This window comes from Aulostomus chinensis, chromosome 7 (assembly GCF_037954235.1).
Source record: "Aulostomus chinensis isolate RoL2024-O1b breed Wild chromosome 7, RoL_Achi_v1.0, whole genome shotgun sequence".
Taxonomy (NCBI): domain Eukaryota; kingdom Metazoa; phylum Chordata; class Actinopteri; order Syngnathiformes; family Aulostomidae; genus Aulostomus; species Aulostomus chinensis.
Window position 1 is genome coordinate 24,073,181 of NC_141326.1, and position 71,811 is coordinate 24,144,991.

General features: G+C 42.2%; 2 protein-coding genes and 1 long non-coding RNA gene across 4 annotated transcripts in view; 1 reads left to right on the plus strand and 2 right to left on the minus strand.

The window, feature by feature from the left end:
- mov10l1 (Mov10 like RNA helicase 1) overlaps positions 1-9,698 on the minus strand; it is an 11,403-nt gene extending 1,705 nt beyond the window's left edge. For both annotated transcript variants that reach the window (XM_086209467.1, XM_086209466.1), the window contains exons 1-24: positions 9,548-9,698; positions 9,074-9,199; positions 8,781-8,968; positions 8,107-8,266; positions 7,699-7,811; positions 7,335-7,522; positions 7,079-7,219; positions 6,519-6,836; positions 6,166-6,363; positions 5,963-6,077; positions 5,451-5,628; positions 5,292-5,362; positions 5,096-5,187; positions 4,906-4,961; positions 3,875-3,969; positions 3,731-3,803; positions 3,472-3,653; positions 3,132-3,278; positions 2,873-2,994; positions 2,667-2,766; positions 2,416-2,562; positions 1,720-1,893; positions 1,347-1,496; positions 562-669 (exon numbers count right to left, since the gene is read on the minus strand). In XM_086209467.1, the coding sequence (XP_086065593.1) occupies positions 562-669; positions 1,347-1,496; positions 1,720-1,893; positions 2,416-2,562; positions 2,667-2,766; positions 2,873-2,994; positions 3,132-3,278; positions 3,472-3,653; positions 3,731-3,803; positions 3,875-3,969; positions 4,906-4,961; positions 5,096-5,187; positions 5,292-5,362; positions 5,451-5,628; positions 5,963-6,077; positions 6,166-6,363; positions 6,519-6,836; positions 7,079-7,219; positions 7,335-7,522; positions 7,699-7,811; positions 8,107-8,266; positions 8,781-8,968; positions 9,074-9,170 (3,213 nt within the window). In that variant the 5' untranslated portion in view covers positions 9,171-9,199; positions 9,548-9,698. The remainder of the gene's footprint in view (positions 1-561; positions 670-1,346; positions 1,497-1,719; positions 1,894-2,415; positions 2,563-2,666; positions 2,767-2,872; positions 2,995-3,131; positions 3,279-3,471; positions 3,654-3,730; positions 3,804-3,874; positions 3,970-4,905; positions 4,962-5,095; positions 5,188-5,291; positions 5,363-5,450; positions 5,629-5,962; positions 6,078-6,165; positions 6,364-6,518; positions 6,837-7,078; positions 7,220-7,334; positions 7,523-7,698; positions 7,812-8,106; positions 8,267-8,780; positions 8,969-9,073; positions 9,200-9,547) is intronic.
- A 5,480-nt stretch (positions 9,699-15,178) lies between these two features.
- nuak1b (NUAK family, SNF1-like kinase, 1b) lies at positions 15,179-32,213 on the plus strand. The gene is made up of 7 exons (XM_086209468.1): positions 15,179-16,398; positions 20,797-20,917; positions 24,975-25,126; positions 26,155-26,220; positions 26,327-26,446; positions 28,026-28,158; positions 28,639-32,213. Exons 1-7 carry the CDS (start codon positions 16,105-16,107, stop codon positions 29,730-29,732), a joined length of 1,980 nt encoding a protein of 659 aa, XP_086065594.1. The 5' UTR covers positions 15,179-16,104; the 3' UTR covers positions 29,733-32,213.
- Positions 32,214-47,301: 15,088 nt separating this feature from the next.
- Positions 47,302-55,954, minus strand: LOC147259179 (uncharacterized). The gene is made up of 3 exons (XR_015116840.1): positions 55,764-55,954; positions 54,757-55,036; positions 47,302-47,855 (listed from the first exon to the last, which is right to left on the minus strand). It is a non-coding gene; the product is annotated as an uncharacterized LOC147259179 (long non-coding RNA).
- Between the last annotated feature and the right edge of the window lie 15,857 nt (positions 55,955-71,811).

Genomic DNA, 71,811 nt, shown 5'->3' on the forward strand with positions numbered 1-71,811 from the left:
TGCCAAATTTAACTGTGAGAAGGGTGTGATGGAGGGGGTTCTGCTCTGCATACTGATGTTTTCAAATTGAAATTGATGTCCTTATCTGCCAGATTTTGTTTTACTCAAGAGAAGCAAACTAATGTGATGTTAGTTGGTAAACCTCCCACCAAAGAAAATGCTTCTTTGACTGACACAAAAATAGTAACAAAAGTTGTTGCGTCGTCACTAACATCCATTTCAAGGTGAAATAAAAATGTCAAGTTTAGCACTTTCATTTTCAGCGATTTACAATCAAAAAAAGTGAGCAAAAATACATTCTCGTACCCACCAACAGGAAATCTTGTGTTTTGAGTATTGCTAAAGTTTATATTAACATTGACACACAATAAATAGATAACTTGGTATAAATGCAAATCTGTTTTCTAATCTAAAATAAAATGCTTGGAACTAACTAATGTGTGTGTATATCTTAACCACTTATCACGTGTAAAGTCTTAGAACAGCAAGCACCACTTTGAAAGCCCATTCTCATTCCCCCTGGTTTGATGCCTCTTTAACCCAAATTCTGCAGTTGCTTACCGTTGACACCATGATGACCAGGAACTCTTGTCCCTGGAACTCCTCTACAGAGCCCACTTTGATGTCAGACAGGCCAACCTTACCCAGCAAAATGCGAATCTTCTCACACTGGAGAGCCATAAGAATACAGGTGGCATTTTTACTGCATGTAAAACCAACAACATTACAAATCTAACTAATTCGTCTGTATCAATGCTTGTCATGTGTTAATACACTCATTTAGGCTGGGATGATAGCTTTATCTTCTGATGCAAAACCATCTCATAAATGGGCTGTCAATGAGATTTCAATTCTGATTATGGGTAATGCTATTTCCATTGTTTTGTGTCTTTTAATTCGAGACAGACAAAAGGCACATTTCTAGAGGCTGTGTATATACAAATGATGTGAGGCCATATTGAACTGAGCATCCTTCATGAATGAACTTAGAAACTCTTCTCGCCAAACCTGCAGATACAGTAAATGTGGTAAATAATAATCATGCATGATAGAGTTAATAGTTGGATGTAAACTGAACTACTGGCTGGTAATGCCTTCATTTGGTTTGTAACATATTGAATCAGGAATAAAACACTGATTCACTACACTTAAAAGAAGCATCACAGTACCTCAGTAAATCTTTTTTTTCCCCACTGATTATAATGAATTGAGTGAAATGACAAAATACTTCCCGTCAAGATAGAAGAAGAGAGGGTATCTCATTGATGCAACTGATGTCCTTGACACCTTGCATTGGGACTGGGCCCTAGAAACCACAGCATGTGTTCCACAGATTGCAGTCTTACTTGTTTCTTGTAAGGGGCAATGATGCCGATGTCAGATGGGTCTACTGGGTTGTAGAGCCTCTTGGCCAGCTGGCAGCAGTAGAGCATGACCTGCACAGCCTCCACTGGGTTAAACCACGATGGGTTGTTACCTTCCCTCATTTCTGTGCCCTAAAGCAGAGCAAAAGCAGTGAAGACTTGCGGGGGCTAAATTTCTCTGTCATGGATTATCCATTTCTTGACAGATTAACTGAATGAATCAAACCAGGACTGTAAAGATGTACGCAATAAAGAGACTGGTAACGAAAAATGCAATCATAATCTGTAATGTGGCATATGCCTCATCCACCCTCCAAAGAGCTGAGCTATAAGTTTTATCCTTTAGACTCCTTACCCTTACACCATGAAAGAGGAGCGGGAAGCCTTTTTTAGGCAAGTTTTTCCACTGGCAGAGGGAGTCCACTACAGTCCTGGTGGCTTTAAAATACAGTTCACCTTGGTAGAAAAGCTTGGAGGGCAATGTGAGCAAAGCCTCATGCGAACGGTAGTTGTAGATCAGCTTTGTCACCTATGGTAGAACAAGTAATGTTTTAGGAAATATGCATATAGTATATGTGGATAAGACAGTTCAGGTAGAGTGTTTTTTAGCCTTTCCCTGCCATTAAACCAAATCGTTAAGGCACAATGCACTGACAAGGTTTCCAGGCAACTGGTGTTTTCAGAAAAATAAATGTAGTTAATGTTGTAGTTGAGATTGGTCAATTATGTCAGAAAAATGTTTTATCTTAATGAAAGCTTCCAGTTTTCAAGTGCTTGGAAAACAATGAATCAATCTAGAACAAACTGATTTTTGTATCAAAACTAGGAATTCTGCACCCTCTATTCTATTCAGTTGTTCATGGAACTGAATATTCTTGGAGTGTTGGAAGTTTATTTTATTTTGATAAAACAGCGTTACTGGCAATCTTTCATTAAAGCCTTGCAGACAAGGAGATATATGAAGATACGTAAATGTACGTGTGTGTGAAATACTGGTTTGTGTATGTCACGCTGAAAAAAAAAGAATAGACTTGTAAAGGAATGCACAAACTAGTTTTGGGTTGTATCCCCACTCATGTCTGCCATAAAGTGGATTCGCCATAAGCCTCTCCAACAACGACAACCCCAAGCCAAAGGCAGCAGCTAACTTTGACTTCACAATCGGTCCCAACTGACAGGGGTCTCCAGCCAACACGATCTAAGCAAGACGGGGAAAAAAATCAGAATTAATCGCGGTTCATTGTTTTCTGTACTAACCAGTATTGGTTATTAGATATAGGCAGTGTGTATAACTAGAGGGACCTGTCCATCTCTCTCTGACACCAAGCTAATGGGGATCAGAGCCTCCGGTTCTGTTGCCTGGCCTGCTTCATCCAAGAACACATGCGTAAAATGTCCAACTCTAAGAAAGAACATATTCACAGTCAAACTGGCTCTAAAGGAGGGGAAATAGGTAAAGTGCTCATTTAAAGTGTTGACCCTCATCCCCTCTACAGCTGAGCACTTACTGTAGTCCTACATTATAGAACATGCCAGCGCTGGAGCAGGTGCTGACCACAATTCGGTGGAAAGAGGCTTGATGAATGTCCTCTCCTGCCCTTGAATACGGTTTCAACACATCTGGGATGGACTACGGAAAAACATTACAAGTAACAACATGGCTTGAATATTTAAAAAGGAACAAAGCATCGAGACCCACCCTGGTGGTGTCTCTATAGACCTTAAGGTACACATGAACATGCATGTCATCCATTTGATTCTTCATACCTGCTCCTGTCTACAAGAAGCATTGAGACGGGCCAAACTTGCTGCATGCAGGAAACCACTGTTATGCAAGCGGATGCAGATGAGGTCAGCAGCACTGTTGGAAGGCGTACATACAAGTACTCGACTACTGGGCAGAAAGTGGTACACCTAGAAGTGGACATATTTCATCAAGTCATAAACTTAGATTTACCACTGCATATAATAATTATCAATTTTTGAAATGGCATCAACAGAGTTTTCAGTTTATTCAACATATTATGTGAGGCCTGCTTTGACCAAAAGCCCTCTGATGAATATCACCCTTGATTTGTTGTTGTTTTTTTTTAAGTGTTTGATGCACCTGTAGTATGGCCTCTATAAGAGTGATGGTCTTTCCAGTGCCAGGGGGTCCAAATAGAACATATGGGGTGGGTCGACACACTCCAGCCAAGATCCTCTTCACTGCCTCCCTTTGAGGGGGGTTGAGGTCAGAGTTAAAGAAGCAGCCAGGGCCTGGGATGGGTTTGGGTGCCTCTTTGCCCTCTGGTAGAAAACACACGTGCATTTGATTTAGGGCAGAGTTTAAACTTTCTCTGTACATCCAAAAACAACAAGCATACCTTTTGTCTGTGTGGCCTTTGACTTCATGTCAATTGAAACGTTTGACACCTTGTCATTTTCCATTGCAGGAGCCTAGTGTGGATAAATGAGACTCAAACATCAAGCACATGTTTTTATATCTCCTTATCACTCATTCCGTTCACCTCGGTGTCCTCTATGGTTTTGCTTTGATCTTGTTCCTCTCTCCACTTTCCTGTCCACTGAGGGGTCTGAGGAGTCACTCTAGAGGGGAAAAGAACTACAGAGCATTGTGAAAATATAAATGTCTGGCGTGACCATTACAAATGATTATCCAAGCCTGAAATCCTTCTGTTAAAAATAATTAACGATGATAACACCGAACATATGATAGGTTTTGTCTTTGAAACAGCTCTGTAGTTAAAAAAATGTCACTTCTAGCTGAGCAAATGATTAGAAATTACTTGTAAGAAGATACTGTTTACGGTGAAATGTGATAATGAGATCATTCCTGGAATCACATGGCAATTTCTCCCCTCAGTCCAGGAACAAGATTCAGAAAATATACACAACAGCACCATCTAGTGTCAATTTTTTGTGACCATTAGTATTTCATAACATTATACTCAGATGGCCTTCAAATGAAATCATTTTTCAGAAATAAAGCCGCCCATATGTTCACCCATAATTAGCTGATAACTCAAGCACATATGTATAAGTAGTGGACTTAACAACTTCATTTTACTATGATTTTTCCAAAGAACAGAATGTTTTGGGCTATGACGTTGCAAAGGCTTTAACAATTAGACAACTTACTTGACTAGTAGAATTATGATCATTTCCTTGAAGTTCTCACACACTGATACAAACAATCTGAGCTGTCATTGGTCAAAATTAAACACTTTTAGTGGGCATATTTTGATGCAGACAATTCACCCCCAATGACTGCAATGCCGCCATTTTGCAGACATTGTGTTGACCCAAAAATACAAGGAAAATAGAACAATTGAAAACTACTAAAACTGTCCTTGAAGAGCTCAGAGCCACTTTCAGATTACCTCTTTGAAAGACAATGTCAAACTTCCAAATAATGCTACATGTTGCCAACAACAGTGCAGCTGACTTGTTGTAATTTTACATTGTCTTCTTAGTATCAAAATTGCTAGTAAATGCTTGTTGTATGAGCTTGAATAAATAACAGCAAACACCAACTTACTCTCTCCAAATTGTTTTGTCTGGCCAAGAGCGTGGTGGCAACGCCTCATCGTCAACCTGGCAAAGGAAGTAGTCAAAAATACTAGAAGTAAGAAGTACTTGAAAAATTTCGAGACACATTATGCACATGTGAAATACAAACGCAAATACCAAATTATTCTGGGATGATAAGAAGACAGACTATGTTGTACCTGTTGTAAGAGAACTCAACATCAAGAGGCTCTCCAAGGTAGCTGCGCTGAAACTCTGAGTTCACTTTCAAACTCACATCCTCATCATTGATCTGTGAAAAACATAAACAAGCTCTACATTTAGATTAATAGAGTTCTATTTATAAAACTTGTTTTAAAGAACATCAAAGATATTATGCATCAAATATGTCATTACCTCCATGACATAACTCACATACTCCATAACTATGCCGTCACTCTGTGGTCTCTTCAATATTATTCTATCACCTGTGGATGAGAGGGTCAAAATGTTTCTGGAGAAAACAAACAAAACAAACAAAACCTCACAACAGGAACTTTGGTAGCACCGACTTACCTATACTGAGACTGGGTCTACCCTCAGCCAAGCCATGGACCACTAGATGTAGATAGACAGCTCCTTTTCTAAGAGGAGTACAATGAATCGCAAATTCTCCCAGTTCCCTCTCCGCATGCAATTCCTCCAGCCAGAGAAGGGCTGAAAAACGGGTGTGTGTGTTGGATGGGGACAGCACCTGGGCAAACACACGCAGAAGATGAAGGAAATTAAATATTTCAGTTTAACTGAATTTGACTTACTGCACTGTAAAAAGAGTTAACTGCTTTCCTGTTGCGATGGTTACAAAATAACAAGTGTATTAGTTTGCAAGATTAATAGACAGCTTGACTGCTGTTACAAAATAGTTGTTCATAAATGAGGAAATAATGGACATGCATCCAATCAGATTCAAGTATTCCACCTAGACTATGGTATATATTGACCCATTACTCAACAAATCTATTTAGAAAGCAGCCCAAATTCAAAGCAACTCCACGCAATAACTGAAACTTAATCATGGGAGCTCCTACCTCTCCCAAGCAGGGTTGGACCACCAGCACATCATTCTGTGCCGCCACACAGTCTTTTAAAGCCTGGGGAACTGGGTAGGATGGTAGGAAACTTGGCAATCGTCGCTTAGTGAGCCTTGAAGTGAAACAGAGTCAATAGAGCAAAAGGTGAACATCAGTGTAGTCAATGCATTCCCAGTTCACGTAATTACTGGTTTTGGTACCTATGTGGCTCTCTAGGAGTAGAGACCGTGATCATGTGACTGTCCTTCTGTGATGCTGGCTTGGTGTAAATGGGACAGTATGGGTCAGAGGGCTGCAGCAGGTTCTCCTCTTCACTACCTACTGTGACCTCCAGGCGCCTCCCAATGATGAAAGAAGAGAAGTGCAGTAACAACAGCTCAGCACAGCTTCCCAGGCTCCTGTGCAATGTCCCACATAATGGAGTTCAGCTGCAAAGTGTGCTCAGACAAAGTGGGAGCCAAAAAAACTTTCTACATTCATCTTTTCTTTAAGTACTTCCACAACTGCTATTATTTATACTATTACGACTACAAATGTCAAAAAAATAACTTACTTTGCTTGGCAGGCAACTCCAATAGACACCCTCTCTCCTGGTTGAATATCCACTTCTCTTTCTTCTCTCCTCACACCAGAAGAAATGATAGTCTCCTTCATTATCTCACCATTTGCTTTGTCTTTCCCTTTGCCATTACTGATTTTGTTCTCTGAGGGCTCAAGAGTAGACCCAGACCCCAAGCCGTCTGTTTGCAATTGCTGCTGTTTCGGCTTCAGTGGTACAGACCCTTTGACAGTGGTCAGTGAGAACTGTTCTTCTGAGTCCCAGCCAGCAAAGTCACAGCACTTCAGTCTGTGAGTCTCTGAGCCTTTATTCCTTTTTAAAGAGAGCAAGAAAGATTATATATTACAATATTATGGAGCCTCTGGTGATGCAAAATCATTTGTTGTCTAATGATGTGTTAAATCCTCTTATTTCATTTTTTTCTAATTTGATGTTACAAAATGCCACTCGCTTTAATTAGGGCAATCAGACCTCAAGGTTGGTTAGTTGTATAATTACTTAAATGCATTTTACAATAGAACTGTGAACAATATCTTGCATCTATGTTCACTTACTGTATCCACAACACCAGCAATCGAATCTCGCCCATCATCAGTTCCCCGAATTGGCCATAGTCTGTCACATCCAGCCCTCCTTTGTTTTCCAAGACGCTCATGAGATCAGCCTCCGGGAGATGTGTAGCTGTGAAATTCACACTAGGACATGAACAACAACAAAATGATCCAATTACTTCTCTGCATCAAATCTTTCACATCAAAATTTGAGACTTAGCTTGTCAGGCAATGACATTAGAGCGACTGTGGTTAATACCCCTCTGGGCATGGCGCCATGCACAGGGCTCTCCAACAGTAGAAGGACTGACTGCTCTCCACCATCACCAGGTTAACCAGGTGCCCTGGACACGGCTGGTAGTGGGCAGGCAGCAGTAGTGAGTCCAGGCTGAAGAAGACACTGTCCGCCACCACACCATTGTTACCATACACACTGGTCACACACACCTGCAGAGAGCGGATGTGAGAAACGTTTTAATATAGAACAATTCAATTTGACACATGAACAAACATTCAACCATATAAATTTGATGACACTGCATTTGACAAAAGTAACAAGTTCTGAAAAGGACGTAATTTTGATGATCATGTATATACTCTATAGCCGTCAAGGGTTCATTTACCTGGTTTAGACGGCAATAGCGTAAGGGGGCCACAGAATGAGCCTGGGTGGCCCACTGGGTAGGATTGATAAAATATTCTGCTTGGACCCAGTCTCCTTTCATTGGCTCAAAACCTGAAGAAAAAAAAACATGAAGCATGCCACCAGGCAGGAAGAGAACATTAGCCTTCAGCTAACTCCTAGTAAATTTTACTGTAGTGCTAAGTTTGTTTAATATGCTGTCAGTCTGGGAGCCTAACAAACATGAATTATACACATATGGGCGACTGTTACAGGAGTAGAAAATGCTAGCAATTCCTAAGAGCAAAACACCCCTGTGAGTGGAGACAACAAAGTGAGTGTATGTAAAGCACTACGGAATCCAAAACGTTCACTAACGTATTGAGTGAAGCGCAGTGAATGTAAGTACCTTCCCAAAGACTGGAGCGTGGGAAGAAAGTTGTCTGGTTAATGTAGCCGCCATCTCCATCAAATGATGTGACTGTGCCAATGAGAGGCCGCAGCTGCATGCTGTCATTTTCGCTACACCTTCCTTCACCATCCTCCCAAGAATCATCGCTCTTCTCCACCTAGAAGACAGAATTCAAATCATTTGTGTGTCAAAGCTGACATCAGTGTCTTTAATGTAAATAATTTACATCGCCACTTGTCTGTCAGCAATATCATAAAAAAACAACCGTGATGATGACTCAATGACTGTAAAACCAGATGGAGGGCCTGAGCATGGACAAAGGAAGACCTCAGTCAAATGTAAGGCAGTTTCAGTCACTTTTGTTTGTATTCTTTAATTCTGATTGATAAAGTTGGAGTTTTTTTCACATTTTAAATAATTTTTCAATGAATACAAATACTATGTGATGCTGTACAGACTACTCAGATGTCACAAGGAGATAGTAAGGGACATCTAAATAGACGCATGGTATGATGGTTGAAGATTTGTATACAGTAGAACAACTAACAATAATCCTTGGCGTTCAAGTTTTCCCAAATGACCCACTTTAAAGAACGTCAGTTGTTGGTTTTAGTTTAAGGTTAATTAAATGTAGTGCTCGCAAATGATGGTGGTAGACACAAGTTTCTCACCCTTACAGCTTTCCACCCTCCCTCCGCACCATCTCGCACTGCGATGCAGTTCACCAGGTCCCCTTTTTTCAGCGGCATCCCACCCAACACCTCTTCACTGGTGAAGTAGACTGCCTCATCTATCATGCCATAATCCAGGCACAGCTGGGTTACCACACTGCCCCGAAGGTTGCGAATATCCGCCGAGCCTGACAAGCAAGGACCAAACTTTCTGTTTTATGCAAACAAGTACAACAACCGTACTGAATGAATGAACTTCATCTGACTGTATTTAGTGGACATGTTGCATTTACCTGTTGCACCGGGGAATATGTCTGCTTCATTCACCTCTACTGTCCTCCACAATGGAGAAACCAGTTTGGACAGCACACTCCGCACAACGGTAAACATCAAACCGGATCAAGAGGCTAGCAGCCCACCTTAAGGAGACGCGAACAGTGGAGCTGCTGTCACTGGATTACATTCTACCAATTTTATATGTTAAAGTAGACAATACCACAGAGGAAAACTCGTTTATTCAACAAAAGTTGGCTTCATAGGTAAACCTCCAGACAAAACTATCTAACTTAAAGGAAAGGTTTAAGACTAAACTAACTTTACGACGACACAACGGGATTTCAAATGTAGAAGCTCATGCTAGCTGCTAGCTTAAAGTTACCTGAGGTCACAAAATAGTCATGTCATGATATAATTAAGTGGAGTTATTTATTCACCAAAAAAAAAATAATTACGGGAACTGACATGTAACATTAAAAACTTGAAATTACCGTTCTCGACAGGAATATAAAACGACAATTCACATGGAAACGTGGAAGTCAATAAAATCCAAATCCAAGAGCGCGTACGTGCGCGGGCGCGGTGGGTCAGCGTTATGAAGAAAGCCGTGCTGCAATTAATTTGGTCAACCTGGCAGATGTAGCCCATCCCGGGTAGGCGTGGTTGGCAGGAAAAGTTTCCTATCCGATTCCTGTGGTGTGATTTCGCATTTCGATTGTCAAATTTGATTTTTTTTTTTTTAAATAATCGTGCACTTACATGCAGTTAATTCAGTAAAGATTGATTAGATTCAAAAAAGAATTTGGGGCCAGATGATCTGAGATCTTACTTAAGGCATTCACTGAACAGCATCAGTGATTTCATTTTGCTATTTGGTGTTGCAAGATACTACAATACTGTAGCTCATCTATCTGTTACATTGTAAGTGAAAACTTACTTTATTGTTGCAGCTTTAAGGCTTGCAATGAGCTTTTCAAATTGCAAAAAAAAACAACCAAAAAAAACAATGATAACAACAGCTAAATATAAACTAAACAATGAATTTGTATAATGCCCTTTTCTTTTTGAACAAAATATAGTCAAATAGCCCCCAAAGGATGGTGTAAGCTTGTCAGGAAACTAACAGCCACCTCCACAATAGCTAAGGTTAAAATGAAGTTGCATAATTGAAATTTCTTTTAACTGTTGTTCAAAGGTTCGCCAGGTGCAAAATTAACAGAGAATTTGTCACAAAATGCATTGTTTTTCAGCGATAACTGTCACTGTTAGCATGCTAAAAATCTAGCCTCAGCCTGTCTGGTCCTAATTATACCACTTTGAACCTCAAGAGGCTCTCGGACACCCTAAATCACAGTAGCCTCATATATACACATACCTATGCGGCACAAAATTAATTTCCAACAGGATTATAAATGTAGTTATCCAGCTTGTGTTTGGACGCATTTATAAAGCACTGAAGCGCCACCTGTCAGCTGTCTCGTTCACCTCCGTCCTGTTGTCCATTGGCATAATTCCAGAAGAAGGAGGAACATTTTTTTCCCTCTTCATGCATACATAAAACACTGTGTTTATGCCATGTTGCAAGATAAACTCTTGGCTGAGAAAAATTGAGCTTAAATAGTGGTGCCAAGGTTGATTCCTACAAGCCTTCACTCTTCAATGTTGCCACTATGATTCACTTTAGTTACTCACAGTGCCAACAGAGTTGTCTGATTCTTCAGTGTTGCTAAGGGACAAGTGAACATCCAAGGATGAATTACAACAGCGATCACAGCTTTATGAGTTATATTTGATAGCTCTGCCACGGTAGCTGTGTGTAGTGTTCTTGTCCACTGTTCACTGAAAGAAGCTCTACTGAGAATTTCTAATGAAGCAAAGCCTTTGTGTGCAAAAAGTACAAAAGCATTTGATTTAAAATCCAAAGTAGAGGAGCTTATTATGCTTCATGGCAGGATGTATAATTGATTCATAATGTATATGAGTCGATTTACTTCTTTCTGTGTTTATATAATATTGTAGTATATTCAGTAAAGGGGCACCTGGTAATTCAGTTCATTTTTCAATGGTTGGGGGGGGGGGGGGGGGGGCACCATGTATCTGAGGGTACAATGGCCATCTAGTGACTGGTGTGTTCCCAAACCTTCCAGAAATCGTATCCCATAATAATGTACAGGAAGCATAAAAGAGCATTTGTGAACTGTACCTGTAAAAATGTTCAAAAAACCTTTAGTGCTTTTACCACTTACCACCACAAGAGGTCAGTGTTGGCAGTCAGTCAACAACAAGGTCCATGGAGGACTTAGCACACTCTGGTCTACCTACAGCAAATGCCACTAATTGACAGAAATCATACCAGCAATTGATCAGAGGAGGACAGAGTCACCTTCCCTCTGATACTGACAGAAAAATCATATGCTTATCACAGATATTTACTCCAGAGTCAGAGAAAGGCTGTGTTTACGTCATTACTTCAAGATCTCTCGTAAAATTTCTGCGTCATTTCAAGTTAATGAGTAAAATAGCTCAACCCAAAGGGAGTTTTCTTGAGATAAAAACTTGTTGGAGGCAATTTTGTGAAAACAACTAATACAATTAGTAAGAAGAATTTATTCACAGAAAATGTATTGCACGCTAGTCCAAAATAACATTGTCAGGTCATTTATTTTCAATAAAAATGTTCAACATTTGCTGGCTCCAGGTCTTTGATTGTATATGCAATAGGTATTTTTCACTGCTGAACTTAAGTTTTATAGATCAGACAAACAATTATTCAGGAAAATAACTGGCAGATAGTGTAAAATGATAACCTGAAATAATCATTAGTTTCAGGTCCTATCAATGATGAATCTGTTCCATCTGTACATTAGATGTATTCAGAAAGTACCAAAAAGTAGAATTAAAAACTTGCCTCATTATTCTACTGAATATATTCTACTGTATTCCTTCAAGGTAATAAATCACACAAGAAAATTTAAAAAAAACCTGAATATAGTGCTGTAAAATGAAAAATGAGAATCTGTTCAGTACAGTAGGGTCAATCTGAGTTAATGTTCACCACAGACGCACAATACATCCAAACGCTGGAGAAATTTGATATTATTTGAACCAGAGGCATCATTTATTCAAAGGTCAGCTGAATTTTTACGACCTTTGTCAATGCCCAAATAAATCGAAAGAAGTTACTCAAAGTGGCAATAAATAAACAGCCATTTCCTCCAAAGACAGTGGTGAAACAAAGAGCGAAGTGAGTCAGGTGACAAACAATCGGCTGGCAGCAGCCTGGAGTCAGTAGTGCAGCCCTCTGGAAAATATGGGACTGATGAAATGATCCATCTCGAGATGTACCTCCATTTGCCGTCCTTACGATGCAGATAAGTTCCTTGAGGCATGTTGAATGTACAGAAAACACAGAAGGGGAGAAATATGTGCAGCCAATGGTTTTTTTTGTGTTTTTTTTTTTATGATGGCTGTCTCTCATTACGCCCAAATAAATACATGACATTTTACAGTTTTACACTGAATTTATGAAACTACAGAGAAGATTTTCAAAGCTGAGACAGGAGGCGGGACATTTTTAGTATGAGCAGTAACTACAGCTATAACAATCCTGTTGGTTTCATGGCGATTTCCATAACCTTTCTTTTCATCGTATTTTTGTCTGTTATTGTAACAGTAAAAACCATTCACAATGTCGTCTACATCTGGATCCAGATCTGGCCAGAGCAGACGCAATAATGGACGAGAGCCCTATCTTGCAATTTTAGGATAATTCCTTATTTAAAAGAAACTGAAAATGAAGGCAGTAAGGGATCTGGCATTGCACCCAAAACAAAAATCTGATCTTTTTCTGAAATTTCTATAAAACTTGAGGATTCAATAAGACATTCACTAAGCTTCCAGTAAAAGGCAAAATAGAAAATTACCCTCCTGTACAGTTGAAATAGTCTGTGTCAAATATCATCTATCTTAAGTTCCTGTGGCTGCACATATGCAGTAATTTGCATGCTATTTTTTTTTCCATACTCCATTTTTCTTTGTGTTACTTCTGACTTTCATTTAATCAAATTACCAACTGAACAGTGAAATTTACCAGCCAGTCATTGAATGATAGTGCAGTGTCACAAGCCCCCTCCCCCCCCCTCTCCATAGGGGTGTGGTTCAGTTGTTGTCAATCATGGATCCAAATTTAAGAACAAACAATAATATGTAGCCAGCACAAATATTAGGTCTTTTTTCACAGTGGCCATTTTGACATGTCTTTGCAAGACAAACTCAGCCAATATTGGCCCTGCTTCATTTAGGCAGACCGGGGTTCTGGTACTGTGCATGCCTCACTGGAAAGACTGAACCATAATTAATCTAATCAGTTACACATGTGTTTACACTGCAATGACATGTCAGAATGTCCTCTGTGAAAAGGGCTTATTTAAGAATGTGTAATGTGTTGTTTTTTTTTAATTGAATTAATTATGGTCCCTTCCCAACATGAACTGTACCAGAGCTCTGGCCTGCCGATGAGCACGCAGGGCCGTAATAAATGGGCCCCAATTGTGAAATGTTCTTAGGCACACATTTGCTCTTACAAGGTTGTTTGAACCCTCAATATAGTCTTGCAGACAAGGAGCGAAGCCTGTTGTCAACCTGTGAATTCTTGCTCCTGACATCTATTGTGCGCCTCTTGTAACTGTCAATCATCCAGGTCCACAAAGACTTAACGGTTACACAGGGTACGCGGTAGACGTCAAGGGTGAGGAGCTACAAATAGCCATCAGGTTTTTACCTTTCTCTCTGTCAAGAGAGGATTGAGGTAAAAAAAAATCCAACAGAGTGCCGCAGGGATAGTGTATTTTTGTAGGCCAAACCATAAGTTAGCATCACCATGAATTCCTGAGAGCGACAGTCAGTTTTTACATTGGATTTTGGGTATTGTCCCCCCGCAAAAATAAGCTCTGTGACTATGTGACATTTTGTTCTGCAAGAAAAATAAATGGCATGGATATCTACATACATAGCAACAATATATATTTTGTCACAAATGAACTCCACATTTACAATTTTTTTAAGCATAAATGCAGTCATCAAAATTGCAAAGCTGATGTTGAGCCGTGAATGAGACCCACCATGGATGCATGACTTCGTTACCAAGACTAGCTTTGATTGTGGGAACTCGCTAGCTGATCTCATTTAGCCATTGATGAGCAAACGCGACTAAAGACAAATCAACACTTCTAACTTCACGAGTGGTATTTATTGATGTATTTTATTTTAATGTAAAATGAAACTTTAAAAATGTTTTAAAATAGTGTTAACCACAGATCTTGTTTCAGGCACCAAAAACGCACTCAAAACCTCACTGACTTTGTGACGGGGGAAGCGTAGTGTCATCAATGTTTACATCCATCCATCCATTTTCTACCGCTTATCCTGTGAAGGGTCGCAGGGGGGGGGGCTGGAACGTATGCCAGCAGCGAGAGGCTGGGTCGCCAGTGCAATGTTAACATTTTACAGATTTTAGCATTTATTTTTGCATGAATCAATCTTTTTTCTCCACATTGCCCTTCAGTAACCTCCAGTGTGTTTGAAAAACTCCTCCTATCATGTTTATATTTTGTCTTTGGTCTGAAATAGGTGTTCATTTAAAAAAAAAATGTTGCTGGATAGTTTAGAGAAACTGCCGGCAAGCACGCTAAGAGGCTACAAGAGAGCTAAATGAAGATAATACAGATAATTATTGTTGAACAACAGGCAAAATTAGCCTCTCACCCAAAAAAGGTGTGAGGTCAAGTGTTGTGTTTGTCCTGCATGGCATTGCCAACATGGCTGCTGTGACTCCAGCTGACAGTGAGAATGTTGGATTGTCTGGAAGATGAATTCAGTGATGGAAGATTGTCAACATGGAGGCTAAGGTGGGGGCCCCTGCAATCCACCCAGCTATGCCCCTGATCAGCTGCGGTCATATCAGGGATGGGAGAGGAGGAGGAGGAGGAGGAGAGCACAAAGAGAAAGAGAGAGAGAGAGAAGGTGTGGGGGGTGGGGTGAAGAGACAGTGAAGGAGGAAGGAGGAGGTCTACGTAAACCCCGCCTCCGGACTCGGATCCTCTCGCATTCCTTATTCACTGCCTCTCACGTTGAGAGAGAGAGAGAGAGACAGACAGACAGAGAGAGAGAGAGAGAGAGAGAGAGAGAGAGAGAGAGAGAGGAGAAACAAGAAGGGCTCACGAAAAAAGAAGGAGAAGAAGAAGACGTAGCAGAAGAAGAAGAAGAAGTAGAAGAAGAAGGGGAGCAGCCAAACGACCATGGCAGTATCCAAAACGTCTCAGCTAAAGATAGAGTCCGATCTCAGCGCACCTCTACCACCGTCGACAGCGGCACGGAGCAGCATGCAGTCGCACAATAGACAGCTGAGTCCAGATGAATGAGGAGACCTGGGCCGTGGACAAAATGAGGGTCATCTTCATCCTAAACGCCGGTTTCGTCGCAGCTTTCTCGCCTTTTAGATGTGAGTCGGTGATGTGTGCAGCGTTTAGGACGACAGATAACACGAACCAACCTAAAATAACCAGATCATGCCTGCCGATTGAGGAGTAGTCCGACCAATTATAGTGGGCTTGCACATACATTATAGCCTATATATAAAAATATATATATTATCTTTAAAGTGGATTCAGCTTCCGGTGCTGTCGAAAGCTGAGTTCATATTATTATTACATTATTGGCACCAGACCTTAATTGATATCCAGTTATATGTAGCCTTTCGGGTTATTATAGACTGATAATGTCCTTTTTAGACTTTTTATGCTTGGTCGTTGTTTATATAGACATAATAACATGACTGAGTAGGAAATCTCTGATCAAAGCCAATTGATCAATCAAGACAATCGGGAAATGTTTGTTTCCACGAGTGATAATATGATGAGTAGGCTTCCTTGTAATTTATTTATTTATTATTACTATTATTAGGTCGATAAGTAGCTATTATATTATCAATTTAGTAGGTAGTTTAACATATTTAACAGTGGGAAGCTTGTTTAAACACTTCCCTTGTGAGATGGAAACCGCTTATTTATCGCCCCACGGGGGGGCAAGCCGCCCCGAAGCCCAGAGAGGCCAAACCTCTGCGGGCAAACCGACGGGGGGTGACCTCTCCCCGCCACCTCTACCTCTACCTGCCGGTAGCTCATCTGAAGAAACTCCGAAAAGCGGTGATGGAAGGAGAAACTCGGGCGTGAAGAAGCACCACCACAAGCACAACCTTAAGCACCGCTACGAGCTGCTGGAGACGCTGGGAAGAGGCACCTACGGCAAAGTCAAGAAGGCTATTGAGCGGCACTCCGGCAGAGAGGTGAGCTACATGGAAGCATCATGCACACTTGTGTAACACCCTTTAGTAGCAAAAAACAATATTAGCTACAGTGTTTTGGTTTTGGTTTCTTCCTGAGAGGCGTGTGTTCACTTCCAAACTCCGCTGGGGATTCCCCCCGTGCTCAAAAGAGGCCCTCGGGGCCGGGGAGCTGTTTCTGCACACGCCTCGTCCAATGCTGGGCCTCACGACCGGATGCTGCAGGGCAAATCCGGCTACCGACTGAATGATGCGACTTCAGTGACCCCATATAAGCATCATGGGAACCAGCTAACACTCCTTAAGAGTTAGATTCATTATTGTTAAAGCCCCCCCTCCAGTCAAAAATGTGTTCTTGTTTCCATGGTAGAAGTGTAGAATGATCCTTGTGCACATGCATGTTTCTACATTCATTTGTGAAATTGTATGTTTCCTCTGTGCTCCTGAAAATCTGATTTTGAAAGGGAAGTGCTATTTTCATGACTATAGTATTTTTTAAGATTATTTTTGTGTATCCCAATGCAATTGTAGAGGGAGTGAAACAGAAATGTGTTTGCAGGAGTCAGTCCACCATCTTCCTTATGAAATAACACATAGCCTGTGATAGGACACCCACAGTCTGCTGCTCCCCCACCATCACAGGAGCCACGTCCTTGTAGAACAGCACATCTCTCTGAATAGCCTATTTCCATGTGTGGCAAAATTTGACCCTTGTGCCCAACCTGGCAGGACATGAAGAACTTTCCATGTGCTGTGAATGCCGAGAGGAAACTTTATATAGGTCAACAATGCCCCCCAATGGTTTCATAGCTCCTGGCAAATGAAACTATTTCATGTCATTGGGGGTCAGTAGTGCTTAGCCTGCTCTATGTCTTCATATTCAGTACTGCAACTGAACCAGCTCTACTGTGAAATATTCAGCTTAATAAAGTAAATTAAGAGTGAAAGTATCTTCTGTTGAGAGTGAATTTGAGAAACTTTACTTCTTTTGAAAGCTGAACACATAACTCAATATAAATCGTCTTGCCAAACTTTTCAAGAAAATCTATTAGTCCACCCACGGATGCTCAAATTATTACAACACAGCTCCGGGGTCGAATGTTTTTCTTGTTCTCTGCAGTAATATCCTCAGACTCAACATAGGATGTCAGAGAGAAAAGCACTTCCTGCCGTCATTGTGATTCACGTGGGAGGTTTTATATCTTAGGAAAGTCCTTGGAGAGTCAGTGCCTCCCCACATGGAATATCAGAAGAATGCCAGACAGAGTGTGACAGACGGCAAGCTCACGGGCCTCGTGTGTCTAGCGCAGCGTTGCAAGAGTTTACACGACCTCTGACCCAATGCTAGTCCCTTGTGTGCCTATGTTAGATGCAGCAGTGTGGGAGAGACTGTTATGCAATTATCTTATCTCCTTTTCTTGTTCAGTCCACAAACCAAATGAGAGGAGAAGAAGGAGCAGAATGAGGAAATAGACAGGAAGCTTGATATGTGATGTGTGTGTGTGTGTGTGTGTGTGTGTGTGTGTGTGTGTGTGTGTGTGTGTGTGTGTGTGTGTGTGTGTGTGTGTGGAATGAAGTGAAGGGAGGAAGATTGATCAGCGCCGTCAGTCTGTCAAAGAAAGTGGAACTGAGTAACTGTTTTAATCACTAAATCCCATGTTGGACTGCTTTGCAGCTTAATGGAGATCTTAAATTGAATCAGTGAAGTGCAATTAATCCTAGAGCTGGTGGTGACATGTGTTTTTGTAAACCTCTGTGGACGTGTTTGGGTATTAAAGAGAGGCCTGTGGGTCTTAATATACTGTATGCCATCTAGAAGGCTATCGTGAAAAGGTTGTGGTGACACATGAAAGGCCATCCACTGCAGGAAATGAGATTGGAGGGGAAGGTTAATATCCTGTATGGGGGGGATCCATCACAAACAGGCAGTTTGCACAGAGACACAGGGAACCTCGCCATCATAACAGGGAGGACGGCCTCATTAAAGGGTAACAGAGTCATATTAATATGAGCTTAAAGCAACAGATTACGTCATCCCTTAACAATGGATTCACTGGAGAGGTACACAAGAGGGGGAACACTGACATTCCTTGGCTCTATGTGGTGCCCTTGATGAGGTATTACTATTCCTGGCTGTGTTCGAGGATATAGGCCTTTGGAAAGGTGACTGGCCTTTCCCTCAACCCTCCCTCCCCCTGATTCTCACTCAAAAACAGAAGATGATGATGATCTTCAGACTACGCAGGGATGGATGAGCTTGTGATGAATCCTTCATCTGTTTTAATGGCCTGAGAAAGAGCAGGAAGATGTCAGGCTCTACTGAAGCGGAACATGGACTTTCACTTCAAACAGACTCTGTTGCAAACAAGGGGGGTGGGGGGAACATAGATTGGGCTGGCCCCATACCTGGCAGAGGCCTACGTGGGCAGCAGTGTAGCGCCTGTTTACTGTGAGTGACAGTAATAGGGGTCCACTTAAGGACAAGCGTTGCTGTGTCAGTCAGCCTGGCCAGCTGGCAAGTGGCTGATCTGCAGTCTTGTTTAATGATCCACATCGGGGTCGGGGCAGGAGAACATGAGGAGATACACAATAGATACCTGGCTTTGTGTCTGTGTGGGAGAGCTTGCTCAATCAGTCAGGTTAGCATACCGTGTGGAATGAGGGTCGTGGCAGTTGAAGATTCATCACTACCCGAGGATATTCCGGAGAGAAAGTTCCCTTGCCTTTATATGCAACTTTTGTAGGCCATAGCTCAATTACTTCCTAAATTAGAGAATTCCTGAATTAATACATCCAAACCTGGAGGCTGAAAAACACTCAAAAATGTTACTCGCAATTTGGGATTGGAGATAAAATGTCAAGACTTTTAATGAGGTAAAGGAAAACACCAGTGTTAAGACACAAACAAGTTTTACTAATTATGAACACAGCACGCAGACCCCCTGGAACCCATCTTGTTTATTATGGTATCATTTCTTTAAATTCTATGTAATCAGGCATGCTCTGGAAGGGAACTATTCCGGTTTGGGGTTATTTTTATTGATGTGCACGGTAATTAGCTTGGCACTCGCTACTGCCTGTGGTTTCTGCTGCATGGAATAAAGCCGGGCTTCTCAGACTACTACTGCTAAGCTAGGAGAGGACAAAAGTTTAAACTAACAAATGAACAGACTATACGGGCTTGATCAAAGGAGAACCGGAGCTCAATCCAGAATGTTTAGGCTACAATTATAGTGACATGTGCTCAACTGTATACTTTCAATGGGTTTATTTGGAGAAGGCCGCTAACCTCTCATTTAAGCGGTGCATATGCTAGACGTTTGAATGCATCCAGTTTCCCTGGTGGGACTGCCACGACAGAGAAAAACGATCAAGTTGACCGTTGTTGACTGTTGAGCCTCCTGTCGAGGGCCAGCAGCAAGACATGTAGAACCCCTGCTCATTCTCTTTAGATTCCCCCGTAAAACTCAACAGACCAGCTCATCAAGCTCTTCTAAACGTAGTTGTTCTAGATTTGAATCACTAAAAACTAGTGAATGATCATTGTCTCTTTGTGTTCTCAAGGACTCATCATCTGGGTGGAGATGTGGCTTCTTTGGTTGAATCATGACTTCTGTATTATCGAGGAACACCCTGACCTCTGTGTTGAACACATCACCAACACTTAACACCTTGCTCACCACGTTTTTGACACTCCGAGCTCTCTGGAAAGAGGACAGTTTTTATGGCCACAGCTGCACCCACGTAGACCGTTTCCATGGAAAGCCCTGTGATTCACGATGTGAACCTGCCTTCTGATCTCAGAAGGGTTGGGGTCCAAAATCATTGGCACAGCCCAAACATTGACTAAGACCTGGTTAAATATAGATGTGGGACCTGAAGAGTACAAAGCGAGCCTCCATTATGGCACCGCATGCCAGCTTGTTTTTCACAGAGAGAGCCCCTTCATTTTGTTTCTCTCTGAAAAGAGTCTGAGTAAATTACACTGTGTGAGACGAGTATGACGCCTCTCCTCTGACTCATCTTGCTCTCATGTCAGCAAAGAGAGGCAACAAGGTCAAAGGTTGCTTCATCATCCCAACAGGACCACTGAGAGGGGTTCAAATGATGAGGAACATGGCTTATTAGGGAAACAGATGAAGGACTATATTTTGAGTTTGCTCACGTGGTTTTACCAAGGCAGACATGCATCACGTGGTGTGCTCATGTACTCTGTAGGACCTATGCATGTTTTAAAGTTCACTGATAAGAAAATGCACGGATCATTTTGTTCTCTAAGAAATGCTTTCTTTTTCGGCTCTGGTAATCATTCATGACCAGTGGAAATGAAAACTGACACAGTTAAATCTTTTCAAAAATATAAAAAACTTTGTAATTAACTTCTGAAATCGGTCTCTCCAGGTGGCTATCAAGTCCATTCGGAAGGAGAAGATCAAGGATGAGCAGGACATGGTTCACATCCGCAGAGAGATCGAGATCATGTCGTCCCTCCGCCACCCACACATCATCTCTATATATGAAGGTGAGGGTCCGCCACAAGGCTGGGAAAACATACACACACGACAAACTGAACACACTGTTTAATTTGTATGCACATAAACACCCCCCCCCTTCCATCAGCTCATTCAACATTCATGTTATGACATGCACGTGTCATAATAAGACCTGGACTACAGCTCTGGGATGTTATTCATCTTCTCTTCTCTGTTTGACTGCCTCAGCCAGTAAAAGTCTGATGGTTCTGAGGGTTTGTGATATGGGGGTTGACATGGTGGTGGGGGTGGCTGTGGTGGGGGGGCTTCTCCCACATCTAAGAGGTCTCATCTCTTGTCTTCGCTGGTCTTGATCTCAGGGCCAGACATCTGCTGATACTTACAGACAACTGCAGCTGGGATCCAGACTATACTTATGAATGTGTGTGTGTGTGTGTGTGTGTGTGTGTGTGTGTGTGTGTGTGTGTGTGTGTCCAGGGAGACAGCGAGCTGACCTCTGTCACCCAGGCCTGCATACTGTCTGACTCCTGTCCAGTGTTATGCACTGGGAGGAATAGCCTTAAGCCTTCCCTGGAGCAATGTCAACATATATCCACTTCAGGAAGCAAGTTTTTAAATATCAAAGCCTACAATTCAGGCTCATACTGCACACACATTTCCTGTTTAAGACCCCCTTTTTTTAGAAACAAGACCTTTTGAATGACTGTAACCTTACTGGGGGAAAACATAGATTAGAATTAATGACTAGTGTAAAGGTTGAACAATTCACATTGAATTCTTTCAATATATTGCTTGCAATTAATCACCTGTTATAGTAGTCCAGGCCTATGTGCAGGCAATTAAAGTCACAAAGCAGGGCAGTGCGAGTCAGTTTCCTATGATTTGTGACTCATGACTATTTTTATGACTGTGTCAACAAAGTAACACTTTCAATGCACCTTTCAGCACAGCTGCCCTGGCACAATGGCATATGATTGTGTGCCACTGACCAGACTGGCTTACCCACTCTCCTTTGTGAAGTTTCAAAGTCCCAGGTTGTTATCAGTTAAGTGTATATGTGACAAACAGCAGTATTTGTCATGGAAATGTGCCAGCAGTCAGCTGGAGGGCTGAAGTGCTGCTGGGTTTGTGTGTCTTGTGGGAGAATGATTAAAAGGGCACAGCTTTATAAACTCCAATGAGCCTCTTTGTATGTTCTTTCGCCTGTAAGTGCCTACCCCACCAACATACTTGACCAGAATCATTGATCTCCACTTTGGTGTTTCTCCTCAAACACAGCGTTTACTGTTGTGGCCTGGCCTCCACCCAGCCGGGCTTTAGAGATATATAGGAGACCGCCAGATTTGTGTATCCGGCAACACCCTCTTCAATAGCCCCTGCTAACTGCCTTGTGTGAAGCAAACCTGAACCAGATGTGTGTTTAAAGATTGATTTTTACCACTCTCTCGCGCTTACATTCCACATACATCAGCATGCCAGTGCATTTAAAAGAGGGTTTTGCTTTTTGCGTCTAGAATACAACGATACGCCCTTGTACCCCCCCCTTTAAAAAAACGAATCCTAAGACGCCCTTTTGCACAAGTTGTTACATCCAACAAAAATGTCTCAGAAACAGATGCTGTACAGCTTAAAGGTACTGTAGGTAACACTGGAAACAAGCTAGTGCCTCAAATGTTTTGCTACAAAACAATCGGAGCTAGCATTTTATCAGAAGGTTGATGCTTAAACAGGAGAAAGATAACATTTCTTTGATTTGAAGAGCTTTTTGAAACATTTAAAAATGGATATTCTTCGCAATTTTGTCATTTATTGTGAGAGAGGTATTTACAGACCGGCTCCTGATTCTACCACCAATCCTTATACTCCCATGCTAAAAAGACAAAAGAAGGTCCTCTTCTTCTTGCGTGTATTATTAGTAGTAGTATTTTTATTATTCGCTCATGCAGAATATGTCATCCTGAAGAGGCCAATCTACTGTGTAAGGTTGGAACGCCTCTTCCGAGACACCTGAAAGTTGTGTAATTTGAAGCGGCACGTCAGCTGCTCTTTCTCTCTCTCCACAATGACTCACTATCTACAAACCTGTAGGCTGCTCCAAGACAGGAGCTGCTCCTAGTGTTATGTGTTGTTCCTTCAAGCCTGACGTGATGATATACGAAGTTCATCTTCCTGTTTCAAAAGTTTCTCTAGATAGTATTTAAACCTAAAAGCTGAGCAAATTAAAGTGCTTGGCAAAGCTGTTTTCAATACCCGCTTGTTTATTGTCTGTGTTAGGATGACCCTGATGAAATGCATCCATCTAAAAATTGTAAGACAACCAAAAATACTCCTGGGGTTCTGACCTCTTGGGTATTTTTCTTCTCTCAATACACCTTGGAAGTAGTTGCGGTTGTGCCAGGAACCTCTGCGTTATTGTCTGCAGTAGTCGTATGTGTCCACCCTCATCTTCTGACATCAGTCTATCATCAACGTAGGGCAATCGAACAAAAGGTGCTAATCAGTCAGATGTGAGGGCCTGACCTGTGAACAAAGCCCAGTGAGTGACAGCAAAGCTGCAGAATTGGCTGGTGGACCCATCTGGCTATAACAATCCCAAGTTATGTAAGCCAGGTAATTACTTCACCCCCAGGGGTCAAAGGTAAATGGGAGTGCAAGCTGAGAATTGGCTCTCAAGCACAACCCCACCCCAGGTCACTACTGTGTCCACCAATCAGAAGCTCAAATCTGCTCAGCCCTCCCGTGTGCTTGGCTTTCATCCCGTCTGTTACTTCCCGAGCAACCAGACAGTCACAATCAGAGAGCATTACCATCACTCAGCAACTGTGTGTTTTTGCAGGGGATTATATCTTTAAAAGGACCCTGGGAGGGAGTGAGGAAAGTAGTGTGACAAACTATGAAGGTGCTCACTCAAGGGTGCAGAAAGCAGAGGCCCTCACCCCCGGTGACCCTGCTGTGTGGGAAAATCAACCCGCACAATATAGAGCAACATGGCTGACTGTGTTGTTGTCATCATCTCAGTACACCCTTGGTCTTTTTTCCCCTCCCTCCTCTTCTCTCTGCCTGGCCATTTTCATTCCCTTCATGCCAAGGTGCTGGGAGAGGAGGATGTTGCCAAGTTGAAATGATACACCAGAGGGCTAAATACTGACATTGAATGATATGTTTGGTGAGGTCAAGTTGGATAGCAACACTTTTCCGTAATACTAGAGTAATGCGAAACCTTTCTCCACTCACCCGATGAGATAGAGGTCATCTTTTCAATTCTGGTGATAATCATTCATGTTTCATATGTATTTTGAAAAGTATCATTTTTCTCCAATTCCACAGTCAGAGTGTGAATTATTGTGCTTGCTTATTTGTTTTACCGGTAATTGTGTTAGTCATCGTGGAAAAAAAGATATTTGTTTGTTGGGAGGATGCAGGAATTTTTGTGAGCAAATGAAAAGAAATTAAATGAAAAACAGAGGATATGAATATCACTGAATAAGTTTCATATGAAAGTACAAGAAAGGCTATTACATTATTGATTCTGATTGTGATAAAAACAGGGTGCTCTTACCAGTTGTGAGTCAGGAATTACTAACAAACGCACTGTGCTGCCTGCACTGCACTATATTTATTTGATATTTTCCAGTCAGGTGGACTCTCAGGAATTTTGGAGCTCGATGAGAAATGTGGTGACATGATGTGGATTTGAATATGATGTGTCAAGGCCATTTCCAGACACAATAGTGGACTCTGAGAAGTCCCTCTATCTGGTTTCTGCGTTGTCTCTTTTTTGTGGATCTGCACTCACTTTGCTCACAGAGGAGTGCACTTGATTGAGTTAACAGTCCCTCCCTGCTATGTTGTGAAGGAGCCAGATACACAAGGTGGGGTTTGAGTGATGTAATGCTGGGAGAAGGGGTAGAGATGTAATGTGCCTCTTTGGAATATGGATTCCAGCTCCAAAATTAAAGGGGGTAAACTGTTTTAATCGCCTTTCTTTCTACGTATGAATTTATGACAGGTTCATTCTAAGTTCCTCTCATCTATTTTCCTGAAAGAGCACATTAATGGCCAATTGCTTTTCTTATTATTCCTTAGTGTTTGAGAACAAGGACAAGATCGTGATTGTGATGGAGTACGCCAGCAAGGGTGAATTGTACGACTACATCAGCGAGCGTCGCCGCCTGAGCGAGAGAGAGACACGACACTTCTTCAGACAGATTGTCTCCGCTGTGCACCATTGTCATAAGGTAACATAGATTTAAGAAAAACATCCACTGTCTTTCTCTTTGTTAAATCTTTCCATCACATCCAAGCTTTGTTTTTCAGGCCTCAGCATGTATAGCGAACCGTTCGCCATCTCCACAGTCAGCCATGAAGCCAGTTAATCTGCAGGCCCTATATAGTATGCTTTTCTTGGCGCGCTGGTGTAGGGAGTCATCTGTTTCTGAGTGAAGATGGAACACAGGCCAGTTTAATTCAGGCTTATGCTCTGATTACAGTGTACCAAAAAGGCCCTGCATTAATTCTGTCCTCATCTGTTGGTGGATGTCTCAAGATACCCCCAAAGATTTTCCCCAGAGATTTCGTTTCGGCCACGCCCATGTCAGCCCACACCTCGGTAACTCCCATCAAAGCCCCAAGGTCACAGCGCTTGTTCGGATGAGCTCCCCTCGCGTCACGCTCGTTCCAGCTGGAGATAGAGATGATGTCATGGTCCTCAGATAGGAGAGTCCCAGACAGCCATGAACGATAAATCATCTTTACCAACTAACCTCCCACCAGCTGGAGTAGCATGACTCACTAGCACAACAAGAAAGCACCCATTTCTCCCTTGTCACCAACAGCCATGTCAACGTGAGCTCCCTGTCGAGCAACAACCATCGAGAGAAGCCATGCAACCCTTGATGGGTGTGGCGGTCAAGTCACTTCTTTCAGACCACATGTCAATTCCTGGATTTTTTTTTTTTTTTTTAAACCCAAGCATTCCAAACATGGTTGTTTTTTCATTCCGAAATTTTGTGAGAACACGGGATGATAATTACATAGTCATGTTTATATGAAACATGTGAATCAATTTAAAAAGGAAATCACAGCAGACGTCAGCAGAAAGACAGCAGACAATTAAAGAGCACTAGGCCAAGAGGCTGATTTGATTTCCCCTGAGAGCCATAAGACTGCCTTGTCAGAGTAAATCATCTCTTAATACAATGGACCGTTTCTTACTTGAACATATTTCTCATGAATAATGTATTGATTCATACTTGTTTTCTTTTAGAATGGAGTAGTGCACAGGGATCTGAAACTGGAAAACGTGCTACTGGATGAAAACTGTAATATTAAGGTATTTTGTCATGTGATCTGTGTTTGGTTTCACCTCAAATAATTTTTTTACGTGTTTAACAGTCACATCGGCGCTTTGAGATGCACTCATTCTCCTGCTCTTACAGATTGCTGACTTCGGGTTGTCCAACCTCTACCACAAAGACAAACTGCTGCAAACCTTCTGTGGCAGCCCCCTCTACGCTTCACCAGAGATCGTCAATGGGAGACCATACCGAGGCCCAGAGGTGAGGGCTGATGAACCAAATGAGCCCAACAGTGACCCCCACCCCAGCTGTTTGTGTGTGAACTGAATTGTCTCTTATAAAGCCGTCATTGTTATTTGTTTGAGTCTCCCTCATTGCTCCTTTTTTAAATTGCTTTCATCATTATTATCTCTCCGGTGATTATCATCATAACTTAGCCCATACACAAAGAGGTGCCTAGGCCTTATTTTCACTCCTTTGATGGGATTAGTATTAGTCTCCAGTCTAAAGGAGGTCTCTCTTGCAAGTCCACTGTTGGCCAGCTCAGATACTGTCCGCATCCCTTCCTTATCCTTTACTCCCTATAATGTCTTGGTCCTTTGAAGTGAGGAACTGGAGGATAGTTTTTGCTCACTTTCTCTTGTACTTAATGGGATCAGAATGAGCCCCACAGCCTCAAAGAGCAGTCAGAGTCCTAACTAAATAGTTTTAGAGAAAGAAAGTGAAAATGTCTCCTCGGAGCCACTTATCAAGCAATTCCGGAGTCATTCTGAAGGGCGTTGTCTCCAAATTGCTCTCAGTTACATAAAACAAAACAAAGTGTGTGTGTGTGTGTGTGTGTGTGTGTGTGGGGGGGGGGGGGGGCGGGGGTGTGTTGCATTTTTAGATATTCAAGTGTAACCGTTCAATTTAGTGTAATTCACTATAATTTCCTAGAGTGCTAAAAACTACAGCAGTCCGAATGCAATCGAAATTACAGATCACCGGTTGGGGTGAGACCGCAAATTATAGCAAACATGGCATCGAAAATAGAACACAACAATAGTGCGTGTCCTGACTCACCCTCAGGAATGGACCAATAAGCAGCCGGAGAGAGGTACATTCTTGATGTGGGTCCAGGGCCTCAGACGAAGTACATTAGCTTCTTAACTGGCCTTATCTGATTTCCTCTTCCTAGAGTATGTCTCAGAGCTTCAGCTACCACCATCAGCAGCATTACATTCTTCTCACCCCCCCCCCCCCCAGCTCAACACTCTTCATCAAATTCCCCTTCCTGACACACAAACACACACGCACACACACACACGGCACGCATCACAGACACATTACTGATCACTGAATGGCAGCAGGTCTGCAGTGAGTCATCACAACTATGCCACCTCTGCTGGAGTCATAACCCCCACCCTCACCCCCACTCAACTCCCACCTCCCTCCCCATGGCTCTGCACCTCCTCATGCTCCAGACACAGGGTCTTATGTAACCGCTTTACTTAGAAAGCCACATTACATTAGGTTGGTGTGGTCAGAAAGTTCTTGCTTCTGCCTGACAGAGCAGGACAGAGGAAAGGATTTATCTGCATGGAAACAAGCCATTTCCCACAGGAGTACTGGCACTTGTCATTATTTCTATGAAAGAGGTGCTGCTGAGGCACTGCAGCATCACAAACTCTTTAACAGAGATGTTCTTGTGTGATGTTATTATGGAAAAAATGATTAGAGCACTTATTAATGTCAGCACAAGTTGCGTAATATCTAACACACCTCGATTTATGATGATATGTTTTAACATGGGCGGAGTTAGCTAGTGTGTGAGCAGATTTGTTTTTTATTTTCAAACCAGGTTGACAGCTGGGCTCTGGGGGTGCTGCTGTATACCCTGGTGTATGGGACCATGCCCTTCGATGGGGGAGACCACAAAAACCTCATTCGTCAGATTAGCAACGGCGAATACAAAGAACCCACGCAGTCTTCAGGTACTCTACAAAGAGTGTTTATATTTTTGTGACACAAGGAACACACACCAGTTTATTCTGTTTCTATAATTATTATTATTATGTCATCATATGTAGTTAGTGAGGCCTGTCACTTAAAAGAAAGTCAATCCTCTGTTTCTAACTGGATAAGAAACTATTCTGTTAGAAATGCAAGTGTGTTGAGCAAACTTTTCTTTTTTTCAAACTTTTCTTTTCTATGCATAGTACAACTAATTTTTTTTTTCCCAAGCTCATTGATGTTATATATTTTGAATGTTGGGGAAGTTACACAGATGGCGTTATTGTCACAGACAACAGACATTGCTAATTATTTCTCTGTTCATTAACAGAAACCCACATCAAACACTCCTGTATGTTTAAATTTAGACAGCCTATGGTAGTGCTTGCAGTATTTAATGTTCCCACAATGGTACAAGTATGACAAAGATTACAGAGTACATTCTTGCTGTTCCCTTCTAGATGCCCGTGGACTGATCCGCTGGATGCTAATGGTGAACCCTGAGCGCCGGGCCACAGTGGAGGACATAGCCAATCACTGGTGGGTAAACTGGGGCTGGAAGAACAGTGTGTGTGACTGTGAGACCCAACACGACCACGGAGGCTCACCGATGCTGGCCCGCTTCATCGACTGGCAGAACCGCACTGAGCCACGTGGTTCTGGAGCCAAGCCTGCAGCCATGCCCCAGCTGCTGCGCCAGAGGCCCAAAAAGTCCAAGAAGGAAAACGTTGAGGCAGGACAAACCCACAGTGGAGCAGAGGACAAACCAGGTCTGAAGAGACCCAAGGGTATCCTGAAGACCAGGGTTACTGAGGAGCAGCAGTCCGCCAGTCTGGAAGAGGTGGAGTTGGGTCAGACAGCCCTGCCTGAACAAGCAGAAGGGGGAGAGGAGGCCTCCAGTCCAGAGCGAGAGGAGGAGGAGCCGACCCTGGGAGGAGGCTCACCAGCTAAGATGGTGCCCTCCCTACCCAAGAAAGGCATCTTGAAGAACAACCAACAGCGGGAATCAGGGTACTACTCCTCCCCTGAGCGCAGCGAGTCCTCAGAGCTTCTAGGAGGTGCCAGTATGTCTCTGCTAGCCACCTCCCCACCCAAGAGAGTGATGGGAAGAAAGGGCATTTTGAAGCGAAATGGCAAGTATTCCACCTACAGCGGACCCCCCTCAGCAGCAGCAGTGGCTGGAGTCCTGGGGGAGCCAACTGCTTCAACTGACTCCGGCCTGTCCCGCAGTCAGAGTCGGCCCTCCAGTATAGTAGGGGAGGACAGCTCCGTCCTGTCCCTGTCACCCAGCTCCCTCGGCGGTGCTGAGTGGCATCCCTCCACCCCCCACCTCCGCCCAAACATCAGGGCCTGTGTCTCAGCTGAAAACCTGCTGCATCTTGCCAACTTCAAGGGCTTCCAGGCTGCACCGCCGCTCCAGGGACCCAAGTTCAGCCGTGGCTCCAAAATGAAGGGCTCCCCGGGGGACAATGGCAGCTTCTCCTTGTTGGGGGACCTGGAGGACATGACTCAGGTGTACCAGCAAGCCCTGGACATCAGCAGCAACCTCACCTAACAGATGGGCAAACAGAGAAGCAGAGCAAGATAGTGTGTGTGTGTGTGTGTGTGTGTGTGTGTGTGTGTGTGTGTGTGTGTGTGTGTGTGTGTGTGTGCAGATGTATACAGGTAGCATTAACGACCAGTTTGTTACTGGGATACACTTTCTGGGATGTTTTGGTTTTCCAAACAGGGCTGGTGGAAAAAAAAACATATATATATATACACACACACACACACACACACAGGTATACACACTTAGGTGCACTTCTCTGGCAAGTTAGGCTTCTGTGAACAGGAAAGGAAAGAGAAGGAGCTGGCACTAGAGAATGCCACCCAGTCTGCTGTCTCGGCCCGCCCATAGACTTTGCTGTGTTCAACATGTTTACATATTCAGCAAGAAGGCAAGTTAGAATCACAAACGCAGAAACCAGAACCTGGTTGTCTCTGTTTTTACACCACCCATTTTGAGTTTACAAAAGCACCTTTAAACTCACACGGAGCACATGCTTTTGTGATCTTCACTTCCTTTCAAAAAAGAAAAAAGAAACAAACCAGGGTCTTGTTCCAAAAGTAACTGACATTGCTGATTATTTATTAATATTTTTGTAGCTTTTAGTTTTATGTGCAAAACTGGTGGGTGCTGGCTGTTACTGGAAGAGCCCAAAGCTCCTTGTCTCCAACTCTTTGTGCGGAACTGACATATATAATTATTGATGACAACCCTTATGTATAATCAACATATATAACAATGTCTGCACATGTAAGACATGCAGGCAACTATATCTTCATGAAAGCATATGTCCTATATATGTGTATGATACTTGGGAATATGTAGGAAGTGCCTTTTTTGATTCATGATGAAAAAAAAAATTATGTATGTCATTTCCTTAAAGTGTAGGGAAAAGCCAGGCCAATCTGTCACCAGTTCTTTTTTTCTTTTTTTTTTTTAATTTTTAGATGTGAATGTGGAGAGACCCAGGGCCTTCAGTCCACACTTGACTAGCTTTACTTGTCAGGGTTCAAAGGTCAGTTGAGAACAAACAGTTCTGAACCCCCCCCCCCCAATCCTTCCACCCAGATATGATGGGATCTATGGGGAAAAAAAAAACTCCCTTATGTCAGTGTTGGAGTCTAGTGGCTTGGTTGAACACAGATCTGACTGGTCTGGGGGGGCTCACCTAGTAGCGGGGGGGCACTAATAGACACCATCTCACAGTTCTGGAATGTTCCTGGCGCTTTGGTTGTTTCAAGGTTACCTGATTATGTTTAATGAGCGATTTCTTTCTTCTTCTTTTTTTTCTTCGCCAAAGACATTTAAGGTGGTTTCTACTCTCAGACTAGTTAATCATTTACTCAAAGCCCTTCAAAAGAGCTAAGTAAGGTGGTTGGTTCAAACCTGCTGATGACACAGCAAAATTCCACAGACAAAGGCTTGAGGACGTGTCGGAGCGGGAGATGTGTATCGGCCCCCGGCTCGACTCAGCACAGGTGGGATCTGCGGTTTTGAGCTCAGCCCTCCAGCTGTGTACACTCGTCCATTATGTCAACCAAGCACAATTAGCCAGCTATTGTTTTCAGTTGAGAGTTAAAAAAAAAAAAATGTGAGAGAGAGAGAGAGAGGCCGTGTGTAGCGATTTATAGCTAGAGGGGGGAAAGGAGTGTGAAAGAGTGATGCAAGGAAAGGTGCAGAGAGGATGTTCCTGTGAATCACAGGAAAGGTCAGTTAGGTTTATTTTTTGAAGGAACTGTAATGTAGAATAGTGAAAGTAAAGGAAGTGAGTAGAAAGAGTGGATGGAAAGTTTTTGATTCATACCAAAGATTTCATGGGAGCCTGTTGGATTTTTCTTTGACTTGGGAATCCCCATTGGTGAATGAAATCATTCCCAGATTGGCTTTACCTCACGTTTGTTTTATTTTTCTTTTTTTTTGAGATTTTTTTTTTTTTTTCAAGTGCCAGAGGCTGTTGATACAGCTTGACTTGGAGGGTCAGTGTGTGTTCTGTATGGCCTGAGACGGTGTGTTACACTTTTCAACAGCAGGAAAAGAAAACAAAAAAAAAAACAAAACAAAAACGAGTGGATGGTGACAAATGATGTGGACGGAAAACCATGCAGGAAAACCGATCATGTGTTGAATGTTTTCAGCGGTCTGCCGGTGTGAAGGAAAGGTCCTGGGTATTGATTCAAATGAAAGACAGGTTGCGTATTGTATTGCATTTTATTGCCTTTTGTATTGCATTTTATTTTCAACTGGATTTACAGTGATAAAATTATACTATGTTAGTATTTTGTTTTATTATGCTTCTGTTTTTGATTTTCCAAAATATAAGAAAATTTTATATTGCTTTATGTTATGGCAGAAAAAATACTTCCTTCCTTGAAGTATTAAAAATGTATTTCCAAAAGGTGACTAATTTGATGTAATATTGATGTATTTTCCCCTCTTTTTGTGGGTCATCAACAATTGTAGACGTCAAGTCTTTTTTTTTTTTTTTTTTTAAAGAAAAGTTATTGGAAAATACAAGTATATGGTCTAATATATCAACAGCTGACTGTTAAAAAAAAAGTGGTGTTTCCACCTCGACTAATGCGGGGAGTCCCAAATTCTGGAAAAATCTCAAGAGGAAAGGAAATAAAGCAACGGAAAGAATCTGATGATGAAACTTTAACTCTGCCAAACTGGAAAAAATGGTGCATATCTGTTAGTTAGCAGAAAGTCTAATCATAGGAAAACTTGACTGGATATTGTTATGACAATAATAATAAATTCGTATTATTATGTTATTTAAGTATTATTTTCGTTATGGCTCATTACCATTTTTGCCACAGTTTTGTTCTGGTGATCCTGGACTGCCAAGGTAGGTTAAGTTGCGTGCCTTTGGCATCTTTTTTTTTTTTTTTTTGATAATGCAAATTATTATCAATGTGTTTTTATACTTGTATTTATTGGTGATCAAGCCATTTAATTTGTTATCAAAGTACTTCATGTTCAAGCTCTTTGGCCTGCTTTGGACTGTGTTGTGTTCCGGACTGCACACCACAAAAAAAAAAAAAAAATCAATTTGTTCAAAATAGAGTGGTTTCATCTCATTGTGAAGGCAAGCGGCGGTCAAGTGTGTGTTTTTAACAATAAGAGTTCCTCAAATCCTGTAAAATGTCTTAATTCATCCATTCAGGTGTATTTCTACTCAACACGATGCCTCTGTAGTACTGTATCAACTCAAATAAATGGATCTTGAAAGATTCATGTTGTCTTCACGCCTCTTTTTGTTCCTCAAGTCGAGTTCTAACAAAGCTCTTACAAACTCACGAAGGAATAAGTCAAATAAATAGAATTCTGGAAGTTGTGTTTCTATATTTGTTAAAAAAAAATCTTGCATTTAGATTTAAAATCTAGACAGAGCAAAGACTGGATTATCTAGCGCTTCGCAAATTTGCTTGTGAATGTCTGAGGTTGTCGGCTTAAACTGACTGTGGACTCAACTTTACACTCAACTTAAATTCATGGGGCGTTTCCATTTTACTTTGAATAATCACAACTTTTAAGACTTCTGGTTGATGGACATTCTGACTGTAAGAAATCCTATCCAAGCGAAACATAGTTACTGCTCTGGCAGCCAAACTGGTGTGTGCTCAAACAAATAATACTTATATTGATAAATGTTTTCACTTAAGTTTGATATTGCGGTTTTTCAGTGTAAATTGGTTTCAGCAGAGCCCAATACTGAAGTGCATGACATCAACTTTGCAAACTTCTCCATCCACCTAAAATAGGCCAAAAAGCTGTCTCTTCCAGTGCCAGAAGTTTTATCCTGTCAAACAGAGTAAAAAGGAACTGCCTTTTATCCTATGGACATATGTTAAACTATAACTAGACACATGGCCTAATTTATTTTCTTTTTTGAGAACAAGTGATCCAGAAACCTACATAAATACAAGAAAAAAAGGCCAGTAATGTTGAGCTGCACTGCACTGGTGTCCTTCAATTAATTAACAAGGGTAAAAGGCCGTGCTGAGAGAATCAGCCCAACTCACTTTGAAAGTATTTTTGAAAACTCAGTGGCCTCATTAAAGTATGCAGCTCATAGTAGAACTACAGTACCAGCGAGCGTGAGCCGGATTGAGGCCCTTTTTTTTTTTCCCCCCTCCCTCTCTTGAAATTAGCCAATGTTTCCACACAGACTCGGCTGCTGCAGTTAAAGTTGAATTAACTTGATGAGTGCTACTCCACCCAAAAATCTGTTTTTTCAGCATTAAAGACTCTTTCTCTTTAAAGGTGGTTGTAAAAACGTGTCACTCACAGTACCCAGTGGTTGTAGTTGGCTCACATTCTACTTACTTACAGTGAATTCTGGTAGTAAACTCTTTTCACAGTGGGAACAAAATGTCCACAAAAAAGATTTCTAATCACATCTGCAGAATAATCCACCTTTTCACTGCGTATTTATGGTCAGGATGTTCCGAACATGACATATTTCTGGCGAAATTAGGTGAAAGTTACAACTTTCATCTCGTTCCTCACATCCAAATCCAGACTTCGGTTCTTTCATTGATCGAAAGAACTGGCTGTCTTAAGTTTCAAGGAAAACTATTTAATGAACACGCCAGATAACAAGTACATCATGCCAGCCAACCATTTATTATATTGGATAGAGCAGCTACAACAGAGCAGGTGCTGCAGGTTGTGTGAGATGGATGTCATAAATAACAGAAGTAGAGATATATCTTTATTAAAAGTGACTTTAGCACAACGAAAACCTCTGGATGCATCATACTGACCTAAATTTAACTTATCAGCTTGATTAGTCATGGAGTGCAGACCATAAACTTTCAAGTGACAACTTTAAACTCCAGGGGAGATAAGTAGAGTTTACTCAGAAGCAAATAAAAGCATCCTCTTGAATATTTGCAGACTAGGATATTCTGGGAAAGAGCTGCTTCGCTGACATCCAGTCCCAATTCAGGAAATGGTGATACTAGACAAATATAATCAGGACTAGGCTGGCAATTACTTGATGGACAGCTTGATCCTGCAGTAGGATGGCATGTGCCAAAACCAACAGTAAGTAGTGGCTTACTAGCTGGAAATAGAGCAAGTATAAAACAAATCCTTCGGGCTGTTATGTGACAAAAGCTTCAATGAGTACTATTGTATTTTTGTACCCAGCACACCTGATGGTAATTTCTCGGTCAATAACAACTTGTTCTCTGGAGAAAAGCAATTTTTTTGTCATCCCAAAATGACAGAATCAAACAAACGGCAGCGGAGAACACACGTCTGGCTCAGGGAAGAAACAACAGTGTCTGTTTTTGGGACTTGGAGAGTCAATTGGTTGTCGAGGGAGAACATCACTGTTGCTGCCGGGTTAATTTAATCCACATTTTGCAAGGCAAAGTGAGAGTGGGTGGCTGGAAGCTTTCTTTCTGGGCTTTGGTACTGATGAGTAGAACAGTAACCAATACTGGCCAGACACTTGCTGCAGGCCCTGGAAGAAGACAACATCAAATAGTGCAGAGCAGGTTTTCCTCAATCACACATTGGAACTGTTATCCCCCAGCTAAAATTGACCTCATTAAGCCAGTCTTTTATTTGTAAATGTCTTTTACAGCAATTTTTATTTTGTCATATTGACTTGTGAACACAAGAAAAAAAAAGTCACATCAATCAGTAACTATTTTGTGATTTTATTTTTTTTTTTTTACAGAAGGAACCAGTCAATTATTTTTAATAACAGCTGAATGTTCCTTTCAGCTTCTGTGTTTTAAGATGATATAAAAGCAATAAGAAAAACAAAAACCACAAAACAATATGAATACTCACTGCAATAAATCGTCGATCCACACAAGAGCCAAAATCACTGTAGAGACAACAAAGACAAAATCTTTGCAGCAGCTGCTCTCGTGATATGATCTGAGTTTCAAAGGGATTTCTTTAATGTCTTCAGAACAATTTCTGCTTCACTTTTTGACCTTTAAATAAAGTCCAGCTGCTAGACCCTCTGAACTATTCCCTCTGTACACCCTCCTCCCACCATCTGTAGAAGGTGAGCCCCTGAAAGTGGAGGTGGAGGGTTTACTGGTGGAGGCGGCATCCCCAACTACAAAATCAAAATGCCCCCTTCTAATACCACATCCGGTCTTTTAGAATGACCCTGACTCCATGCCTTGCAGATATGGAAGTCTGCATAATGTTGAGGATATAAGTTTTTAGCTCAGGGCACAGACTTGAAAAGAGGCCTCTCCCTTCACAGCCCCCTGGAGCTGCAATGGATAAAAGTCGTCACACGCAGAGGGATTTGAGACATGAAAGCTAGAGAATTTACATGCGCTTCAAATCAGTTTACAACTCCTTTGTCTGCAGAAAAATGGCTTCATATGAAGAAAGTCGAGGGGGATATTCTGCAAATTGAGCAAAAAGCAGCAGAGGATTTGGCAAGGTCAGCCCTGCCTTGGCAGGTCTGGCTGCTATTGCAGGCAGGATGTTCCACAGTGAAGGTTTAGGGTGGCTGTTGTAAACCGAGCGGCCTGTTCATTGCAGGAAAAATAAACTGAGGGCCGGGCCGAAGAAAATCCTGAGTACAGTGGAGTGTGTGTTAGCTGACACATTGTTTCAGAACAGTCTGAAGGGCTGCTTTCCATTGCTTGTACAAGCACACACATACACAAATGCATGAGCACACATTTTTATAGGCCCTCGTTCATTCTTTCTCGCTCTCACATGGGTTCCCAACTCATATCCCTGCAGGACTCCTTTTCCTCTGCACTGCTGTGATAACATTGTGACTGGATATGGAATGGAATAAACCACCCTCCTTTCCTGCTCAGTTTCCAGTCCTCTATCATTCATCCTCCATCCAGTAGCCCCCTCCACACACCCAACCCTCCATCCCTCTCCTGTCCAGATGCCTATTTTTAGCAGCAGCACTGCTATTCTGGAATTTGTTGCTGACTGGCTGCTGCTGGGTGTCTGGGCGGCGATCTCTCCTGGAATGTCTGGCCCACTCTCAAACCACTCCAGAGTCCCAGCGCAGGGCGGACGGCTCAGGGCTCTGATTACAACTTTAAGCCTGCTTGTAGCTGTAATTCGCTCTTCCTCCAGCAGAAACACAAAGCTGGAAAAAGCGTCTAAGTCCTGTAACTTCAGAGTAGTTTAATGTAGAACTGGGCTTTTGTCTGTGTTCAGTTTTATGTGTGCTTTTATTGATCACGTTGTAAAACTCTGCCTTTATAAGAACACTCCTCCTATCTGGAGACAAAAAGACTGTTACCCGCAAGTTAGCTAGTTAAATTCTAGGATAAAGACTTTTTCGTTTTGGTCACTGTCAAAGTGGAGACATGCAGGAAAAGAAAAAGTTGGTGCAAGTTTTGGGAGACAGTAATTGAGTTTAAATACTTTGTCACTTATAAAGCCATATAAAGGATTATTTTTGAGTATTTTTAGTAGTGCGTGTACTTTTTACATAGGCTTAACATAGAAGAACTCCACTTTCAATTCCACTGTAGTTGTAACGAATAACTCCTCAACTAAAACCTGCTCACCAACTTTTTTAAGTTCCCATCAGTGAGTGGGATGTCAATCTATGAACCAAAATGTGCCACATTCTTTATTTTCCTAACTGTTACAACAATCTTTATTGCAAATAGCAAACAGATATACTTTTACAAAAGACTATATGAAAGAAATGGGCAGAGCCAATATGGAAGTGCTTTAGTCTTTCATTCTTACTAATGGCCAGCAGGAGACAAGTCAACTACTCAAGTTGATTTTGAGCGCATGTTGTGAAGAAGACTTGGATTGTACGAGACTACGCTCTGGGTCTGAGAATAAATCTTTGGTCTCTGCTACCTTCAAAAAAGCAAGATTGTATTTTCTTAAGTCTGTATTCACCGAGAAGTCACACTGGTAGAGGAAAACAAGACACATAACGATGTGTGATGGATAAACAATTTATGATATGTGTGTGACATTTCACTTTAAGTACAAACTTCCACTACGTCGTCCCATTCTCCTCTTGTTTGTCGAGATTAGCCAAACATTAAGGATCGGCGCAGTCTTCATTACATGTGCAAAAACAACAGGAGAGTTTCCCGAAAGCTATTTATAGTTTTCCCCTTAGTTGTAAACATGAAAGCAGTTGTGCAATGAGTGGGGGGAAAAAACAGCAAGAGAAAAATTCAAAACTCGCACATTATCTAATCTTTTCTTAACAAGTCAACTCCTGTGATAAGTGAGTGCGAATGTTTCATTTTTGGAATTACCAAGTTACAGAAGTAAAGGCAGAATTCCCCCAGTTCAGATACTAGCAAAGGGCTAGGTGGAGGGGGTTTCAGGAGATGAAAGTACTTCATTTTGATGCGTACCAATGCCTTTAGGGGGAGGGTTGGGGATAGGCATGTGGTGGTTATGGTTAAAGTTAGGGTAAGTATCCAGGAAATGAATGAAAGTCAATTCACTGCTTACATATTTTGGTGTGTTTCTGCATGTGTGTGAGCGCTTGTGTGTGTGGTCCATGAAAAGAAAATAAGCAGCACTAATGGGAAGTTTTTCCTGTCTTGGATCAGGCTTAAGGGGTTTCAAAGCAAAATTGTTTGCAGTGGAGGGAACGCCGTCCAAGCCCACCTGTTGCTCATGATTGCAGAGATCCGCTTGAGCTGGGCCTTGTCGAGAGGCGTAGTGTAGTGTGCCACTCAATGACATCAATGGAGCGGGCAGGTCCATTCATTCCACAGGATTACCCGAGCAGAGACAATTCACTGCGATGCTACAAGTACATTACAGGCATGCCTGAACTGTCTGTCACATTTCTTTATCTACCACCCAAACCCTCTCAGCTATGAGGACAATGCTACTGCTCCAGTAAATCATTGCTTTGTAGACTTTTCCCCTCTGGCAAAAAAAAAAAATAAGAGTGCAGAAGATTTATTTTACACAGGTCTCCATCATTTTTAATGAGATAAAACTCCACCCTTCTAAATGGCAAATAAAGTTCATCCGGTAAGGGCGTGGAACCCCTCAGGCCAAGTGATTAGGGTGTAAAAATAACATGATGGAATTCAGCCAAGTCTGTTAATACACGTATTTATTTACCCTTTGCCTCTTCAGAAGCCAAACGTAGGAAATGCTTGATGGTATGTAACCCTCCGACTGTAAATCAGTTCACTCTGCGTCCTTGAGCATGTGATAAGAATTCCCATCACAAAACATCTTGTTCTTGTTAGCATTATATACACCAGCAAGTATGAAAAGTGAGCAGTCAGCAGTGTGAGCATGGATGCAACTAATTGGCCTTGGCTCCCAATAAGGGGATGTGGGTTTAGCTTCAGTATGGTGGAGCAGAGGCCATGGAGAGTGATGAGTGGAGACGGGGAGGAAGTCCGTCAGACGTCCGTGGCTCAGCCGTCCATCAAACTGGCCAGTCAGGTAATTAAACAGCCTTCGGCGTTCTGTATGAGAGCAGCGTGTCTCCGGAGTGTGAAAGGCCGAGGAGAGGGCTGGGAAATAGAGTCCTGTTCGGCTGAAGCTCAGCTATATACAGCCTGGCTACGCTGGGACACAATCCCATTGCCACAGGGTTTTAGCACTGCTGGTTTTAGCTCATCCTTCAATTTGGTTTTTGTTTCGCATACTTTTTCTTTGACCAACCCCCATCCTCATCTAGTTTAGCCATAGCTTTAAGTAGAAATACAGCAGAGAGAGCTGGATGGAAGGATGTATCCCCCAGCTGGCTTACATTCCTCTGGTTTCCACTTGTGTCTGCTTCTCCTTTTTATGGGTCAGTGTTTCTGTGATTAAAGTTTCTTTTCCTTTTCCCTTCTGCTTTTCCTCTTTCCATTCATAGCAATTTTCCTCTCTGCGTTTTTCGCCTGTCCCTTTTTTTTTTATATATATATATATATATATATATATATATATGAATTTTGACCAGGGAAATTCCCATCAGTCGTTTCCAACCGCCGTTTTACCAACACAATTAAAAAAAGAAACCTCCTCTTTTTTAATGAATGTGAATGCTCAGTTTAGCATCTTCCATGACCGGCCATGGTGGAGCAGCTCATTGTAAATAGCGCTGTGGCAACAACATTACTGTCAAACATTCTCACGCTCTGCCACTTTAACGCCGTCTCCTCACATAGGCTTATCATCCACGCCGACTGACTGGCCATCCTTAAACTGACATTACAGTGATTGATACGGCCGCGGGTGTGGACTCCTTGTCTAGCTTCCTCTTCCTCCGCTGGTTTCCAGAAGCATCTGTTTCACACGGAGGGGGGGTTGATGAGACTCCAAGGGTGAGATGAATGATTTTGGCTGTTCAAAGCAGAGACAAAGCAGTAAATATCAAATCATATCAGGTATATGCTTTGGATGCAGAGACTCGGGTTCCAGATGAGTGCAGCTTTGCAGAAGTTGGATGTAAAAATGACTTAAACTTCATAATTAAACCTTAATTTTTCCTCATCCAGTTCATTCATCTTATTAAGAGAGAGTGTTTCAGATGCATGTTTGAAAAACCAGACAACAAAAACCTGCTCTCGACAGCTAATCAAGCATAAAGTTAATTCAAGCAGGTCAGGTGAGTCCACTTGAATGAATCTATCACCTCCTATCAGCTTTTCACTTACATTCTTTTGCCACAGGCCACTGGTTCGGTTCCCCGTGTTGGCTTCTTGGTTAGTTGGGCGTGTCCTGGTTGCTCTGGTCGATCAGGGTGCTTGTTCAGGGTGGGGTGGCAACTGGACCAGGACAGCTTGGTAGGGTGAAGTGGTGATGTACAACGGGGAAGAAAAATGTTTGGAAGGCAAAAAATAGACAAAGAAAACATGCTTGTCCTAATTGCTTCTTGCATGTGGATATTACTTGTGTGCTACTGGCTGGTTCTTGGCTAAAGCTGCTGTTAGGTTTGCTCATACTTGCAAATATGACATAGAACTGAGCAATTCCACCAAAGTAATTTGCTCAGTCACCAACTTAAGATTCTACAATTTGCAATTGTTTGGAATGAGTGACTAAACTTGGCCTCTCATCACGAGAGCGGTTTGTTTAACTGACCTCTTTCAACCTTCACCGCACTGAGATAGCTTGGTGATAAAACCCATTGACCCCTTCTGCCTTATTCATCCCCATCAGGGTGGTCCATCTACCGTTAAGTCTCTTTAAGAGATAGAGGGGCAAAAAAAAACTTCCCAGGAGTACACAGGGCCTGACATCCACTATCCCATTACAGCCCACCTAAGACACTGCCACACACATAAAACAACGTGAGACACAAGCTAATGAAGTGCAAACCACTCGTCCTCATACTCTTTTTTCTTTCAATCCCCCCTCACCCTGTTTAGGGTTAATTTGCAATGTCACCAGCAAGAGATCCTTTCAGATAAATGAAAACGTGTTTTTATGCCAAGCATGCTTGTGGGAATTGAGACGACCATGAGGAGGTTTTGCGGGTCTTCTCATAATGAGGGAATTAAAAACAGCCTCTGGGGGATGAATATGCACTTCTTGGATTGATTTAAAAAGAGGAGGGGGTGGATGGGTGGGATGGTAGACAGATATCAAGGTCTGCATTGCCTGCCAAGTCAACATTCTTTTAAAAAGGGTCGAGTTTCAAATAAAAGCAACAGCTCTGCAACTTCAGGTGAGTCCCATTTGATGCTCACTTACGGTGACATTCGAATGGGAGTGATATGCTTTTTCTCTCAGGCCAAGATACATATCTCTCTTTGACAGCTGTGTTTTTTGGGGTGAGGTGGGAAGGGAGGGGGTGTCTTGTCTTAACATGGTAGACAGGCTGGTGAGTTGCTCCTGAAAGATTCCCTTTATGAGTAATGGCCATCTGGGCCATTTCTCTGGATGTGTGTGAGCATGTGTATGGTTTTCCTATTTCATTTTTTCCCCCTCTTGTCTTTGTTCTTCCTCCTAAATAGCGGTGAAATGTTGAAGGAAAACAAATGAAAAGATAGCGCTTTGAAAATGGATCCATCCCAGCAGCCCTCTACCACACCCCCCCCCCCTCCTCCTCCTCCTCCTCCTCCATTTCTGGCCCCCTCCTCCCTTCACTTGTGCAGGCTTGACAAAAGAATATACCTCTCTCCATTGCATGCAACAGAGGGTGGGGGGTTGAGGTAGAATGAATAAAGAGAATTGTAAGGGAGGAGAAAAGAATGATGGATACATGAGAGGAGGAGAAAACGATGTAAGGGAGATCAATTCAAGGAGCCTGATGATAAAAAATGTAGCTGGAGAGAAGATAGCAAGAATGATCAGAGAGAAAAGAAATGGGAGAGAGAAAATGAGATGGAAGGAAGTCCTCCACTCAGTAAAGATGAAGAATATTAGGTTGTTCGAAAAATGTCAGAGAAATGTGCGAGGGGAAAAATGGATGGAGGAATAATGAAGGTCAGGATTGGGGTTCAAAAAAACTGAAAACTGTAGAAAAAAAGAGGAGCCAGAGAGAAGGGGAGACTTTTAAATAACAATAAAAGCACAAAAACATTGATTATTTACAAAAATGTGAATTAATGCATCTGAAATTCACATTTTTGTAAAGTTGTAGAAAACCTAAAATATCTGCCATCATGCAGCTGCACAGTGGAGCTTTCATTTGGATTCATGTTACTAGTCACCTGAGAATGTTTGCTCCAAAGATCTGATTGTTTCCATCAACTCCGTAGAGAAATATCTGGTTCTGTAGCTGCTTGAAGCTCAATTTCTTTACAAGCTGATGCTTTTTTGTGTCTGTTTAGTGTTTGGTAGTTAGCATTCAGAGGTTGTTGGCTAAATGCTGCTGTTGTTGTAAATGAAGCAGATTTTATTGGAAAGATATTCGTAGGACAAGGCAAATTTATATTTATGCAGTTGATTCAATGTGTAAGTGGATACACCTCTAAACAGAAAGGCTGATACACTTGTGAGCAGGGTCTACGGGGGGGGGGCTACACTTAAGTTTATGTAGATGACCTCTGCTGGCTGCTGGCCTTCTGTGCCACGGTGCTGATTTTCTTATATTTAAACAATGGTGGCTGAAAAGGAACAAATTAGTTTGTAGTTACATTTACTGTATCGCATGAAGCACAAAGAGGAGGAGATGGTGGGGAAATCAGTGAGTGTGCGTGTGTGGGGGGCATAGGAGGACGTGATTCTATGACTGTTGCAGTCTGCGTCATTCCTTCCTTCCTTTCAGTTCCTTTCGTAAATGTAACTTTTGTTCAGCTTCAAAATTGTCTGCTCCGTTTCAGATTGTTTGAAGTGCACAAAGAAATTCAGTGTCTCAGACGCAAAGGCTCAAAAGTTGTAGCGCTCTTGTGGTTATGGTGTAGGCTTCGAATAGACCTGACACCCAAGCATTAATCAGTGGTTCATTGTTGGCACACAGCCGCTCAAACAAGTGATTTGAATCATTCTGCATTTTGATATTGTTAGGTGCAGCTTTAACAAAGGAGAAAGAACTTGGAGAGAGATTATTTCCATTCTTTGAAACACACTCCTATCACTTTCCTAAATAAGGTATTTCATATGCATCTTTGTGCAGATCCAGCTGTTACCATCCCAAGCAAAACAATTATTTGGTGATTAGCATGGAGCTGCCATAACTTGTTCGTCTGACCACTGAAACCACTGACACCAAGACATTCAGAATCTGACAACATCAAAGACAGTAATATGCACACACACACACACACACACACACACATACACACACACACACACACACACACACACACACACACACACACACCTCCCACACATCTTCTCCAAACACAAATCTTTCATACACTAATGACACGCTAGTGGTGAGCTATGCACTGAGGGTGGGAAAGATTAGTAAACTGACAGACATTCCTGGCAGCTGATGTCAGCGCACTATCACAAAATATGCTCTATATGATGTTACGAACCAAAATATGAACCCCTCGAACAACGTGAGAGCTGATATGTTTGGATGAGGGTGGTCCCAATGGGCTGACCCACGGGTCAAAATCATAACTCCTGAGGTAGAAATTCCTCAGGCTTGGTCCAAAGAGAATCCCACAAAGGTGAGAGGTGGAGTGAGATGCCAGCAGACTCAAAACTAGCCAAATGACTGACCACAAGGGCGCATTCACAGCATTCTATCCCCAGACGGTGACGTCTTGGTGAGTTTACTCAGGACAGATGTCCTCCTCATAACCTGTGTGGCAGCGGGGGGGGGGGCAGTCATTGTTCTTTCCAGGCTAGCTGTGGTGAATCACTCCATATGCATTCCTGAGAAGCTCATCCATCTAAAATCTGCCAGAAGTTTATATAGATGTTGGAGCAGAAAAAAAAAACAACTTTAGACCCTGCTGCTTAACTGGTTTCAAGGTCGAGTCATGTGAACTGTGAATAAAGAGTTCAAGGCATGTAAGATGTAGATGTACTCCAGTCATGAGGAGCAAGAATCACTCTGATTGATTCCAGCCCACTTACAGATATGTCGTTTTGATATGAAGAATCCATGCATCCATCCATCCATCCATTTTCTACTGCTTATCCTGTTCAGGGTCACGGGGGGGGGGGGGGGCTGGAGCCTATCCCAGCAGCCTTTGGGCAAGAGGCGGGGTTCATCCTGGACAGGTCACCAGTCCATCACAGGACCAACACATATAGACAGACAACCATTCACACTCACAGCCACACCTACGGTCAATTTAGAGTATCAATCAGCCTCGTCCCCTCTTGATGTCTTTGGACTGTGGGAGGAAGCTGGAGTACCAGAGAGAACCCACACAGGAACAGGGAGAACATGGAGACTCCACACAGAACGATCCCGTGCTCCAGCCACAGCTTGAACATGGAACCTTCTTGCTGTGAGGTAACAGTGCTAACCACTGCACCACTGTGCTGCCTGATATGAAGAATATTTAGGAATCATTTGCTAAAGTTTTATAATTTTCATCACAGATTTAATAAAAAGAAGCCTTGAATCTGAGACAAGGGAACCAGGGGAACAAATGAATTTGTTTCCGAGTTTTGGAATTTATTCCCGTACACCCTATGATTCACAACCTGAAGTAGTGTAAGTAGTCGTGGTAACAGTGGCAGTAGTGACTTGGTTAGGCTTTATCTTTCCTTTGCAATCAGTGTACATCTTTGCAAACCTACCAACTCAATTACAGGACTTTCTTTTCAATCTGCATTTTGTCCCAGCAGCATTCACAGAGCTTTGACTGAGCTCTGACCAGGTGCACATACAGTACTTAGACATGCTATTTCCATCTTATTCACATCCTGAAATGGCTGTTTTATCTGGAAATATCTCCAAATAAAGCAGCTGCATAAACAGGAAAGGCAATCTGCGTACATGCGATGCTGAATGCCAAGGTTTCCTCCGACACATTTGACTCTCAGCGACAGTTTCCCTCCTGCAGAGAGAAGAGTTTCATCGTGGGGCTTGTTATAGAAAAACGATCTCACTCTAATTAACCTCTGCCTTCTGTGGAGGGAGATGGAAGCTTCATGCAGCACGTGTGACCAAGCACATGCTTCATATCCCCAGTGTAAACTTTTTGCACACACACGCAGCCCTCTGCATTGACACTCTACAAAGTGTTTTGTCTTGATGGTGGTGTGTTGAACTTCCTCTCCTGTACACATGATTTGTCTTTCAGTCAGGCAAGACCGTGGGTGGAGCACCTACTTCTTGTGCAAAGCTAGAAAAGGCTGAAGGGGTTAAAGGGAGCCCACTGACCCACATAAACAAGCACTCTCATTCATGGCCTCTGTTACTCCCTCATTGCTAAAGCCTGACTCACAAACATTCAAACACCACTGAAGTGCCCCCCCGCCTCTTTCCTCCTCAAACCCCACCATCCAACTATTCTTGTCCCACACAATTCACCCTCTCTAGAAAAGTTCTCTCCAGTATCCTCCCACATTTAGAAAGTCAGCATCCCAATGCACTTCATGCATGCAGGATCTTTCTTAGCTGTACATTGACTCCAGTTGAGCACACGCACAAATGCATTCACCCGCACCCAAACCTCACAAACACACTGGGAGAGGGAAAGGTCAACATAACTCTTTGCTCAAGAATGCCAAAGAAGTTTATGTTGCCATTGGAAAAGGGGAGGGTGGAGGCATTCTTTGTGAGCTCAGATGAGCAATTATCCTTTTCAGCACACACACACACACACACACACACACACACACACACACACACACACACACATACAAAAAGGCCTTTTTTCTGGGAACGTGTCTCCCACCGATATTTCTCCTTGCCGCAGGAGTACAGCAACATTTGCACTAAATGGGCAAATGTCGATCTGTCACTTAGTAGGAATGTGTTATTTTTTTACTGTGACTATTTTTATCTCCATTTATTTCCATGGCGCCAAGTAATAACCTCTTGTTTGGATATTAAACAAAAAGTGCAACCAGAAAAGGTTCTTGAGGTATCGGCTTTCCAAAGTTATTGCACTTAACATGCAAGTTAAACGGGCCTATACAGAAAGTGAATATTGCATTTTGGGTCATGAACATAGGTGCTCATTTGGTTTATGGTCTGAATTTACAAAGATGTGGTGACAAAATAAAGTCATGACATCATAAACACAAAGTAATTAGGACATTATAGGCCATGAAGATAGAAAAAAACACATTTCAACTAATAAAGGCATCTGTATGTGTTAAGTAATGATAGCACCCATGTCTGAAGGACTTTACTGCTGAGGGTTTTGGGGTTGTGTAAAGCAAGCCCCTGCTGTGTGACCAAAAAATGCTCATATCTCTCATACAGTATCAGCTTTTAAAAGAGTTGAAATAAACCTCAGGGCTTTAAATAGGTCCAAACCCAGATTGTGCATGTATGGAGATTCACAAATGCAACACATGCGAGCTTGTAGCCACAAACACACACACAGTCTGGCACAACCAACAGATCTTTCCTCTTCTTCTGCTGTTACAGTGTTTATTGACCTGTGATGGCGTCCACAACAACATTCTACAGGCTGGTCTGTTTATGTGGTCCTCATCTGTGGCTGAGTATCAATGGCGGCACATTTTTCCTTCACAATCAGTGTTGTTCTCTCAGTCTCTCCCTCTCTGTTTATCCTGTCCTCTACATGGTCTTCCTGCATTTTGCCAAAGATTAATTGAATTGTTTTCTGGCGTACTCTACTCACAATGTGAATAAATGAGAGGTATGCAAGTGTTTACAGTTCATTTTTCAGTTGGCAACTCAGAGGGACTTGTGTTTTGCTTTGCCTCTGCAATCCCTAGAAAGAAAATAAAAGATGCAAGAACATCTTGGAGCTGTAGAAAGATTTCTTCATAAGATTTCAAAGGAAAACACTTGAGAGTGAATTTGTCAGATATTTGAATTGAATTTTGTCGTGTGAATTTTCTCCCTGCTCTCAGCTGGAGATATTGGCTTCTACGGCTGTTAACATTTTTGAGCAGAATTGTTTCCTAATACAATTTTCACAGTGTACAGTTATCATGTTTGCCAAGGTGGTAATGTTGTCTGTCTGTTCGTCTGACCTTTAGCAGGATTACACAAAAAGTATGAAGTCGTTTCGCCAAATGTGGTTGAGGCCTGTTTCATAGGCCAAGAAAGACCCCATTACTTTGGCTGAGTCTGCGTTTGTGGTGGTACTCAAAGCGTTCTATAAGTTCCCTCTGTAGTTGTAACAGTAGTCTAGCATTTGTGACCACACAAATCTCCATCTAGAATTAAATCAAACTTTATCTAGATAATGCATAAAAATTACCATACGAGGTGTTTAACAAGAAAATGAATCATCCAAAGGATTGAGAGAACGCTAAGCTATCTATTGACATTTATTTTAAGGTGTTAACAGATCAACTCCAGGCTGTTCTTGAGGTGTGGACCACTATTTGCCCCCTCCATGGATTTTGTTGTCTTACAAAAGCCAGCGTCAGAGGACTTGAGTGGTCTCGATGGTTAGTTATGTTTGGACCCAGACGCAGGACAGGAGATCAGTTTAAGGGTTTTTATTATAGACAGATATGTGTTTTGGCAGGGATGAGTTCCCTATGGTGATGAAGGGGGAAACAGAGGTGAAGGCTCCGTAGTCGAGGAATGGATCTTCTGCCGGGGAAGGCAAACTATGAGCTGGGTGGGAGACCTTGTGGAATGGCAGGCACAGGCCGGGAGCACTGGGCACAAGGGTGAAGAGCAGAGGTTAGGGCAGAGGATAAGTTGATGCATGAGCTGATGAAGGTGAAGAGATGACCAACAAGAAGACGCAACAAGTACAAGCGAAAACATAAAGACCAGAGGAAAGAGACTGATGAAGATAAGCTACAAGCTCGTCTAAAGTATTCAGGTGAATGTCCAAATAAAGTTCCAGATATTCAGTTTCCAAGACCACAAACCGGCAAGTAATTTTCTCAAATTTTTTCCCAAAATCCTGGAAATCTCGTGCAGTACTTTGATAAATGAGGCCCGTGATCACAAACACTGATAATTACGTTGTTTTGCCTTTTTGCCTCCTTCTCCCTATCAACTGCCTCTATTTCTCCAATCATGTTTTCAGGATGTTTGGCAGACCCAAGTCAGTGGAGAAATAAAATAGACACAACCCCTCCAGACAGGATGAGAACCTTATTTGCTTTGCAGATAAGGGTTGTGGGTATTTGAGGTGCTTACTGGCATGTTAGCTTGGTTCTGTCTTTCTCCCAGCAGACCCCTGAACCCTCTCTCTATCCACTCCCCCTCTGCTTGCATGCCCTTACTAAGGGTGCACTATATCAAGTTTAAATCATGTAAAAAAATATTATACAAAAACTTTGGAAAAATAGACATACAGCCTGCACCATAGCCTGTAGTACACGTTTGTTTAATTGTAAATTGTCCAAGTTTTCCAGGAACTCTTGCAAAATCCAAGCAGCTATCAGACTTTCGAAATTAATTGTTTACAAAAATGCCACCAGAGATGTTTGGGAGGAAGTTTTAGTTTTCACCATGGTAACAAAATGTCACACAATTCCTGTTTCCACTTGAGAGAGAGCGGAGTTCCATCCAAAAGCCCAGTGATACAGTAGTAGTGGGAAGATTCCGGTTTGTGAAAGACTCCTTGTTTTCGGGAAGCTTCTGGGATGTTTATGATAAGAACACAATGTGTGGGGGGGAAGCTGTTTTCTAAACTATCTAAAAAAGAATGAAGTGGTCCAGTAATTCCAGTTTAAAAAAATGTTGATATCAAACTGGAAGTTATTTCAGATGGATAACTGTCTCAACTGTTAACTTGTGGCAAACAAGTCTTACCACTTTAACTGTTCGTGGAATTTTTGCAAATTTCAAATATTAGATATTTCAACCAATTATTGATTTTCCCATGACAAGATATATCATATAAGGTATCAGTCATATAAGGTGCATCCATTCCAACTGTTTATTTTCTAACTAAATTTTTTAGTCAATCATTTTAAACATATAGCAACTAGTTAACTATTAAATGTTTGTATTGCTTCGATTAAGATATTTAGCAGTTTTTCAGCCTGGCCTGTGTACTTTTAGCAACTCAAAAAGTCACTGGTTTTGATAACTCTTCCAATGGAAGACATTTCAAACCCATTTTATCTCATTAGTTTTCCATTAGTTGAGCTACTTGAGGAACTTTCCATGTGTCTATTGCGGAGTAAGAAGTCGTGTTGGGAATCAAAAATTTGTGACTACCCTGCACATCTCATGACTGCACGCTGATAAATGGAGACGCAAACACGTCAGCTTCACAGTACTGAGGACATAAAATGTGCCTTTAATCTTTGCAAGGCGGAGGGCAAGAATGTGTATTTATCAGTGTGGCGTGTCTACGCCAGCCAAGCAAGACCAGACTGAAGGGTTAAGAGTGAGTGAGAATTACAGGCGTGTGTGATCATTGTAATTATAAAGTTCAGGGTAGCTTCCACTCTATTCATCATCACTTGGAGGTGGTTCACACCTTTTTGCACACAAAGTGATTTAGATAAATGTGCGTGTCACGGGAGCAGGGCTTCTTTTTCTACATTTTGTTACACGTACAGTCCTGGATATGACTGCTTTTGCCTGTGCAGTGAGCATGCATGTTTACCAAAGAGAATCAAAGCTTAAGCAAATGAGCTGTGAATCACGAGTGTGAATTTCTCTCAAAACCTCACATGTTATTAGCACCGGAGCCGGCAGGTGTTTGAGGTCCTCAAATGAGCCGTCATCCTCGCCTCTCCCAAACCTACTGTATGTCCACATATCTGCTGTCTTCTCTCCACAGATACCATAACAAGACTGCCTTGTGAGGTGTTTTTCATTCTCACTCTTCCTGCTTTAATTGCCGTTGGCATCCGCATATCCATCACCTAAAAACACGCAAGTTCTGGATACCTCGATGAATTTGGATGAAAACAAGGCCTTCCAGCATTCCCAAACATCCTGCTCTATTCCAACAGATGCTCATTCCTCCAATCTGTGATTGATCTGTGCGTTGACAGACGAGATGAGCGAGAGATGAAGACACCTGTGAAGGGAGGAGCTGTGGACATCTGTAGCATGACTATCATTGAAGCATCTCAGTTGGTTATCATCGCGGAAATGTTGGTTCTTTTCCCCTTTCCCTGAACAGCATGAAATTATGAAGATGCATTCCTCTGCTCTGTGTGTGTGTGTGTGTGTGTGTGTGGGTATACAATAGATTAAATAGATACATAGATCAAGAGAGACAGAACGCGAGGGGAGCGAGAGGTTTGTGTTCCACTTTCAACCCAAAATGTTACTGTCTCCACTTTATAATGGGGACACTGTGTCCTTGTACAGGGTAAAGAAGTGGGCCAGCAGTATTTCATTAACATCAAAGAGGTGAGTCAGGTGCACGGCAGTTTTAACTTTTGTTGTACAACAAATCAGCAATTAGCCCATTCTTGTGCCTTGGCATCATCCTCCTCTCTGGTTTAATTTAACTTACGTAAGAGTGTCCCCTCACTGCAGCATGACCGCTCTGTTAGGATGCTTTAGTAATAATTATGAGGGTGAAACTGACCTTGTGAATGTTTGTACCCTGTGGTTTTTACATGTTTACTAGAGTGTGTTTATGAGATAACGGCTGTGATCACTGGCTGGATTAAAAATAGATGACGGCAGCAGCTTTTATTTGACTTTCCTGGAGGCGAAGGTGCACTTCCAAGGCAACTTTGAATCAGAGGCTCTATTTGGGTTAGCTTAAAGCGATACTTGACTAAAGTGCAATTTGCTTTTCAATGACTCACTGTTAGCTATCTTGAACTCACTGAGACACACGTCCACATGACTTCTTGGTGACTCCAGAATTAAAAAAAAAACAACCCACATGTAGTTAGCTTGAAGCTAATGGAGACTAACTACCTTCAAAACAAAACTGTCCAAAATATCTGTCAAAATATCTGGTGCCAAGAATTATTGCAGGCGGGGAGAAAACTCCTAATTGTGATTTACTGAAACATAAGTTACACTTTTTTGTCTTAAGTATCACTCTAACATGGCTCCTTTCACAATAATCCCAAATGTACCGGCCGCGGTTTGCCAAACACGCTCCCCACTTGATTCTTTAACTAAAGATGTCTCACCAAAAAACAAAGGTAGGTATCCACATGTTTGCTGGAATCCAGTAGGGCCCATAATCAGCATTTTAAATGTCATACAAGAAGAAACACAGATGTGGTTAATTGTTGTTGGCCGCTATTGCGTATTGAATCACTGTCAAATGGAATGAAACCATTTGTAATTACCTGCGTCTGTTGGTTTGTTACCTCGGCCAAGGAGGTTCTGTTTTCACCCGTGTCTGTTTGTGTGCCTGTCTGGCTGTCAGCAGGATTATGCAAAAACTATTGGGACAAACTTTTTTTAAACTCCTTAAATTTTGGGATTGCTTCATTTAACATTGGAGAACAATGAAAGTTCTTACATCGATGGAGGTCTGTTGACTCTGAGTGCTCCTCTGTCAACAGGATTATACTAAACCCATTCAGTTTGGAGCTATTTTGAATGATGCCTATCTACTTCCACTGTCTGAGCTATCTGCTCTCCCATTGGGCTTCCATACACTAACAGCCCAATGCTGAATTTGAACTTAATTCCAGACACTCTGAATCCTCCACAGACCTGCCTCACAACAGACGTTTTGACTTGACGTCGCGGGAAAAGCACAGGTGTAACTAATAGCATTAATGATGGTTGCATTCCACCCAGGCGTGCCAGTAAGCCATGCCAATGAGCCCGCATGAGCAATATCAGGGCTCTGACATGCAAACTCCCAAATGGAATGCAGAGATTATTACTCTGATTAGTTACACCTGCGTCTGACATGTCAAAAGGTCCACTGTGACATCCAACGTCGTCAATATTTCCTGAAAAGAGGGTAACTAATAAGCAAACCTCTGCGTGTCACAGTCATTATACTCTCCTAATCTGTGTCTGGAATCACTGCCTTGTTTACTCTGGTGCTACTCTGTCTGTAATAGACACTGAGAGTTCTTTTTATGCTGTGCAGCATATTGAACCTCTCCTATTTCAGACACCTGGCCGGTACTTGAATATATATACACATCACCCACGTGCACTCACTCGGCCAAATAAATACATGAACACTGCAACTCAAAATAGTAAATATATGCAGCTGCATGATTAAGTTTGGCTGTACAATGTAAACATGAGCTGCAGATGCATCAAACCCACCCAAACTGCTTCCCTCATATGTCCTTTGATGTATTTTTCATTTGGCTGCCTGACAGTGTGTTATTTATTGAGAGGCATGTATCCATATTATCCACGATGCCAAGCAACATTTGAAATCCAGTGTTTGATTAATTGTGCCTGTTGTTTGAGAGGGCCATGATGTCATTACAGGGCAAGTTTTTCTTCTGACTTCCTTTATTTATATTTTTTTAATTCTTCTTCCAGAAACAATGTCTTTTGGACAATATGGCCTTTGCAAACTTTGTTTTTTTTCTTGATCCTCCTGGTGAGCATTTGCCTTTGCCGTCATTTGTTGTTTGAACCATCAACTTAGCCACTAAATCATCTGTTTTTTTCCAAGACATCTTTGTTTAACCCCTTTTCATCAGCAGAAAAACCAAGGTTCCTCGATCAGAGGCTGTCCTCTGGACACCGGAACATTTCCGTCAACCATATCAATCGGGTCTAAGCAGTCAGTGAAATTCACCCTCCCAGCTGCTGGTGGGTTCCTGGTTACTGCTGGGTCACCACACAGGTGAGAACCTGTAACCTGTCTCATAGCCCTCATATTTCCTGGAATCTCAATGGCATTTTTGTGTAAGGTGGTGCCATCTCTCAGAAAGACGTCTTCTGATTTTGATGTTTGTCTCTTCATACAGCCGTGAGAACAAAAACAGCCATAAACAAGCTGCGAGCTCACACATCAACTTCACCTAAATGGCTGATGCTTGTCACATTATTTGCTGACATCAAACTGCAAGAGAACATGTTTGAACTTGATTGCTGTTCCCACAATTGACTCTCATGCCCTCCCCCCTTTTCTTAATCAGTTACTTCTGTGTCATCCTCTCACCAAAGTTGGAAACAGTGACACTCATTTTGACAAGGGGGGGGTGGGTGGGTGGGGTCCTTGTGTCATCTGCAGTGTGCTCTGAAACTTAAGTAAGCATAAAAGCTTGCCTCAAAAAACACGTTTGTTCATCTTTGTTGGATTTGCGATGTTTTGCTTTATGACATTCGTTAGAGTAGAGTGAGTAGAGTGAGTAGAGTGAAAGTGAACGTGTATGTTTGATGCGTGAGAGTTAAGAACTCTGTTACTATGAGATGCATGTGGGATCATAAGCGTGCAGTAAAATGTCATGTAAACTGCTTTTCTTAATTCAATTTGGGATTTTTTTTTTTTTATACCACCCAAGTTCGCAATTATATAACTGCCACCAGTAAACAGAACGTGCTTTGTGGCAATGAAACAAAACCTGTTGGAGATGAAAGAACCTCTTACTTTGCCTCTCGGATATGTCTCCAGCTCCTCACACAAGCGCGCAGAACATTTTCTCTAACGTTCCGCCAGCAACAGAGATCAATCTTTACCTTTTATTGGTCGTGAAAAGGCCACAGCATGTCTTCATAGTGGAGGTCTATGCAAATAAAAGGCTTTAAGTGGCACCCAAAAACCTTTAAATGTGAAAACATAACCGATTAAAAGATGGTGTGCCATTCATATACCATTATGATGTTACTCATAGTGACTGAGGACACTGCCATTGTCTCACTTACGTTCTGTGCGTTCAATTTAATCACTTTATACTCTTTCAGAAGCTCAATACACTAAACTAGAACATGAAGGTTATGGGTGAATTTAGTGAAGCAGCTCTTATTGCAAATATTATCATAAAAAAAACCCAGATCAAATTGTGACAGTGACACGTGTCATTTTGCTGGGATTGTGCTGCGCTCAAGACCATTTATCCTCTGTTTTTACAGCCAAAACCATAATGACCGATTCAATTAAGTAACCAGTGATGCAAAAAGACACTTTTTATCACGGTAATTGTAAGGTTCAACACAGTACCACAGTGACCAGTGAAAGAAAACGGCTCCTTATGTGGGACATCAAATCCATCAATCTCATTAATAGATCCAAGCTACTGTGTGGGCAGGTTTGACTTGTAACCGATGTGGTCCAATAACATTAGATTCCCACTGGTCAACAATTAATGAGTTCTCGATCCAGTAGGTGGGCCATGTGGAAAATGTTCCTCAATGAACAAGGTATTTCAAAAAGTGCTGCGCGCTAGTTTTCCAACACTGTGAGGGAATTGGAAAGACCCAAAAAAAAATCAAATTTAAAGATGATAAATTACAAATTTACCTCCAACAAAAAGGTTTCTTAATTCTTTCGTCATATGGTTTAAATAGACCCTTTAAATGATTTAATGAGAGATTAGAGTTTATGCTGTTAAGTACAATTATCATGTGTTCAAATGAAGTCACTTCATTATTGAAGGCAGATGTTCATTTAGCTGACACCAATGTGTGTGTGTGTGTGTGTGTGTGTGTGTGTGTGTGTGTTTGTGTGCGTGTGTGTGTACATACACATAACCCACAGCAGGCTGAAATCCAGAAGAAAACCAGCAGTGATCCAGAGTGACTCCAGGCCATCTGTCTCTGCCAGAAGAAATGATAGAGGCAGCAGTGATAAATTATTTCTCTGCTTGTGATCTTCGGGGCAGAATTCTTCCCTTTCCACAAGCATATGTGACCTGTCTTCCTGTTTTTAAGTGCCGCCTTCCCCCTGATGTTTGTGTTATCCCCCTCCAAATGTAGACCTTGTTCTTCTGGGATCCATCGTGCTGCCATCCTTCAGGTGTCTCCACTAGAAGCAGCAGATAAAATGATGTTGGGGCAGAAGTTTGAGAAAGATCGTGCGATGATGTGACACTTAAAGAACGACAAAGAAAAACCAGATGGAAACCACTAGACCTGTAGCCACATTTGCATTGGACTGGCACCAGTCGTAACCTTGGTAACAACAATAAAACAACTAATTTGCTTAAAATGTCAGCAAACACGCAAGAGTTTAACTTTGTGAAATGAGGATTTTTTTTTTCTCCCTCCCAAAATAAACATCTGTTAGATGACTCTGCCAAAGCGCAACCCCACAGTTCTCTTTAAGTATTGGAGTATTATGTGTCTTGCTCGAAGCTAAACCCTGTACACCAAAGATGGCCACCTCCTGCATTACTATACATTAATAGACGGGCGAAGTCAACAGCACGAAGGATGTCACAGGAGAGTCAAAGCTCTATTTACATCATGCTAGAAGCAGCGACCAAGTCTTGTGGACAAAAAAGTTGTTTCATGTTTGCCTTGAGTTGATATCACCTTTGTTACCCTGTTTATCTGTGATTGCTCACTTGAAGCTGGCTCTTCTAAACTTGCTTCGTGAAGCAGACTCTTGCTTTTGTACATCCTTTTACTCTTTTATGTCACTATGGATAAATCATCTGTAATTCATCATTCAAAAGTAGGCATTTTGTAGTTGAGTCAGGTTCTGTGAGTTATTAAATATAGTATAATAAAATAATCCTCCATACTCTCACCCCTCTGTGTCCCTGATGTCCTGGCTCATCCTGTCGTCTTTGATTCGGCTCAAGTGCAGCCTTTGTAGCTTTGATGTGAAGCATGAGCCAGCCCTACTTCCTGCAGATGACACTTTTGATGTAAACTGATGGAACATAGTTCACATGGTTGCTGTCTTCTCCCATCCTCCTCTAACTCCCTCACAGATGGTCCTACACTTCCCCTGCAGCTTCCTCCTTCACGCTGACACCTGTATTTGGCTCCTCTGACAGGTAAATCACAAAAATATGACCTTGCATAGCTTGCACTGAAGTACTCAATCTGATGTACTCCGCCTTGCCCGCATACCCCCAGTCTATGTCTTTCGTCACTAACCTATGACAGCTCAACCTAGCCATCATACCAGTGATGAAATGGTCTGTCCCCACAAACAAGCTGCCTGACTGGGATAATTAATTTAACCGGGAAGGGGGCGGGGGTCAGGCGTAGGCATGACTCTACAGGCAGCCAGAAAAGGCTGTGTTTACATAGGGAGACCAGAAAAACATACATGTGCATTGACAAGTGGGACTTTCATGTGTAGTGATGTTGTGTTAATGGGTAAAACAAGCAGCTCTGTGTGCGAAAAAAGCTGCATGTCGCTGAGCTCCGGCAGCTGTGAGCTTAAACATGAATCTGCACACATGCTAGGCTCATACATAAACACAGACACACACAAACCATATGTCAGTACAAGCTGCTAAATGACAGAAATCCACACAGCGCTGGAGGCAAAAGGTGACACACACTCACACATACACAGCACACGTGTGAACACCTACTTAGGTTGTAAAAAAGGAGAAAAGGTCAGCCGCACACATCGTGGTACCAGGACAGTCCACTTTATCATCTGGGCTGGTCTACAGTTCAATTGATGGCTGTTCAACACGCAGGATGTCTCTTTATGGAGATGGACATAGCAAGGAGATGAACAAGTCTGCGTTCTCCACTGAAGATGCGATGCGAGAGGCTCTATGCGTGCGAAGCCTCCATTCATCATTGTCAGTAGCCTTGTGTTGTCTGGCCGGCCCCCAGAAAGCTCGGGGATGAACCATTGACTCCTGTAAAAGGGGTTTCCACTTAGCCATGGCTCAATAAAAAGGGCCAATGCACTTAGTGTGCTGTTAATTACCCCACTTCAAGTGAAGCAAAACCTCGGTTAACTCAACATAATGGGCCCTGTCACCACTATTTCTGGGTAAAAGATGAGCTTGTTGTCGATACAAGAGGGTTGAAGACATGTATTCAGTTGACGCTGTGTCTCCTGAAAAAAGCGCATCCACAAACTCAGGAATTCATTTTATAATTATCGTATCTTTGAAGAGAAATCTTTTATTCAGCATTCAATATGATTTGGGGAATTTGAGATATCGCATAAATCTTAACATATTGGATCTTTAAATACAAAAGGAGAAAAACTGATTTGAATTCCACTCAAGCACAGCTGAGGCTGATTGGAATCTAAAAAAAAAAGGTCATTTTCACCTGTTTATAGCCTCAGATGAAAAGTCAGGAGATCAAGTAGATGTAATATTAACGCCTGTACCAAATGTTATTACAATCCACCCAATAATCAACGGGACATTTCACTCTGAGCCAAACCTCATGATGGCACTAGTTGAAAGTTAAAGGGCGTCATTGTTCAAGACAGTGTTTTCTTGGGCTGCTTAATCCAGTTGGGAGTATTTTGGGTCTGGAGCAAAGTGACCAGCTGACTGATCCAGCACCACTGCCATGTCTGAAGCCTCATCACTCATGTGGCTAAAAAAAGAAAACTGTTCTAAATGATGTGGAAAGGGACTGCCCTTTCTTTGCATTTGCAGGTCATGTAAACGCTCAAACAAAACCTTGCTGCTGGTGGAAGCTGAGAATATCTGGCCTAGTTCTGAGCTGGACCTCTCTAAAGTGGTACACCACTCAAGGGCAGCTGGTCTCAGTATTTATTGGTCTTTTAAAGACAAATGTGTTTGCATGTGTGTATGAAAGTGTGTTTGCACCCCAGGTAACTTTCTAACAAATACCACTGGTCCAATGTGGAAGCGAGTTGAGGACCTCCTTCCCAGCTTGAATATGAGGTGAAACGACGTAGCAGCTAGCAGGCCAATTCTGGAAAATCCTCGAGTCAAATTCAATTAACGTAAGTGGACCTGATTCAAAATGAGAGTGGGTCTGTTTCAAATTGGACCCGTTTTCAACTCACAAAACACCCATTTTACCCCATGAAATGTAATATGAGCTCAGATGCAGTGCCAGCGAGATTAAGACTTTTACACACAAAGGGGGCTATCAACAAATAATGTTTAGATCTCAACACACTAGAGTCACTGCAGATGGCAAATTATCACTTACTGTCAATGCTCTACTTTCTGGGGCTCAGGATTTCCTGCAGCGCTGTCTTTTTGGATAGTCGATGGAGTTACGTTTCACTTTGAACTCTGCACCAGCACTCTGGTCATCTTCCTGCAGTGACAGAAGCTTTTGGATGTCTTTCTGTCACTGCAGGAAGATCAATAGCCATGACAGTAAAATAGTACCTCTACAGGGCTTAGGAAGCCCAGACAGCCATATGTCACACAGCAGAGCCCAAACTAATATCTGCTTGCTATCATCTGCCCTTTTTCAAAAGAGAGGACAAGAATATTTTCCTACATGCAAACATGTTCTGTATCTCATGTGAGGCCATGTGTCTGATTGAATTTGCCTAATCTTTGAATCAGGAACACATTTAAAAGAATATCTTACCTTTACAGAGAATGAATACGAGAGAGAGAGAGAGGTAAATTACATAATGAGATCAAGTGCCAGAGTGTTTGTGTGACCCAGTTTGACGAGCAGTAAGTAGACACGATTTGAGAACCATTATGCACTTTGACAGGTCCAAATGAGCAGGCCATTTCTCTAATGTGGAACAGGGATGGGGGGCCTCAGATACTTCAAATGTTTCAAATTCACCAAAACAGTGACCTCCCTCAAGAGAACTGTGAAAATAAATCCCCAGTCACACACTTCGACCACAGGAAAGGAGAAAAATGGGCCCTGTCGACATAGCGCACTCGCTCGCTCTCTCACCAGCACGTGAGGCAAAGTGAAAAAGTATGTGGCGCGCTGTTTGCGTTATGTTTTCCTGTGTATTTCATGTTTTTATGCGTGTGTTCTGGATGTCTTTCTTGTAGAATTTCTGTGACTTTGTGTAAAACAGAGTGTTTTTGTGTTCGTGTGTGTGTGTACATGTATGAGTACGCGCGTGAATGTCTGTTTTCTCCATTTTCTACTCTCCTCTTGTCTCTTGTTCTCTGCATCGTCTCCCACTGTCAGTCTGCCCACTAGGCCAGCGTCTCTGGACCTCAGCCATAAGGAGGCCACTTTCTGGCTCCAGTAGTGTGTGCTGAAAAAATCCCTACTTGAACTTGGTAGACCCTCCAGCTTTATGAGAATCAAGATTCTGGCTGTAGTTTACAACAAATATGAAACCCAAAGGTGTAAACATGCAAAATGCAGAGCAGTAAAAGTGGTGATATGGATTTCAATATGAACTTAATCTGAACTGTTTTGATTCTAAACACTCTTTTTGTTCCATCAGCTTTTGATGAGCCCCACATAAAGAAGGACCTATTCCCTCGAGCCCGCCATGTTGCATTTATTCATTTTGACCCTTGTGTCTTTTAGTTTTTTTTGTCAAACATAATGGAACATGTAGACTTGGTGGAAGAATTATCATATTGTCCACTGTTTTTAGTGCCAGATGGGCCTATCAATACCCTTCTCTCAAAACTCTAGACCCCCACTGAACAGCTGACTGCTAACTAGCTTAGCTGCAATGAGTAATAAGTAATGAGGAGGGAAGTAGGGGAAGCCAGCTAAAAAGTCTGTTCGAGCATCTTTTTTAATGCTGAATGCTTTTGCACAGCAGTCTTATTGTTTACACCAGTTGACCAGTGAAACGTGCCAGCTGATGTCATGGCGACGACAGCTACGGACATCACTGTTGAATTTATGAGGAAACAGAGGATTCACAGATGAGGAAAAATCACAACAAGAGCATAGAGTTGGGTCATTACAACAGAGGCTTAAGGAAGAGGTCTAAATTGTATCCAAGGTACAACACTCCATTCAGAAAACTATCGTTTTAAATGTCACTTGCTTGTTGTGTTGCAGATAAATGAGACAAAGCATTCACACATGGGTAGTATGAATCTTTAACATCATGTCATTATTTCAGCATCATTTAATCAGTTAAATACAATTAAATAACAGCAAAGCTTGGAGCAGCAGTCACCCAACCTCATTTCCATCTTAAAAAAGTAGCAGAGGTGAGATATTTTGCAAGTCATAAAACAGAGAAAACATGATTATAATATTATTTTTACAGTCTTAATGTTTGTTTTCTTTTTCATTTAGCTGCCAACGGATATGATTGTGCATGAAAATCCCAGTGGATCAGCAGTTTCTGCATTACTCGCCCGCCTGGCACCAAAAACCACATCACATAAATCCCCTCTCTTCTCCGTTCTACTTCTCAATTTGAACTTCAGCACATCCTCTTGACCATGTCTAGAAGAATGCATTGAGTTTCTGCCACAATCTGATCAGATATTTGCTGTAAAGAGCAGTTGAACAGCTCAGCAGCGAGTGGAAGTAGGACACATTCCACACAAAACATTAGCAACAATAAAGGTTAGAAAAGGTCACAGAACAAGGTTCAACCTCATAACTCTCAGTTCTCCAAACTTCAGTTCGCAGGTCATGCTTCTTAGCCCGTGTCTCTCAGTCTGTGAGCATGACTGCAGAGACAAGGAAGCCATAAAACCATGAAGTGCTTCTTTTCCTTCTCTTCAACACTTTTCTGGGCAGAACAGGAGGAAGCTGATGGAGGGAGCCACCTGAACAAATCTAGTGTTGAAGCAGTCAGCTAGGCCCAGTCAGATTTATGACCCTCCTACTGCCTATCCCACACTGAGGCCCCACTCTGGAGCTTCTGGATCTATTGGACCCTGTCTATTACTTTTTTGTCACCTCTGTCTACTTCTTCCTCTCCATTTCCTGTAATTTCCCATTTGTGTTTTTTTAATGTCCATTTATCTAGCTCTCTTTTTTAAATTCTTGGTATCTCTTTCTCCCCCCTCCTTTTCTTCTAGACATGCTGGCCAGCTGTTCATCCAGACAGGGTGTCTACAGCTGACTGTGCGAAACAGAGTTACAGGGGTGGGTCGCGTAGCCTGCGGCGAGGAGCTCTTTCCCAACACCTCTGTCTCCTGTGTTCGCAGCATCCATGACCTGAACATAACCTTGACACCACAACATGTTTTAGTCGAACCACCCACATGCAGGTAGGCAGTCTGGGAGGTAGTGCTACGGAATAAAGTTGGCCAGTGGATAAGAGCAAGGGTTGAATTGAGGGCAGTTGGACTGTTGAACACATTCTGCCTCTCATCCAGTGGGCTTATTCCCATGAAGATGTTCCATTTACAGTAAAGACTTTCTCTATCCTCTTTTCTTCCTCTCAATGTCTTCTCTACCCAGTAACAATGAAGCCTTGGCAGAGGCTTGACTCTGCCCCAAGTGGAAATCAAACCAGTGACTACAGGCATTCAGTAAATCGGCTAAATTCCCCCAGACAAGGGTAAATTCTGTTATAACACCCCATGAGACAAGAAGTAGTAAAACCAAATGAAGTGTGCAGCAAATTAGCCTTGCTTTGCTGCAGATATTGCAATTAATCCAGGCAGTCCCTAGACATTTGTCTGCTGTGGTATTCTACTCTTCTAGCCAAGTCAATTTCAGATGAGGAACTCGATTCAGTTTTTCTTCCAGAAGAGATTTTTTTTTTTAACTGTACCTTTCAAAAATATTGCCTTTGGGAGCCATGCTTCTAAGTTATTTGTCATTATTTTTGAGAAATAATGACCTTAAATGTTTACATAGCTGCGTTCCTGTTTTTTTTCCAGAGTTCCAGGATAATTGTTGAGATCGGTCAAACACAACATTCCTGTCTGCTTAAGCGAAGGAAGAGTTTGATTCAGCAGCTTAAAACACTCTAAGCAACATCATATTAAACTGCAAGGGAACTTGCAACATACTGCAGTTAATCTTTTGCCACATAATGGTCATTATGAATCTTCAGACCGTTGATTTTTTCCTGAAAGACTGTCTCCAGTGTTTCTTGGTGTTGCCATCCATGCTGCTTGGTAGAGACCTGAGACCTGGGAGATGGACGTGTTTACTCCGCAGTTAATCACCATGTCTTATGTGGCCTCTCTGGACGTGTGAGGGGGGAAATACCGGCTAAATGCCGTCACCACGACCTAATGAGGTGGTTTAGCTGCAGCAGTGAGCTTTCAGCCGTACTCTGTAATTCTGAGACACCGACTCCACAGCTCTCCAGGCCAGTCTGCGTCACAAGTGCGTTCGTCCGTATTCACCATGTAGCCCACAATGCTGTGAAACATGACGAGTGGCTTCTGTAAGATACCGGGGTCCACTGGACCGTCAATCAGTTTGGAGTGTGTGGTTTAAAATGAGGAAAAGGAATTAAATTTTCACTGATTTTCATACGCCGAGAGCCAAAATGTCCTTGTGAAAGCAAAATGTGTGTAAACATTCTTGCACACACATACAGTATAGTCTCTCTCACAAGCAGAAGATAGTGCAGAGCAGGCCTTTCTCCTCCCCTTTGTCCTTGTGGCACCGCAGTGCTGTTCTTGGCAAAACACGGTCCTGTAGTTCCACTCCTTGCTAATGGTTAAACAGCATGCCCATGCCATGCGCATTAATGACAGGCTAGGCTTATTCCACTGAAGTGGCGCTTTTCAGAGTCAACGATGCACAAAGAACATATCAAGCACCACCCAGACAAGCTGAGGTAGTGGTGAAAACAACGTGTAAACGTGCAAGAATGCGCACTTGTATGAACAAACACTCTGATGTGTTCAAATAAAAGACAGCAACACAGAAAGTGTCTGCTTACACCAGCATCAGATTTTAGTTTAAAGCAATTACCTCCCTCCTTCTGATAGTAAAGAGGTATCACCTTCCAGGCAGGGATCAGCTCATGTTGTGTGAACTTGGTGACAGACACATCATCTCCAGAGTTTGAATATATGGTATGAATTGTTTTGGTCAATCTTTAAATCCCAGATTCACCTAAATCTAACCTCTGTACCTTGATCATTCTCTTGTTGGAGTCCAGATGTCCCAGAGTGAACTCTTAATGAACATTTTTCTACAAGCTGGAATCAACTGAGAGCAAATACCTCCTGCATTCATAAATTCGAATTTCTGACAGGGAGCTTTCTGTTGCCAGTGTTACCTGAGTTTACCCTAACTTCACTACGCAGTCCACAGGTGAAGGCAAGCATGTGTTGTTAGTTTATCTTTTAAAACAGGAGAAGGGCCAGAAAGCTTTGTTTAACTTGGTGTTTGTTTTGCTGTATTAAAAGGACAGTAAACGTCCGAGCCGAGTCAGTATGTGCACCACATGTTGGGCCTCTTTTGTTTTTTCCACGTTTCCCAAGAAATAGCTAAAATGTAAGTGAACCTCCTTCATATTCCCTGAGTGGGAGCTAAAATCCAGGAAAATTTCAAGCGCATCATCCATCATTGCCAACAAAAGAAAAGTGTGTGTATGTGCACGTGCAAGTTCCTTGCATTTATTGAATTTGTATGTGTGTTCACAGTCATCTAAAGATATAAGTATTCGCCTAAATTCTTTGGGATTTGGGACTCTCAGGTTGCGACACCCTTTCCCAGCATCCACAGGCGGGATCTCTTTCTGCCCTGCGGCAGAGCCCATTTCCACACTTCCTCAGCAGAAAAGGTGGGAGCAAGAAGAATGTGTCTTTTCATCAAGACTGGCGCTGCATGAATATTTCAAAGAAGCAACATGATTCCTCAGTGCCACCCGACACAAAGGAGAGGTCTATGGGTGTACTCCGGGTGGGGTGAGCAAGGCTGAAATCACAGACTGGAACTTGGCTTCCGGGCACCACCTGCTTGTAGTGACAGACGGGCAGACACGGCCCTGGAAACGGTGCCGTGACAAAGGTTTGGTTAAACCCTATCTGACCATGTCTGCATGTATCAGTGCCAAGTCTGCCATTGGAACTCACTTTGCTGTGGAAAATCATAAGTACAAGCCCAGGCATGTGCTTGCATTGTTGATTGTGTGTGGATGGAGGGGATGGGTGTGCCTGTGGACATACCAGGCATTCCAGGCTGGCAATAAAGCCAAATTGAAGGTGGGGGATAAAGCCAGGATGTGTTGAGTGATACCTGGACAGCTGGGAATGAGAAAGTGGGACAGAGAGGTTCGGGTTGAGAGGTGCTGACGCTGCTTTAGGTGAAAAGTAGGGAAAGATTAAGCCGGAGTGAGGACTTTGCCCCATTTTGTGGTCAGACCAACATTAACTCGGTTGTGCTCCAATTTTGACTCCAAAATAGATGATTATGCCCTTAAAAGTGCAGGATATTACACAGCCTGAGAAGTGTGTGTGTTTTTTTAAGTTCACTCTCCAAAAGGCTGCTGAACTGATTTAATAGGATATAAGTAGTTTCACTGAGAGAATGTGTTTCAGACATTTCTGTCAAATCTTTCTGATCCTCATAGAGTTTAACTGCCAATACAAAGTCATATTGTTAACATCCGTATTGTTATCGTCCAGCTTCATGTTAGCGACCCTGGATGTCACGTTGGTATGAAAGCTACATGTTTGTTTGGGTTTAAAAACCTTTCCAATGTGCTGGTTCAGGAACTGGCCAAACAAAGACTTGAAAGATCCCAAGCAGATAGCAGATACACGGGGAACCAAATGTTCTTGCAACATACTGCAGAGAGGGAAATTTAACCAGTTGCTTAACTGCCAATGTTCTGGTTTCTAGCCAGTTGAAAAGCTGCGTTGATTTGCAAGCCCTGCAAAAATGCTTTAAACAACTGGAGCATCTAACTATCTTTAAAGTAATAATAATGCCTTTCAAGTTTGTAATATTTTGTTAACAGCAAAAAAATCCAGCAAAGATGTGTTTGTCCTTTCTTTGTCATTTTAAAGGACCAGTTAAGCATATTAGGAAATTGTCTGCTTTCTTGCCAAGAGTGAGATGAGAATACCTCTTTAATGTCTAAACATAAACCTAGAGTTTCTGCGATGGTGCCTGGTAAAGATTCCAGGAAATGCCTGCACCTGGTCAAGAAATAGCACGTCCCCTGTAAAACCATGTGCTATTTGTACACTTACATTTTTGTGCAGTTGAAACACCATAGTGTGTTTTTGAGGTGCTGGTAAATTCACTGCACTGTTTTGATTAAATGAAGTGGAAGATTTATATTTACTGACATAAGTAGTATCTTCTCAAGACACATTTCATAGATGAGCAGCTTGATGTGTAGCCAGAAGGCTACATGAAGGACAGATTTCAATTTTCAAGTGCCTAAAATAAGTTTTACATCCATCCGTGTCACATCATATATCAGGTTTAATTCGAAATCTCTCATTGTTGAGCAATAAAGCTTTACAGTTTCATCGTTCATCCGAAGTCACGGCCCATTAAACCACAACACTGAAGGAATTAAAGCCAATTAAAGTCCTGTTAGGGAACCCAATCGGCTCCCCGCTGAGACAAGTCCAGATACATGACACAGAAGAAGAATGCAGCAGACAGGAGGTCTCTTCCGTGGGTGCTGTGCAGCACTCACACACGGAGCTCCACTGTCATGTATGGGAACTTCTTACAGATTTGGGTTTTAAAATGTTTTATGTATCAATGAAATGTTTCACCTGCAGTAAACCTTTTTATTAGTGGACTTTGAATTGGCCTAAAAGACTGAGTGCTTTCATTGTTCTCTTGATGCGCGCTGCAGTACCCACTTCTCACGCACCGCTCTGTTGTGGCAAAGAGTTTTGCTCCTCTGGCCAAAATAAACCAGCAGCTTTAATAACACAGCAATTTCCAAAGCGGTGTAATAATAAGTGAATGCATAGTCGACGGTGGGTGCTCAGACATCTGCTGACATCTGGATAGTCTTTCAGATATCACATAGTCAAGTCAAAACGGGGCTGCCTTTTTCTTTCTTTCTTTTTTTTTTTTTTTTAAGGACCAAACACGTACAAAGTGAACACAAAACAAAAAAACTCCCTACAAAACACTTGCCTTTGTAATGCATTTCCAACCAAGGCGAAAATAATCCAGAATCCCTCTGGCACCTTATCATAGTGAGACAAAATCATTTTCAAGTAAATAGGTTACAAACACCTTGGCCTTTTTTCAGGTGGAAGAAAATAACCCAATTGTCGGTGAGCACAAAGTGTCTTTTCAGCAATAATCCAAAAATCTATTGGCAAAATAGAGGGAGCTCATGATTCCCTGCAGCACTGTAAATTTATGATATAAGATGCTTTAATATCATTGAATCACGCTGGTGTACCTTCCCAAAACATGATGCAGAATATCTCATGAAGTCATGGAAGGATTTTTTATGGAAAGATGGGTACTATTACAGTTGGAGGTGATCTGGATCTACTATTGGCAGGATGTAGCTATTAGCGGTAGCCTCCTTGACCGAGGTATGCACTCTCTAAGTGGTTTCTAGTTTTGTTTTCCTGTTTGTATGGGAATTGCCTTGGAGTGCCTTTACCTTAGTGTTTGTTTTTAGTTTTTCACTTTTGTATGTTTTGTTTTTGTGTGTTTTTGTTGGCGTTGTTTTTGCATTTGTTCAAGTTTATATTTGACGGCATACGGTATTTTTGGATTTCAGATCACATATTCGTAATGTTTGTTCTTTTCTGTCCTTCTCTTAGGTCTACCTTGTAGTTTGACAGACTTCCAGGTATTTCCTTCTGAGATTCTGAGCTGTTTTTACCTCTGGACAGCCTAATGTGAGCCAGATTGCTGGTGCTTTGGGGAAAATATAGATCTCATGATTGCCAACAATTGACCAATTCATTTGAGACCTCCTTTGACATGCGGTGTGTGCAGCTGCATTCAAGACTGTGGTTAGTGTGTGTGTGTGTGTGTGTGTGTGTGTGTGTGTGTGTGTGTGTGTGTGTGTGGTGCTATCACCCCCACAATAATAAATCAAACAAGGCTGGTAGCCCGTAGATGGTGTTGGGCCCCATGTTGTGAAGAATGGATTTACCCTCAATAAGAACACTGATTGAACCACTGAGAGGATGTTTGGCATTGAGTAAAGCTACACATTACACAGATGGATCTCAGCTTAAGTGTGCATAGTTGTGTGTGAGACAGTTAGCAGGTAGTAGAATGTGCAAGCTGTGGCCATGTCGCAGTTTGACTGACATCACCAGCCTCTGTTGCGGGACACTTTTAGCCAAGATAGCTTTTGACCGGCCACCATAAAATCTGAAATAGGAGGCAATAGAATGACTTTACTGGCTTGGGATGAAGTGCTTGTGTACAAAGGGATTCCAGAAATGACTAGAGGAGATGGAGACTGCCCACAGCCAGGTAGCTCTCCCAAACATCCTCCTTCCTTATCACAGAGCCTTTCACAGCTGGAACACAGCTGCTGCTTTGCAATGCTCGGCTAAACCACTCACAACAGTTCTACAACTTCCTTTTGTCTTCATGTTAAAAAATGCTTTTATCATCCACGCCTAATGAGTTCCTTCACCTCAGGCAGGGAGGAGTAACTAGACATTGAAACACATTTATATTCATTCTTTCCTTGACAGTAGATGAAGAAGGGAATCTTTTGAAATTGAAAACGGAACACTGCCTTTGTCCATCCTCGGTAAACATGTTTCTCTTGCGTAAGCATTGCATAAGAAATCAAGCATTCTTCCTCGTTGCACCATCTTAATCAGATCGGCAATCAGGCACCTTGTGTGATCACCCGTGCTTTGTTGGTACATGATAGGAAGCACAGCATTTAAAAATGAAATATTACTATTCGTGCAAAGATTCAGATAAACCCCTTTTTTTTTTGGTTTGTGCACTGAGTCCCCCAGATAGCATAGGATTGAAATTAAAGGCGCGGGACTCGACTTTGGAGAAGTGTTGAATATAAAAATCTGGTTGACAATAAAATACAACAATGGCCGGACATCAAACTCCAATACTGAACTAAAAATCAACACAAAATGTGTTTAAAGACATTTGGCTTTCAACTTTATGTTAACATTTAGACATTTAATTTTGGTTAGTGAAAATACAACTTAAAACAAACAAAATATTTATATCAGTATGCAGATGATGTCCCGATATTGAATGTCCGTGTAACATCGGTAGTCAGCTGGGCTCACTCTACATAGCATGTCATATCTTGTTTACTGAAGCAAACGTTCATGTTGTCTGCAGTTATTTGGGAAAAAAAACATGAAGTGACAGCCTCTTCAAATGTTGAGAAGCCCCTCTGCTATTGATCCATCCCCTCTGCTATTGATCCATGCACACAGCTTAGACAGCAGATAATTATTGTTTTGCAAAGGGGTTTAATTGGGATGATGAGACCACTGCTGCTGTACTTCAAGACTTCAAAAAATTTTGAAAAAAAATCCAACAGCACTGACAAGGTTTCCGACTTTTATATCGCCTCAAAGATTGGAACTGAGTGACTGTTGTTCCACCGCCGGTTAGCGTGCGATTCCTTGATCCCTCTGTAACATGAAGCCTGTGTAGCGAGCTGGACCACATGGGGAGTGCGATGTTGTGAGGTGAGGTATTTTTCGACTGGGAGACGGATATGTAATGCATTCCAGACACACTGGCCGCACACGGCTTTCCCCCTGCTACCTATAGGCATCAATCCTCTCCCCTTTCACTAGAACAATAAACCTACTGCCACTAAGAAAGAACTCATATCAAGCCCCGAAACAACTGCTGAGGTCTGGATGGAGGGATCCCAACATTGTCCGCTGGCTTACATTTGGCCTCCAAACACTTTCTTTAAACAACAACTCAGACACTAAGACCTTGTACCCAGGTTCTTAGGTGCAAGACCCACAACTTTTGACCTTCAGCTCACACCCAGTGCCATCGGGAGAGTAAATCTTTCCCCCTTCTCCATAAACTTTGCCTCAATCTTCTAATACATGACCTCCAGAATGATCACCTCATAAAAAAGATGTTTCTGGAGATTCTCCTACATGGAGGTCGAAGCTGGTTTAACTGAATTGCATAACTGGGACGATACTCAGGTTTCTCTATTCAATGAGGCCCAGATGGAAGATGATGTGTGTTTTTAAAAACAAACTCCAACGGGACCTTTGTGTCTTCCCCCTTCCTTCCTTCACTTCCATCCTTTCCTCATCTCCCCCACGCTGCATAAAGGAGCGCCAATCAGGTTTGAGCCTAAAACAACAAAGAAGGCATCAGTGTCGTTTCACTTTGTCAACACTCAGGGTGGGATGTAAAGCTGTGGAGAGAAAGCAGCTTCCTCCTGGTGTCATTTCAGCCTCTTTGGCTGTATTATGTGAAGGATGATTCACCAGATAGAGCCTGAAGCAAGTGGGGGTGGAGGGTTAATTATATCTTCTTTTTTTTTTTTTCCATGAGAAGCAGACCCATCTACTCATGTCTCTTCGAAGTGCCACCAAAGAGCAACAGATTGACAGCTCTCCCTGTGTGAGACAAGCGCTCCTGCTTGGCCTTCATTTAACAGGAATGTGTGATGTCCGCACGGATGATGTCTAAACGCTTTAGCTCAGCGCAGCACTTCCGTCTCTCAGCTTCCCCATGTCGCTGCGATGTTCTCTCCTCTTTCATCCCTTCAGTTTTTTTGTTTTAATTTCACTTTTCTAAGGCATTTGATCCTGTGGACCTTCAGACATGTGAGTACTGACGCTGCATTCCTCCCGTCCAGGCTGCAGAGCTTTGAACTGAGCTCCACCACGCTCTATGAAACGGAGTCATCAAGGCCAAAGGCATTAAGGTTCAACCATAGCCGTAGGTGCCTGTGGCAGAGAGAGGGATACACTGAACCTTCACTGTTGGATGCCACTGATCTGAGAATATATTTTGTTGGTCAAAGTTAAGTTTCATATTCATTCAAGACAAATCAGAGTGAAGTCTTGGGTCTATCTAGATGCATCTCAAGCACAGACTCTGAACCTGTGAGACTCAGAAGTCCTTTAAAACTGAAACAAACATACGATAACGACGCACTCAAGAGGAGATGGGTTGATCCAGGCACTCAAAGGAGTCAACGGGAGGAAAAATAACTCAAAAAGTCTCCATTCAAATGTGTTTACATCCCAGAGAAACACGCCAACATCCAGTAGTGTGTGGTTTTAATCATGGCAAAATTAGTTTCATCCATATACAGTCACAAGGGCCATAAAAAGGGAACACTGAAAGTCAAATAGAATAATTTAAAAACATTAAAACATAAGATGTAACTCAAGAAAACATTAGACAAGGATGGGAAAAATGGCCGCTGTAAACATATAAATTAAAAGTGCTCAGGATTTAAATCTGGATACAAACAATTCTGTTGCGACCTCTCTCTCTCCTCATATTATCGGATTTCTATCAATAATCGTTTGTTCAATCATAAAGTGACCTTGCTGCTCAGTTTCATTTGTAAAATGTGTCAACAAAGACAGTGAGAAGTCAAGTAGGTCAGTTCTCATTGCGGCCGAGTCTGAGCCAAGTCTGAAGTCTTGAAATTTCACTTGGGTCCAAGTCTCAAGTCAACAGCTCTGATTTCTATGGGTCTGACCTACATGGCTCCACTGAGCATCGGTGCCCTCCATTCCGTCTGACCCTGAGGTAACCAGGTTTACATCTCTCCTCCATTTTAGTGTAAGCTGAAGCAAAAATACAGATAAATGGCTTTGCTGATAAGGAAGAGCTAACAAGAAGATTAAGGCTCCTACATACCTTTAAAAGACATATGTCCCATATCTGTAGCTCTGCTGAGTAGATGCCAGGTTATCTATATGAAAGTGAGATTTCTGTGTTTTATTAAAGCAGCTACTGTGAACTTTCACTTTGTTCCAACATTAGCAGGCCCTCTGGCCAAAAACAGTGGAGTTCAGCTGAATGAAGGACACATTTCCTCACCCCTGCCAGTGTCTGAGCATTTGTTAGGGAAGCAAGTGAAAGAAGGATGGAACATATTTAATTTGCAAATGCATCGTAAAAAGTTGGGGCCGCATGGCTCAGAGGTAGAGTGGCCGTCCAGCAACTGAAGGGTCGCTGGTTTGATCCTCACTTTCCCCGGTGACCATGTTGAAGTGTCCTTGAGCAAGATACTGAACCCGAATTGCTCCTGATGGCCCTGCGATGGACTGGTGACCCGTTCACCAGGGTGAACCCCGCCTCTCACCCATTGTCAGCTGGGATAGGCTCCAGCTGCCCTGTGACTCTTAATGGATAAGCGGTATAGAAAATGGGTGGATGGGGTGGATTATAAAAAGCTTGTGTATCTTATTTGTTTGATTTTCGCTCAAATATAACGTTAAAAATGAATCTGGATTGTACCAGATATTCAGTCCCAGTAGCAGCTTTAGTCTGTGAGCATGCCAAAGTTTCACTGACTGCCACTGTGCGATGAATGGAGACTTGATTTGTTCCCATTTCCTCTGAGCAGTTCAGGAAATGATCCTGCAACAAACGATAACAACTGCAGAATATTTAGTTTCTCCTTCTAGCAGATGGTAGCCTAGAAATATTAATGCCACACTAGACTGGGTCACACTCACTGACCCGTTACACTCTCGGCTATGCTGGGACTTCAGCCTGCTTTAGTTTCTTAGAATCTCACTCCAAACTTTTATTGACCTACTTACGAGGTGGTGCTCAGATGATATATAGAGAACATCTTTTTGGAGAACAGGGCTAATGGAGTGGCGGGGGCTTCTGGGGGGGCTGTAGGGTTGCATACTTCTGTGTATGTACATGGAGTAGCCTTTCACCTCTTGATCTCTGTGCTACCTTTGTCTTTGCAGAGAAGGACATAAATCACTCCTGCACAGGAACCCTAACCCTACGAAGAAAGGAAGAAAGAAAGAAAGAAGGGTGAGAAGGAGGAAGTAGTGCAAAGGCATCTCATACAGTTGCTTCATCACAAGATTCATT

Coding starts and splice junctions, on each gene's coding strand:
- nuak1b (XM_086209468.1), top strand. CDS start 16,105: ATGGAAACCGCTTATTTATCGCCCCACGGGGGGGCAAGCCGCCCCGAA. Junction 20,918..24,974: donor CATCATCTCTATATATGAAG/GTGAGGGTCCGC, acceptor ATTATTCCTTAG/TGTTTGAGAACAAGGACAAG. Junction 25,127..26,154: donor CTGTGCACCATTGTCATAAG/GTAACATAGATT, acceptor GTTTTCTTTTAG/AATGGAGTAGTGCACAGGGA.